General features: G+C 37.1%; 4 protein-coding genes across 4 annotated transcripts; all 4 read left to right on the top strand.

The window, feature by feature from the left end:
* The first annotated feature begins 3,654 nt into the window (after nucleotides 1–3,654).
* LOC150082773 (uncharacterized) lies at nucleotides 3,655–6,537 on the top strand. Its single transcript, XM_090376812.1, has 4 exons — nucleotides 3,655–3,723; nucleotides 5,084–5,128; nucleotides 5,272–5,309; nucleotides 5,952–6,537. Exons 2-4 carry the CDS (start codon nucleotides 5,110–5,112, stop codon nucleotides 6,327–6,329), a joined length of 435 nt encoding a protein of 144 aa, XP_090232938.1. The 5' UTR covers nucleotides 3,655–3,723; nucleotides 5,084–5,109; the 3' UTR covers nucleotides 6,330–6,537.
* Nucleotides 6,538–15,022: 8,485 nt separating this feature from the next.
* On the top strand, nucleotides 15,023–16,310 carry LOC150082772 (uncharacterized). Its single transcript, XM_090376811.1, has 4 exons — nucleotides 15,023–15,035; nucleotides 15,188–15,228; nucleotides 15,557–15,594; nucleotides 15,796–16,310. Exons 2-4 carry the CDS (start codon nucleotides 15,210–15,212, stop codon nucleotides 16,171–16,173), a joined length of 435 nt encoding a protein of 144 aa, XP_090232937.1. The 5' UTR covers nucleotides 15,023–15,035; nucleotides 15,188–15,209; the 3' UTR covers nucleotides 16,174–16,310.
* Nucleotides 16,311–49,033: 32,723 nt separating this feature from the next.
* Nucleotides 49,034–52,712, top strand: LOC150082771 (uncharacterized). The gene is made up of 4 exons (XM_090377592.1): nucleotides 49,034–49,105; nucleotides 50,358–50,399; nucleotides 51,459–51,493; nucleotides 52,022–52,712. The coding sequence occupies exons 2-4, from the start codon at nucleotides 50,378–50,380 to the stop codon at nucleotides 52,391–52,393; spliced, it is 429 nt and encodes a 142-aa protein (XP_090233718.1). The 5' UTR covers nucleotides 49,034–49,105; nucleotides 50,358–50,377; the 3' UTR covers nucleotides 52,394–52,712.
* Nucleotides 52,713–56,280: 3,568 nt separating this feature from the next.
* LOC150082770 (uncharacterized) lies at nucleotides 56,281–63,106 on the top strand. The gene is made up of 4 exons (XM_090378277.1): nucleotides 56,281–56,382; nucleotides 58,131–58,224; nucleotides 61,074–61,126; nucleotides 62,696–63,106. The coding sequence occupies exons 1-4, from the start codon at nucleotides 56,281–56,283 to the stop codon at nucleotides 63,104–63,106; spliced, it is 660 nt and encodes a 219-aa protein (XP_090234403.1).
* Nucleotides 63,107–72,089: the final 8,983 nt, after the last annotated feature.

Below are 72,089 nucleotides of genomic sequence, written 5' to 3'. Positions count from 1 at the left end.
AGTTCTGCCTTGAATCTATTTAAGCTATCAACTTCTACAACGACAGATGGAAGTATGTACCAGCAATCAACCACCCGCTGGCTAAATGCAAACTTCCGCACATCTATCCTACAACCATCTTTCCTAAATTTGAATTTATGCCCTCTCAAGCGATTATTCTGAACAAGAGGAAGAATCCCATCAGCATTGAGCATGCTCAAACCGTTAAAGGCTTTATACACCTCAATCAGATTACCTCGCAGGTGCCTAGTCTCCAGACACTGTAATTTGCAAAACTGAAATCTTTCTTCGTAAGAACAACCCTTTGTTCCATTCACTAATCTTGTTACCCTTCTCTGTACTCGTTCCAATTTGCCTCCAATGCCACACTGCTCCAATTTGTGCAGCAGTCTTCCATGTGCAACAGTATCAAAGGCCTTTCTAAGGTCCAAATATATGATATCAAAGTTATTCGTTGCATCCAGTTCCTTTGTGACTACATCATAGTATCCAATCAAATTGGTCAGACAAGACTTCCCCTTAACAAACCCATGCTGTGTCCGAGCTATAACTGAAGTCTTGTCTAGATGATCCTGCAATGCCTCTTTAACCAGTGCCTCCATTAATTTCCCTGGAACAGAAGTCAAACTAACAGGTCAGTAATTACCTGTGTCTCCCTTTGATCCTCCTTTGTGGATTGGGGTCACATTTGCACATCTCCAGTCCATGGGTAACCCCCTCCCCCTTTGAGTCCAGGGAAGCTCTCATAATTATGGCTAAGGGTTTGCTTACTTCCTTTTCCACCTCCTTTAATATAACTGGATAGATTCCATCCACCCCAGGTGCCTTTCTTAAGTTTATCTTCAACAATTTCTCCAGATTAGATTCAATTCACACCGAGACACTGTCTGCTCTTTGTGTTTACCCAAAGAATAATACACAGGGTGGTGTATAGTCCCTAAACAGAGTCATTATCCCTAGAAAAATCTCGAGCTCACGGTGACGTACACCACGTATTCGCTGCAATCTGGCTATCTACTAACTAGGTTGCAGCGCCTCTGGTAGCATATCTCGGAAGTTAGCATCACTAGCTCAGTAACTATGACAGATGGTAAAAAAAAATGCCAACTGCAACTTTCTAAACCCAAAGACGCAGTTGTGGAAAGACTCTACCTACGAGTCTGTATTTTATTCAGTTCATCTATAGATTGAATATCTTCTATTATACCTTTCTAATCAAAACATAACTCCTAAATTTGGGGTTATGTTTTATGTTTAGAAATAAAAAATGATTACTGATTGCAAGAGTGTCTGATGACTTTAGTGAAATCTGAAAGACCTCGCATACTCTTACAAAGGCTGTGCGTAAATGCTGGAAGTTCTTTCTGGACAGGGAAGTCGTGTCACCTTGGCTCAATTAAAATTTGGTTTGTATTGGATGTAATGTGCAGTCACTGAACTTTGCATTTATTTTTCCATATTTTTCAACACATGTTTTCGAGTGCTACCTTTCCCATCAGTGTAGCTCTAATCTTTCGAAAGATTATTTTGTCTTCTGACGTAAAAGAAGAAGAATTTCCCTGGTTTATAGATTACTTTTTCCAGGTCAATATTCTGCACATGACTAGCTCGCTCCAAATGATCAAAGATCATATACAGTATCCGATTACATTTTTAATACATTTTTCCCCACATTTTTTATACCCTACTTACGAAATAGGGTATGAAAAATGTGGGTATGGTCTGCAGAAAAGCCCATAAAAAGCCCATAAAAGTTCCTCGCGTCAATATGTCATGGGTAATGTCAATATGTGACAATTTTGCCAGACCCATGTGTGATATCCATCACCCTGGACTGCCATACATTATCCTCCCTGATGACTTTCTCTGTCAAGACAACATTTTCTCCTGGAACAACTATTCAAATTTGTTATCGTTGACTGGCTGTCTTTTAAATTTAAATTTAAATTCAGACAACTGAAATCTCGTTTTAATTTAACTAATCCTCGTAAACCGTACGCGATAACTTTACAATATAAATTATTATTATTACTGTAACCCGTTTGGTAAATACTGTGTGACTATAAGCTAATTAAAAAAAGAAAAGTAAATAAATAAAAAAATAAATTTATAATTTTTATCATCCATACAAAATGAGAAAATTGTTTTTCTTTCTTTTACGACAGCATAAAACATTCTTCGCAGTGTTCCCGAGGGAAGAAACCATGCAACCCTCTCCTGAGACTGACTAACTCAGCCACGTTGTGAAAAAACAATTGATCGGATTCGAACCAAACTTTTTTAGCCGGTTTGGGGAAGACGAAATTACTTACCTCCAATCCTCCAACATGCCCGTACAAGTCACGTGACTGAGTAATAATTTCATTCTGGCTGAGCACTGTACACAGGGTGTTTCATAACACTTGTGCCATAATTTCAGGATTGATTCAGGACCTGAAAAACAACGAAACAGTTATACAAAAAATGTATCCTATTCTGAAAGGTTACAAAGATATGGTTATTTGAATTTTAAACAATGGCTCTGGAATTTTAAATGGTAAAAAAGAAAAAATATATATATAATTAAGACTAAGAGAACACCTACCCAGTACGAATAACATACGATGTATGTGTCTGTTGATTCTTATTTATTATGCATGGATAATCCTAAAACTTTGCGCTTTGAGACCATCCATGCATGATTTTTCAGTTAACAGTTTAAAGAATTGAAGAAATCTAAAATCTTTTAAAAATATAGATAGGGTCCTTGAAAAGATTCTAACAAACCTCTATGTTCTACAATAAAGCTTTCTACCATCATAGTGTCTCTATTGGTCGTTCCCTAACAACGGAAAGATAGACAGCACCTCATATGTTAAGCCATAGAACTATAATGTACGAGTATTTCATAACGAGAGACTCGGTTATTAAATATTGCTCAGAGGATTTTAACCCCACTGTTAAATCCAAGTATAGGAACGAAGAAAGTCGACTGAAAACAATAATAAAAGATGGGAATGCCTGGGAAAAAAGTAAAAAGGAAAAAAAATTACTTGTACATGATTAAATCTGCTCTTAATGCTATTCATGCTGGCTGCATCATTTCGTTACCATCTGTCTGTACTTCATTTTGGAGGAGTTCGCTGTATAACAGCTGCCGGCCGTTGGTTGGGGGGGTGAGTTAAAAATCTTTCGGGAAGTACAAGCATACCCTTAGGGATTTTCTTGTGGCACGTGATTATGTTCCTAAATATCGCTTTTTCTTTCCCCAACAATACATGAACTTGTAACCCACTATCGCAACCAGATGAAAAATGTGAATGGTTAAATAGGCAGAATAGTTTCTATTTGTTGAGTTAATTTCTCTATCTGTCCTCAGCACTGTAAATCACGGGAGATGTATGCCTACTGGCGCTATTCAAGATGAGCTGAAGAATCCAGTTCAAGGTAGCATCATCTCATCATCTAAAAAGACACACAGCAGGGGGACTTTTAAAAGATGGTCACTGTACGCAAGGGCAGCTAATAGATTTGACAGTCCATCGAGGTCACAAGTCGATTGAAATGCTACATTTGTAACAGAAGTCATCTTTATTCCATCTGTTGTTTGACATCCTTCCGAAACGAACTGGCTTTTCAAGACACGCCACTCGGTGACCAATAAATGCAAATGACGGAGTTCTTACTATATATACTCCCTCCCTGGCCACGCTCACATACTGGGCCATTACATCGCTTCGACAGGTAAGAGAATAACGTTACCTTTCAAATATGTAGTGAGTAGATCTCTTTAGCCTTCAGAGCAGTCTTTAGGTGTCGAAAGCCTGCTACAGGGATGCTGGTCCAGGGTGAATCAACTGCTTCCCATAGTTGTTGAAAATTGGGTGGTTGTGAATCTCTACTCCGAAGAGCTCGTTCTATTTTATTCCAAGAAACTCAATTCAACTGAGATCTGGTGACTGGGGAGGCCACTACACTGGACTGAATTCGCACTCATGTTCGTGGAATCAGTTCTGCACAATCAGCCATGTGAGATGGCACATTATTGCGATGAAAGAACCCATTCGCAGATGGATACTCTGCAGCCTTAAAGGAATGAGCCTGGTAAATTATATCCTGAACGGAAACAATTTCCTATTTAACTTCAGGCATCCGAATATTGGTATCACTGGTATCAAGTAGCCCGATGTGGACCAGCAAAACATTCTCCACATCATTACACCACCACCACCATCGCCATCGTGCCAACCTGGCAGGATGGATCCGTGGGTTCGTGCTGTTTTTGCAAATTTGGTTCTCCTATTAAAGTAAAAGACTAGGAAGCGGGATTCGCCAGTCAAGACAACGTTTTTCCAACCCTCTACTTCCCATTGTTTGAGTTCCTGAGCCCAATGTAACCTGTCTTCTTGTATTTGCTAACAGGATCAGAACCCGGTTCGGTAGTCAGCTGCAATATCCCATCTGTGAAAATGTACGATGGGTTGTTGTACATTCTGAAATGCCTCTTTGGTTACCATTGTTTTTCTTGGTTGTTATTTAAATGACTTTAGCCTTTCTGTTACCGTGTTCAAGTCTTATCAGCCGCTGCTGGCTTCTAACATCAACGAGCTGTTTCTGTCCACAGGATCGCAGTTTGCTGGGTGTTTTTGGCCCAATCTCGATACATCCAAGACACAATCGTAGGAGCAACCCCTGCAGGGTTGCAGTTTCCTTGCCAAAAAAAGTTTGGGAAAAAATAGAGGCCCATTTTTATTTATTTTTATAACTCTCCCCCCTCCCCCTTGGTGGCTTAGTTGGCATGATACATCGCCATCTGCTACTTATCTGAAGAAGTCTGAATTCGATTTCTGTAGTTCAGAGGAATTTCTAAAGTCTTCTTCTATCGAAGCTGTAGTTACTTTGGGTTGTTCAACCCACACAAAGTGCAGATTGCCCGTGAACACGCATACTAATTTGAAAAGTTAATTTTTAAATTTAACATTTAATTTAAACGTTTAATTAAAAAAATGTTTCCTTTATATTTCATTAGCAATTATTTATTATTGTTACTGTTTAAATAAATAAATAAATGAAGATTATTTCTTATTTTGATTTGCCATTACAGGTTTCAGCTACTAACTGACTAACAACATGAAGCTTATCCTGATTGGTAAGTTCACGTTTAAGAAATATTTATAGTTCGTACAGTATATAATTCATCCGATATTATTATTTAAATTAATATAGCTATTTAGCAATCTATGAAAAGGATAATATAAATAAATTATGTGAAACAACTTTTTCTCTTGATAGCGTGTCTGGTGTTCGCCACTGTCAACGGCCTTTTTAGAGTAAGTTAATATCTTTCATTTAAAATAATGTTACGATATTTATTTTTAAGGCCATATACCTTCTACTATATTAAATATCTGAATTATGATTAATAAAAGACGTTTATTTTCTTACTTTTATTGTATACTATACTCAATATATTCAAACAGTATTTTTTTCCTACGATGGACCTTTCAACAGGTATGGTATAAATTTCGTGAAAATGGAAGTGAATCTAATAATATGGCTACTCAGTGTAGGTGGCATACATTATAGGTGTATTTTGTTAATTCTTAAGTTCATTACTATTTGTTACGTAATGTAGTTAAGAATTTATTCTAAAATGAATACGCTATCCTGAAAAGCCAATTTCCTCTCGATAATCCGTGAATATCGCTTTAATCCGTTTTATCTTTTTGGGTGAAATTTTATGAACAGCGTTGGAAAAAAGTAGAAACTATTATTTTAGCAGGACAGTATGTCCTATCTGTGTGTATAGAACCAAAGGTAATTAATAATAAATTAAAATAAATATAAATTTTGTGGAACATAATTCAGATATAACCCTGCTGTGTTTATCAGCATTTTTTAAATAAATTCTCTAAACAATCTTCTCCACTTTATCCTGCATCCATTTCACATTTCTATCTTTATTTCCATAGAGTAAAAGGGCAGCGTACGAACTTCCTGATGGAGCCGAACTACTCGTAGGTAGTGTGAAGACATCCTTCAGGTGTGCAGCAGACGGATATTTTGCTGACATCGACAACAACTGCAGGATCTTCCATCTGTGTCACACCACGGTTCATCCAGATGGAGATGTAGAGATTGCCCAATTCAGTTTCCTTTGCGGCAACCAGACCGTTTTCAGCCAACACAGTTTCACGTGTGCCACCATTGAAGATGCCGTCCCTTGTGCTAGTTCGAGAGATTTCTTCTATCTAAATGCCGCACGTCTGGCAGGAGACCCCAAGATTCCTTTCCACACCGATGTCGACATACAGAGGGCCCAACAACTCATTCCACGATTCAGGGTTTGAGCAATGATCTGATAACGGAATATCAAAAGGGACAACGGTTTCAGGGTATTTAGGGTCGCTTATGTTTGTGTATCAATGTGTGCAACGTGCATTGCTTGGTCGTTTAAAACAGCTGCAGACTAAATGGTGACAGGATGGATGGGTGGAGCCAATTCAGAGGGTTACTGTAAAGGTGGGGCTGCAGGAAAATAAAATATTTTAGAGAATATCCGTGTAGTTTACTTGAATTTTCACCACTAAATGCCATTCATATAAGATTAATAGTGTTGTTTTGCTTTAAATGAAACGTCTGTTGGCAACACCACAATTTTTCACGAAAGATTTTTGGGTTTTGAAAAGCATTTTTAAAAGTCTTGATAATCCATTGAGCGAAGGAATCATACAGGTTTTTTACCATACGAGATATTTTGTCTTCCCTAATCTAACGCAAAGTAGCCAAAATGTTTTTGAAGACTAGAAGGAATTACAAAGATCAGGGACAGCTAGTTAATTTTCATCAATAATTCAAACAGTTTATTACTATTAACTATTCATAATAGTTTTCTTGAAAAAGGTAATCTTAGATTACTTTATTCAAAATTACCTTCTATATTTCACACTTCTGATAATCACGTGATATCAGCGTTAATTTCTTTTATTAATTTTAATCATCAGGGTGATTACCATGTAACGCCCTTGTCCTAATGCAATCAAGCGAGCGTTATCTAGCTAATACAGACAATGGCAGTGTAATGGGAGATAACGTTTGCTCTACTTGTAGCCATCTAATGAGCATTTTTCAAATTTTTTGTAAAAAAACAATAGAGCGTATCGATATAATCAAGCAAAAAAAAATCCTTTAGTGGGTCCTGTAGAATTTCGGTTATATATTTTTTAAAGTTATGAAGAACTTTATAGCCACCATCTATATATACACCACCCTACCCGAGCATTTGGGATATCCCCTCCTCCAATGTAGAGAACGGTGCTAGCTAATGAGATGGATGAAAAGCTGGAACAAGTTTAAAAGTGTGCAGGAAATAGAAGAGATTTAAACGATCAGAATGAATCTTCCGATGCCATATATCAATTTATTACAGCGTGCGACAACCACAGTTTGAACCTCGCAAGTTCAACTTTATCCAACCTACTAAAAAGCTAAGAGAATGAGGGTGATGTAGGCATATGCAAAAATAATTAAATAATTAAATAATTAAATCCGCGTCTTGCCGATGTCGGAAAGACGCGGTTCTACCAATTGTGCTACTTACTTCGGCTTTTATGAGAGAACTTCTCACAGAGCCCACAACACACCAACGATTGCCACACATCGTTTGCAGTAGTGTCCATAGAACAATGGAGATGGGTCCAATGTATGACGACCTTGCATTATGCATCATAGGCAAGTATAAATGTGAAGAATTCCTGAGGACGTCATCTATCGTGGTATATTGCGTCACAATGAAGTTCACAGAAGGTAGGGTAAAGATGTGGAGTTGCTTAAATGACCTTCATGGGTTTTTCGCAATGCTGTAGCAATATGGGATCATCTCATACAGATAGACAGCAATGAAAAAAATAAAAAATAAAAACACCTCTCCAAAAGAGTGGTAGATGACAATGCATCGTTTCTACTAGGCTGGTCATCGAAGATGACCATAGTAGCTGTAGTACTGGGGAAAAGACAAAACTGACTTTCAGAAGGATCGAACATAATTAAGTTTTCTTCGCTACATAGGAGAATTACCTGGATATTTAAGGAACTGGCGATAGATATTCAAGTAGTTGAAGCTGCTTGTATAAGGCAAGGTTTCTAGGGTGTCCATATTAGAAGAACACAAAACCGGGACACTTACGTTATGGTGATGTTATCGGGGGTTCATCTGTCGGAAAACAATGTGGGGGAATTTTGTTTTAATAAAAAAACACTTTTTTTTTTCTTTCATTTTTAGTTTCAAAACGTAGAATTAACAAAAACAGAATACAATTCTTAAATTTGAACAACAAATTTATGCAATAAATATGAAACTTTTTTTATTAATATGTTTAGCAGAGCACTTAACAGATCTTTGTTATTTTTAATTTTTTTCTTAAAATTTGTGCAGTTTAAACCCCTCAAATTAAAAACACATATAATAATTGCATTAACTGTACTTCTCTCTAACCTATTACGCTCATCAGTGATCAGTCCATTGCAGGGGCGTTCTTAGGGTATGTGGCACCTGGGTGCCAATCGCAATTTGGCGCTCCCCTTAAAATTTTCTTCATATGTGTATGTAAGTTTCAGGTTTTTAGGCCTTGAACGTTGGTGGCCGGGTGCATGGCTCCCTCGGACAGCCCGCCTCTGGTCCATTGTATTCCCTGTTTCAGTACCGTCCATTTTTAACGTTTTTGTCAGGATTGGCTTCAAATTACCATCCTGGAACTAACTAATTATTTCTATATTCTCTACTCTATCCAACAGTTCTCGCTCCAGCTATTGCAATTGCAAATAAATATGAACATAATCTAATGAAATCACTCTTTTGTTCAAGGAATTCGATTTTTTAAGTAATGTTGTCCATTTTTCAACACAACTCAGTGTATTCCATTCTTTATTATTTTCCACTTTGTTTATGGCATTTTTTTAAAAACTCCAAACTGATCAAATAATAAATTTCCATCAAACTTCATTTCAATTTTTTCAAATGATTCCGGAGCTATATCCTCCCATTTTGGAATGTTTTTCATTAGCATCCAGTTTAAGAATTGGAATTGTTCTAGGGGTTTCGACCAATTTTCTAAATAATTTTTAGCCGTCGAATAAAAAATATATTTCATATTTAATAAACTTATGAACTCTTCGGCTTTCTATATCACACTGAATAATTTTTCTGGCCTCAAATGGCAGAAATTGATCAGATATTCGATTATCTAACATCTTAATCGCTTCTTCAACAATTATTTTAACCCCTAAAATATATATATATTTTAATTTTTAATATCTGCTCATTGGAGAAACTGAGAAAGCTGTGGGCAGGCCACAAATATGCTTCTCCCAATGGATGATTAAAAAATTCATCAATAAAAACGGAAGGCTTTTATTATTATTATTATTATTGCTCTAATATTATTTCTCCCTGATTGGGGGTTCTAGCTCGTGACGGGTATTGCTACCACAGGGTGGTTGTCATTATGTCTGGTGTTACTGTTGGTCGAGGAATTCTCTGACTATCCTGCAGGTGTTCGGGATTGCGACTTTCTAGAGTTCCTTGTAGGTGTTCGCTGGGAATCTATTGCTGCTAGGCTGTTATGTAGGGTCTTTGACACCATACCTGTGGTTGACACGATGATCGGGATGGTCGTAACTTGCTGCATATGCCACATCTCTTTGATCTCCTGTCTTAGGTTCGTGTACTTCCTGATTTTTTCCCCACGGGTTTTCTGCAGGTTGCTAGTGTTTGGTACTGCTATGTCAATCAGATAGGTAACCTTTTCCTTCTTATCCACAAGGGTTATGTCCGGTCAGTTGTGCGGGATTTTCCTATCCGTTATTATGGCGCGATCCCAGTATAGCTTGTGGGTTGGGGTCTCTAGTACTGCCTGTGGTTCGTACTTGTAGTGGTACACTTTCTTTGGTCAACTGGTATTTCCTCGCTAGCTTCTGATGTATTATCCTTGCTACCTGGTCGTGTCTATGAGTGTACTCAGTCTGGGTGATCACCCCGCACCTCGCGGTGATGTGTTGGATCGTTTCTGAGGCCAGGTGGCATCGTCGATATGTATCATCGGACACTCCGGGCTCCTTGGCTATGTATTTTCTATAATTTCTGGTGTTCATTACCTGGTCTTGGATGGCGAGCATGAATCCTTCAGTCTCGAGGAAGAGCGTCCCGCTCGTGAGCCATGCATTGGAAGCAGTTTTATCTATGTGACCTTGATGGAGATCATTCTAGTGTCTGCCATGTAATGTCTTCTCTGCCCATCTTTCTAGCTTCGTTTGTACCTCCCGGCTGAGGAGGACTCCTCACTTAGGTTGAGTGGGGTATGCCGCTCGTCTACCTTCCTTATGGCCTGGTGGAGTGCTGCTGTGTGTTTCTGGAAGTAATCCTTCATGTTAACTATCGCTGTCTTCTGTTGCTCAATGAGGTCTATCAGGCCCCTTCCTTCTTCTTCCCGGGCATTTGTCAGTCTCTCCACAGCAGATCTCGCGTGGTGTTGGCGGCTCTTGGTCATCATCGTCCTTGTCTTTCTCATGATATCCTCCAGCTCGGTATTAGTGCAATCTATGACCCCAAAGGAGTATGTTAGCACTGGGACTGCATAGGTGTTTATGGCTTTAACTGTGATCCCTCCATTCAGCTTTGTTTTCAGCAGGTTTCTGAGCCTCTGATGGTATTTTTCGGTCAGGCAGGCCTTAATTTGCTTGTGATGTAACTGCTGAGCCTGCTTCATCCCCAAGTATTTGTAGGCCTGTTCCTCTGCCATGGCTTGGATCTCTTTACCAGTCTGCAGCTGGTAGTTTTGGTTGACTAATTTGCCCTGGTGCAATCCGTGGGTCTTGCATTTGTCTAGAACAAATTCCATCCTAATATCATTGCTGAATTCTTCGGTGATCTGGAGTAGTTGCTGGAGGTGCTTCTCGGTTCCCGCGTAGAGCTTGATGTCATCCATGTACATCAGGTGGGTGAGGGTGTACAGGTTCTTTCTTCCTTCTTTGAGGTTATATCCGTACTTGCTACTGTTGAGCATGGTGGAAGTGCTAGATAGAACCACAATGCGCTCAGGGCATCTCCCTGAAAAATTTCTCTCCTGATGGGGATTGGCCTGGTTGTGATGTTTTCGATCTTAATGGTGGTACTCCATTTCGCCATCGTTTCTCCTATGAAGATTGTCACTAATGGATTGACTTTGTAGATCTTCAGCGCCTCTATTAGCCAGCTATGAGGCACGGAATCGAAGGCCTTGCGGTAATCGAGGTAGGCTGTGTACATGTTGCGGCGCTTCTTGTAGGTTTGCTCCATAACCGCGGTGTCTATGGTTAATTGCTCCTTGCATCCTTTGCTCAGCCGCTTGCATCCTTTCTGCTGTTATGTTCTGGCTCTCCAAGTGGTCTGATATCTTCCTGTTTATGCAGCTGGTCAGACTCTTGTACATTGTTGGGAGGCAGGTGATTGGCCGATATTTCGCGGGGTTTCTTGTATCTTCGTCTTTAGGCTTCAGATATGTGATTCCTTGAGTGAGAAACTTCGGGACTGTCTCCGAGTGCCTTATCATTCGGTTGAACTGCTCTGCCAGGTGCTTGTGTGTGCAAGTGAGCTTCTTGTACCAATAGTTGTGGACGTTATCTATTCCTGGAGTTCGCCAGTTGTGAGAATTCTTGATCATCTGTTTTACTTCTTCTTCCCTAATCTCCCACCCTCTCATTTTTTGTACGTCCTTGATTTTCTTGCGTTCTAGTTTATCCAGGGCGCTCGGCTGTTATGTCATACTTCCCTGCTGCATATGTTTCCCCAGAACTCCTCAATCGTCTTCTTCTCGGGTGGTCCGTTCTCTTCTTTCCCGCCTTCTCCGAGATTCCTCTAGAAGCCTCTTCGGTCCTCATCGAAGATTCGGTTGTTCATTTTCCTCTGGGAGCTCTCTTTGTATCGGCGTAGTCTCTTGCTGAGTGCAAGGAGGTTCTGCTTCAATTTGTCCAAGTACTCTCTTATTCTTTGATTTTTTGTCTCATGTTTGCTGTGGACGCTGTCTCTCTTGAGGATGCTCTTCTCTTTTCCAATTAATTTCTTACTCCTATCGCCCTGTTGGTACTGGGTCAATTGACCTATTTTGACTCTTAATTTTTCTATCTTCTGCTGAAATCTTCTTTCCCAAGCTGGTGGTTCCTTCTGTTTTCGGTTCTTCTGCTGCTGGTCTCTCGCTTCTCTCCCGTTAATCCTCGTGGCTGCTACCGCAGCGCAATACACGATATCTCTTTAAACTTTGCTAAGTGAATAAGGAGTCAGTACATTATTAGTGCACACAGATATTCAGCGAGAGGAGATCAAAACGAGGATATTCCAAATTAGGATGTTTCTGACAGGAAATATCGGAGCGGACATATGCACAAATACCACCCCCAGCGAAAGGAATCGTACAGCGAACAGTGAGAGCAACTGAAGACAGCAGAGGTTGATACACCTGATGATTGAGATTCTGTTAGGAAAGCTTGGCAGCATATAGGTGGACATCACTGAGATTTTAAGCGAGATCGCGTATATTTGTGAAATGAATGTTAAGGGATTTGGGAGTTTTATTGCAGACGACTTTGTTTCTAGGAAAACATTAACACTTTGGGGATCTTACTAGTTAAACATCTGTCTTTTTTTTTTCCTTTTTTTTTCTTTGTTTCGTAGCAGAGAGCGCGTAGCAAAGATGTGTAGAATTAATAGTACTTTCCAAAATGAAATTGCTTTGCATAGTTAACAACCAAGTATATATTAAATCAGTTTGATTTCTGTTATTTTTCAGCCAACAGAGGATATTTGTTGTCGTCGTTGTATTAGGGTTTTAGGAGCATTGGCGACTAAGGCCATATGGATACGTATATGCTGTTTGTAAATTGCGTGTGTTCTGAGGTAAATTTTCTGTTTGCTGGACGAAAAACCTGAGTTTCCGAGAGAAAAAAAAAGCTACCCTCGCTTGAGGGGAGGATATTTGATATTACATAAAACAGCTGTTAACTAGATGAATGATGAGTAAAATAAGACAACAGACGTGAAGTTACAAATTTAACTATCCTTTTTGGGTCAGACACATGAATAAGATTTTGTTTGACATCCCAGGTGGTTCCTGGTGATTTCAATTTTGTATGTTGGAAGATAGTTTTGAATATCATTTTTTTACTGCAAGTGAATCAGAAGATTCTTATGGACATCGACTTCATTTCAAGTTTAAAGACAATTTAGGATTTTGGTAAAGTTAAATAGATTCGTCCTTTTAAAAACAGTCAGACTTGCACGGATTGAGAGAACATAAAGTACAGTTTGTGCTGTATATAAGATACGATTTATCGCCTTGGATAGACTGCCTTGGCTGGTTATGGTAGTTTAAGTATGTTAAACATTAAAATTACATTTCTGGTTGGGATAATTATTCCTTCTCTTTGGGCCGTTCTTTGACACGCATAATTCTTTAATCTCCCATGTCTTTCTGTATTTCCTCTTCCCTCATATTGAAGATGTCTGTGAACACAGTTTTCGAACTATTTAGAAATATTTAAGTTGGTATTGGTGACTGCCATTACTACTGTTTTTAATCCAGACGTTACTGCCTTGGTTAGTTGTTCTGATTGTCTTACACTGAATGTTTCATCTAGAAGATTGAATCAACCTTTTCACAGCTTTTTGTATTCCAGCTATGTTTTTATGGCTTTCTATTTATTTTTTGTATCAGAATAAGGGATAACTTTCTTGTGGTACTTATAAAATGAATAATAAAGTAAGACGGCACATAGAATCGTCTTTATGTCATGTTTACTTTCTTGATGTTTTCTTTGGTCTGAAGGTCTTTTTACTTTCAAGTTTTAAATTTGAATGTATGCCACTAGGAGCACTGCTTGACAGCCCATTTCTTATTATAAACTCGTCACCCCTGTCGCATGTTGCATCATATTCGTGAGGTTTTCCATTGAACAGGAAATTACCATCCACATAGGATTTTATCATGCGAGTACAAATTTCATAATATGTTCTCTGAGAAACACCGTCTTTTCTTCTTCGTATTCAAGATGTTCAACTCACCCGATATGTTTTTATGTGTGATTGCTGGATCTGGAAAGATGCGCTAATTACTCATACTACAGGTATTACTCATGCTGCAGAGAATTTTAACGCACTGTTACAGTAATATGCAGAATTAAAATTTTGTGATTAAAATATTTAAAGCAATAATATTAGATAAGCTTGAAGAAAGAAAAGAAAGGAATTCATAACTCTAATAAAAGATAAATATTGTCAGAAATATTTGGTATCCAACGGCTAAGAAAATTCTATTTTCGTTGAAATGCCACCATATTTCTCAACTCACTAGACTGGTCTCTTTAAATATTTGCGATTAAAATATGATTCTTAAACAAGGCCTGTCTGTAAAACATGTTTTTGCACCCTTTATCGTAACTAATCACCTGTTATAAATCCTTGAAATACAGCTTCACATACAATTTGTGAAGGATTTCTACTTCTGCCTGTTCGTCTTTGATTGATAGTCACATTGGAAATGCAATCGTGACTTGTTCGAACTATAGACACCGCATGCCAGACTACAGAGGTGGCACCCATTTGGGATATTCTGACACTAATAGGTGCGGGAATAAGTTTTCAGCAGTCACCAATTTCATCTCCGCCCCTTCCGCACAGAGTCAATGGAACCCAAGATGAGTTGATGCCTCCCTCATGGTCACACGATGGTTAAGAACTTGGCTGACCTGGAGAACACACTCGGTATTGAACACGAACGAAATCTCAATGCTCTCTATTTCTCAATAAACCCACATATATAAGAATATTTTTAAAAAAGCGATAACCCTAATGCTAGGCTTCTATTGAGGTCGCAAGTCAATCAGGAATTAAACAAAAATTATTTTTATTCCATAGCTAACCTCGTTAACTGGCTTTTCAAGACTTTCTAGTGAAAGTATGTTAGATTATTTTACCTATAAATAGTCGGTCTTTGAGATCATCCGACAAAGACGCTATCCTACTTCTACAGGTAACTGGAGATTTCATAAATGCCTTGCGAGTGTGTTGTCAGGACCATCCATACATGTTTGTGTGTGTGTATGTATGTATGCTCATCTATTATGAAGAGTTACTATCATTATTTTATAATAAATACATTTGTTTGATTAATTTTCTTTTTAGAGGCTGCCTGAAGAGAGACGAAATGAAGCTTATCCTCATTGGTAAGTCCTCTCCAACCCAAAGAATTTATTCTAAATGTAGTTCATAGAAAAAATTTAATAAAAAAAATCTCCAATTTAGTGCATCGATAAGAGTTCTTCTAAAACGGGCTGGTTTTAAATACAGAGAAATATTTCTGAGATTATTCCTATTAACACAAATAAAATTATTGCTTTTTGTTTCTTTACTTAAGGAAGGAAAAATGCAAATAAAATTAATGTTCACGCTAATGAACGTTCATAAACGGGATAATTTTAATGTTACGCTATTTTTATCAAAACATGTTAAATGAATTTTCATTTACTATAAAAATATTCTTTCTATTTACAGTATGCCTTACACTGACTGCAACCAATTCGCTACCAAGGGTGAGTAGGAATTTTATATGTACACCGATGCGCCCAAAACTATCGAAATTGAAAATTTATCGAAGGAAATGAGTATTGTAACCAATTAAAATAATTTAAAGGATTAATTTGGTAATGATAATTAGTACTGCTAATGATTAGAACTGTTATTAACAGAAATTAAATTATATTAACCAGCCTAATTGTTTCTTATAACGTTAGTTTAAAAGAGCCGCCTATGAACTTCCTAACGATGCTGAAGTCCTTGTTGGAAATATAAAGACAACTTTCAAATGCCCAGGTGATGGTATCTATGCAGATATAGAAAACAACTGTAAGGTCTTTCACGTGTGTCACAAAGTCGAAAGCGCTGGTTCGACAGAAGATGTCCAGTACAGTTTTGTGTGTGGCAACCAGACAGTCTTCAACCAATTTACATTTACGTGCTCCAGTTACGAAGATGCAATTCCTTGTGCAAGCTCCAGAGATTTCTTCTACCTTAATGGGAATATTCTAGCTGGAAATCCTGATGTTCATATACACACAGAAGCGGACATCCAGAGGGCCGAACCACTCTTACCACGCTCCAAAACGAAATGAATCACATAAGAATAGCCAACTGTTCGGGAAAGGCACAAAATACATGTACATGTTAGCATCTATCACAGTTCAATTTTCAGTAGTAAGTCATCTATTGTCACATATACATGAGTGGAAAAATAAAAGAAGGAAACAGACCTGTGTGGTTTACGATTCTTTTTATTTACATAAATGATGAAACGACCATCAATATTATTAAATTTCTATTTTTATTCGCGCGATTAATGTGCAGTCACTACTATATACAATAAAAACATAAAGTCATAATTTGCACCTTTTTTATTCAATCTTCTGTTGTTTCTACAAGCCATGGTTGGTTCTACAAGCCAAGCAAGGATGCGTAGTCTCTGTTTTATGTCGCATTCAGCTCAGAAAAAAATTTACAATCAATGGCATTAATTTACATTTAAATTAAAACAAATATAAACATTTTATCGATTGGGAATGTTATAGGAACTGTTAATTAGAACCATGTCGTTGATACTGTAAACGATCTCCAGAAAAAGCAAGTTTACCAACTACGTAGTAACAATAGATCTGTTTTTGATAAACAAAAAAAAGTTTCTACTTTGTGTTTAACGTAATCTAATATCATTGAGCTAAACTTTCCAAACTGGAGAGTGTGCATTTTTTGCATTTAAAAGCATCTTCTTTACCTCACTGCGCCAGTGCGAGAACAAAAGCAGCTCAGATTCCTTCGATACTTAAAGGAAACTGTAAGAAAGAAGGCAAAGTGAGCAATAATTAGACCTGATTCTTATCAGGTTACTTATTGCTAGACACTTCATTAATTAATTGTGATACAAGATACCTCGATAGCCTAGGTTATTGGGAAAAGAGGACACCACAACCAACATAAAAGGCAGAGGGATGAATAAATTATAGACTAACTGTTGAAAGGAAGAAATTCAAAGCTTCTTAAGCAGAAAAGTTTACACATAGTTGGGAAGTTTACTGTTGAATCCTGGGACAAACAGTTTTGGCAATTACATTTTTGAAAGCTAAATTTGAAAATCGTATGGGATATTAACTAAGATATTTCTATATTATGCGAAAATGCTAAGTACATATTTGAAATCAATTTTTGAAGTTCTTTCCTGAACACGTATTTTGACGAAATCTTTACCGTTTCGACATGGGAAAAAATTTTGCTGTTCTAGGACAAATTGACCTATGACCAAGTAGCGGGAAAAGGAAAGTTACACCTTAGGGTAGGGAGAGAGAGAGGCCATAGTTTGTTGCGATATAGATTGCGAGGGAGAGATAATAAATGACTCTGGGCAATGAAAAGAAAATTAACAGTAAGGATTGTGTAAGATAGACATCAATTATTCATTTGGATGATAAATAACAGCTTTTCTGACAGAGTTTTCAAGCAATAAAATCCTACAAAAATGGCTTGCCAAGACTTGAATATTGAGAAAGAATGCCCCTAACTTGGTATTGTCTTAATGAAGTCTTGGAACCTCTGCATCGCGTTCATAGTCTCTCATACACACCTCACGAATTACCTTGGTAGTGTTCTATTACAACCCTTGTGGGTAGCACAGTTGGTACAATCGCCGCTCTCCCCACTTCGGGTTGAAAAGACTTGAGTTCGAGTCCCTTTGATGACGGGAGGAATTTTTATGGGCCTTTTTCACAACATGGTTGAGTTATTTGGTCCCAGGCGAGGATAGCACGGTTTTTTCTCCCGGAAATTCAGGTTTTTCGTCCAGCAAACAGAAAATCGACCTCAGGACACAAGCAATTTACAACAGTATATGCAGAGCAATATGGCCTTAGTTGCAGATGCCTTTACATAACTTTACTATTAATTCAGCTATTAACAGTATAGCAATGTAAATCTTCTTATTTTTAATCTGTGCAAAAGTTGATATTTTACATTTATATATATTAATTAAAAGATTATTAGCAATCGATCATTTGTTTAATGTGACAAAAGATTTAGCATTAACGTATGATGTGGAGAAGTAATTTCAAGAAGCTTTATATCATTTGCGCATGATAGGGACATTAAAGATGAGTCCATAAATAATAATGCTAAATCATTAATATAATATTAAAATTACAAGGGCCAAGCGCATAGCCCTGAGGGACATATCTCTTTAATGCGATCGATTTAATAATAATACCATTTATAGTGATCTGAGAAAATCCAGAGGAGGAGGAGGACAGCAAACTTTTCAAGCCTTTGATACCATAATTTAATGGTCTATCATGCATCATAGATTCAAATTTTATTGCCATTTTATAAAAAATAAGGTAGCTAAGTAAATTTATATTTGGTATATAGAATAAATTAGGGAGGTATAAATGTTTCTTTCATTATTCACTATAAGCATAGGGAATCCAAATATTTTTTTATAAAAAATAATTAAAGTTTTTCGTTTGTCCTGAATAATCTTAGTATTCAATAATTTGTAATAACCGAATGGCTCGTAGTGATTATTAGAAATCAGTACAGAAGTTATCTAATCATAGAAAACTTAGAACTTCAAGTTGTTTTTTTATATTATTAGACCTTAAATTTTAGGGGCCCGTACCTAGAAGGAGCTGATCTTTACTCTTAAAGAGTAGTCCTATGATTAGTTTTGTGGGGAATCGCATTACCTCTAACAATAACAATATTTTTGTGAGGCGTCTTTCAAACCAACCATCACAACATGTAAATCTATACAGGAGGAAAGGAGTCGCAGAAATTAATAACGTTGTAGATGTCCTCACTAGCAAGTGGCTGGCCTCTGTAGAAGAGGAAAAACGGACAATTATATAAAAGGGAAGATGAACCGGTACAACATAAAGGAGCTGTAATAACGTTTGGCCTCTTTATGAAAAGGAACTAGTCCGAGAGTTAACAAGACGAACAAAAATCTGAGAATACGTAAAGATTTCTGCCAGTCAGTTACTTATAAAACTTTTATTAGGAAATTGCATATTTATAACGATAAAAACCGGTAATGCTTGGCTTTTAGGTGTGTGCAATTTGCATAACTCAAATATATGAACACGCCAAAAGGTGTGTTTCTTGTTAAGGTATGATAATGGGAAAATATAGTAGGACATTACGTAGTAATGGTAGGTATTTGAATCGAGGAATAAGAAAATGTAGTTAATTTTATTTCTATCATTGCACTCACTGTAATATGAGCAATTTATCCCTTGGGGCACTCGCAATGAGGGATATTAACATACTCCAAATCCTTTAACCCATTACGCTCCGCAGAAAATTCTAACTACATAAATTAGAATATGCTGACTAAAAATTATTTCTTCGCGATTAGTACATTGGTAACTGCTTTTTCCCCCTCCATTTATACGGAAGTCTTGGGTTCGATTCCATAGAACAAAAGCAAATACCTTTTTATTGACTCCCTCCACACTGTGGCCAAATTAAACAGTCTCCTACGGTGAGAGGGAAGGCAATAGACTGGCGCCTCATGGCCATAAGATCCTGGAAGCTAATAAACTTCTCTCGTGGGTAGCACAGTTCGTTGGATCACCGTCCTCCCCACACCGGGTGAAAAGACCTGAGTTCGAATCCCGTTGATGACGGGAGGAATTTTTTATGGATCTTTTTCGCAACATGGCTGATTTAATCGGTCTCAGGCGGGGGTAGCATGGTTTTTCCTACCGGAAACTCAGGTTTTTCGTCCAGAAAACAGAAAATCAACCTTAGCGCACACGCAATTTACAGACAATATACACGGAGCAACATGGCCTTAGCCGCCGATGCTCCTAAAATCCAATAACAACAGCTAATCAACCAACTGGCTAAAATGAGTTAAACAATAAGAATAACCATTCAAATTCAGTACACTGCAATATTTAGAAACTACACTGAAGCGCTGAATATTGTTCTTTGCTAAAAGCCATAAAAATTCCAGAGAAGATATGTAAGTGTATAGTGGTAAGCACGAAGATGTACAATGCCCTACCATTAATATCCGAACACCTGCATATCTACACATAATCATTATTTACAAGAAAACTAATAAGGTGTGCTGAAACCGTTTAGCCTTTATGACAGTCTCTGTCCTCCGTGGAACACTCCCCACTAGTTTTTTTTGTAAATGTACATTGATATTTTTTCCCATCCGGCCTTCAAAACGCCAATTCAGCTCTATTTTGGGGAGGGGGGGGGGGGGGTTGTCTCTTCACACACGTACGATGATTCAATTTGTCTCAACGGCTTACTATAGGATTGAAGTTAGGACTTTCAAGTTGCCACTTCAAATTTTCGATGCTGATATCCTCAAACCAGTCCGTCACAAAGCCATCAGTATGACATGAAAGGTTGTCCTGCTTATAGAGGTATGAGCCTAGCCCGACGTCTTGTCACCAGGCAGGCAACGCATTAGTGTCCAATTACTGTTTAGGACGTCTATTAGATACAATCAGCATTCATGGTTTTGTCCATGAATGCTGATGTTCAACTAATGTTCGTAGGCCAAACCATGAAAAACAGCCTAAAAACGTCAGGCTGCTTCCGCCAAACTTCATTATCGGACGGTACAGTCCAGCAGGTAGCTTTTATCAGGCATCCACCACACCCAAACAAGAGCGTCAGACTGGTTGATTATGTACCGTGACTGGTCACTCTAAAGCACAGTTTGCCATTAGTCTATGGAACAAGAACGGTGGGCCTTACACCAAGCTAGACAGAACCTGGGATTGGTAGGGTATTTAGTGATTTGCGGACGGCTGAATAATCGCGGTAACCCATATTTTGCAGCGACCTGCGCACTGTACTAGTGATGATATGTGTTTCAATAGTTTCACTGAGGGTTTGTGTATGCTGCAACAACATCAACCTGCATTCCGAGCGGACGATTCTTTGCAGTGCTCTCTTGTCGTCCAGTCAGGTTCGGAAGTTTTCGGGTCGTTTCTTGACGGTTTCAGCACCATTTCTTTATTTGTCCTATCAAATTTAAAATATCGGTGTACATTGCTAAGTAGCAAATTCCCTTCACGGCAAAAAATGCCAGGGTATTACCATAAAATGTGAATAAAAGAATGTCTAAAATATACAAGAAAGGTTAAATATACACGAAAAGATGAAATATAAACTGCATTACTCATCACTACGTTTCTGTCTAGAGTCCTGGCAATTGCAATACAAAAGTTCATCTTAACATCACATCCACTGAATCAACTTGTGCGAGATTATACCCTATTCCATTGCGTACACACTTCTTGACAGAAATTCACACAACTACTAGGCAACAGTAGCCTCAGCGAACCACACTGCGGTTTGTTTCCTATATTTCGGATCTTTTATGAGCCTTAGTAGTCAATTCCAATATGTGTTAGGAACTGCATTGATTCTAACGCACAGGCGGGTATAAACCTGTCGGCCATCTTCAGTCTGTTAGTCTTCATTCTCAAGGATTTGGTGCCTCTTAATGCAGATGGCGGGATGTGCCACTCACAAAGTTGCCAGAAGCATGGTGATGATATCGTGCCAGTCATCATTTTGATTGTGGTTACTAATCGTTTCCAGGCAATGATGTCTGGTAAACGCTGCAGTTTAAGCTATTCAGAGAGCTGCGTGATCCTTAACTGTTGAGGGGGATGGTGCTTATGGTTTGCCCACTTCAGCAGCCAGAATTCACTCGCATATATTCTCCTAATGTGGGTAGGGGTGGCTGACGCCCACAATTCGGCGCCATACAAAATGGCCGAATACACTGTGGTTCTTAAATATCGTACGTTTGTTGTAGTCTGTTTCACGTGCAAGAGGTGCTGTTTTGTTGCCCAACCTAAGTAGTTCATTTTCTTTAAAATCAGGTCAATATGAGACTTGAACGTAAGTTTAGTATTAAATGCTACTCCCAGATCTCTATACGTCTCAACAACTGGGATAGGTTTGCCATTAAGTTTCGGGTGTACAAGCATAGGCGATTTTTTGAGCGAGTACACCATGATTACAGTCTTCTGCGGATTTAGGACCAAGCCAAATTTATCTAAGTACACGAATAAGTTCAGAAGCTTATAATTAATCTGTTCACACAATGCACTATTGGTTATGGACAGTTGAATGGGTGCTAGGATCTTAATATCGTCTGCATAAGCGCATACATCATTCCTACCCTTGCAGAACGGGATCATCATGGCGGTAAAGTTACCATTTGCAGATCACATCACCAATCGTCGATGTCGGGATCTTCAGTGCCGTTGAAATGACACGTACAGACCGACTGCTAATGTGGCACCCTATTATCATTTCGTGCTGGAATGTCTGTTAACTCCGTCGATCAGCTATTCTTGCATTCACAATGGAACTATTGTCTCCTCGAAGGTAAACTAGCACTCGCATCAGACACGTGATGCTTGAGTATGACGTGACCAGCTATCAATGGAGGGGGTGTCTGGATATTAATGGTGGGGCAGTGTATAGATGTGTGCGGCAATAACGTTCCTGCAATGATGCAGTTGGGGTCGTGTTCGATAAGTTTAAAAAAAACGGAAGCGGTATGTTATAGCTCAAATTTCCCCCAACTATACTATTCAAAGACTATTGAAGCGGATTTCCGGGACGAGGCAGCGATTTTGAGAGAAAGGCAGCTGGTTCTTCTCGCACGGCAATACTGCTGCCCATTCCGCCCTTATTGTGAAGACATTTCTGAAGAAACATGGCACTGTAACCATCCACTTTACTTTCTTGATCTAGAACCAGTGGACTTCTTCCTCTTTCCCAAGGTGAAAACTGCCCTCAAAGGAAAGAGATTTCAAGATGTTGAGGACATCATAGAGAAAAACGTAACTGCCCGAAGTGAACATCTTTGGAAGCGTTCGCTGACTCTTCTCAGAAACTTTTAGAACTTTTATAACATTTGGCGTAACAAGTGCATTCAGTCAAATGGTGATTACTTCTGAATAAAAATAAAACGTTTTGAGATCCTTTGGTTCTTATTGCACCAGCACGTGAACTTTATAGCCACGCGTCGTATGTTCCGCGGTAGCACAGTGGTTATAATCACTTTAATTGGAATACCATTAATGACGCGAGAAAATTTTAAGGGATTTTTTTCACAATGTGGGTGAGTTAGTCGGTGTCAGGAGAGGGTTGCACGGTTTTTCTCCAGAAAATTTGGGGTTTTCGTCCAGCAATCAATAAACTGACCGAAGAATGCACACAATTACAGACATGATATACTGACGATTTAGAGTCCTTAGTTGCTCTGGTGCTTAGTATAAACCAAACACCAGCCATTCGGAGCCCACTTCAAATTTCATATTCTAGTAATAGTAACTGTTGATTGGAATTGCTGATTGCTCTAATCAGAACACACATTTATTATGTAAAAAGCGTTCGCCAAGCCCTTATCAATAGACAATTCTGAAAAAAGTCGTTTTACAACAACCAATACGATACCCAAGCCTAGAAAGACATCTAAGAGCAATCGTTGTAATCAGCAATAGTTTCTAGTGATTTCATCTTCACATTCCAATGAATATTTCTTTTTCGTAACAGTAAAGCTTACAGAAATGTGAAAGACGTTTTGCGGGAATACCCTGTTGTCCTTGGAATGATTTTGTGAAGCAGATCCTGTTAGAAATATATGTTTGACCCTTTTTCCATGTGATCTTTGTCCAGTTTGGTTTCAATATTCTGAACACTATCAAGTATATGTGTCGCGTATTAGTTTTTTGATTTATTTAATTATTTTTTTCAGTTTGATAATTGGTGCATGTCCCTGAACAGGAATATCTTGCAGGGCAATGGGGTATTATATTCATACATGAAAATAGATATAAATTTTATAATAAATGTAAGATTTATATAATGAATTGCAGGATATATAAGTCAGAATTGGAAAAATGCATAATATATTATTAGGCCTACACACAAACTATATTGTATTCATGATATCATTTTATGATTAACCTGTGGTATTCAGAAAGTGAGAATGCCCCAGGGTGAAAACATAATAAATGGAAATGTTAAACGAGTGTACTGAGCTGGTTATACGGATATTTTTTTACAAATAACCATGAACTTAAGATGCAGGAAAAATAATTTAAAAAAAAAAAAACAACCAAAGTTACTCGGAGAAAATATATGTTAAGTGTGAATTAATGTCAGAGAAACAGGCTGATGCAGTGAAAGGTCAATTCTAGATTGATCAGTCATTTAAAACCGGTGCAATCACATGTAAACCCCGGATTAATTAATTTCTCCTGCGTTTCTTCCTCTTTCTTTAGCTGTCACCTTCAAAAAAAGATTAAAAGTGAATACAAAACGCCAAATGTCCATTCCATCTCTAATTATGGCTCGAAGATTTTCAAAATGGAAGAAACGGAAGAGTCCTCAACCTTTGCGTAAGCGAAGCCTAGCCCAAGTTGCTACATCACTGTTTTCCCAAAATTATGAGAGAAAAATCAAATTCAAATCTATTAATTTTCCTTTATGATTCTTTGTATAATTGTTGCCTGAAGTTGCATATTGAAATATTGCTCTTCCACCTCGATAATGGTGGGAAACAAATCGCTAAACTTAATTAAATATATAGTTCAGTCAGAGCTCACAATGTTCCCTGAGCCCACAATGTTCCATCCACGAAACCCCTTTGGAATGAACTGCACGTCAACCTCGGGCCAGGTTAACATGACTGAAATCAGAAGATGAACTGATTTGGAGTTTACCGAAGGATACACTGATACATTGGGCAATTGACCAAAGGTGAGTTGACATATTGTTAGGTACCATGCAGCTGTCTATTTGGAATATATAGTATATATGGATTGGCAAACCGAAGGCAAGGAAAATTGGCCATAACAAGCGACGCAGTAGAAAGCAAAATGTGTATCTATAGTGAGAAACTGAAGTTGTTACATCCGTCTATTAGTATGTATCAACTCAACTCCCCGTTTATATATTTTCATTAAATTTCATATTTGGGTCATTAAGAAAGACTCGTCTAGCCACTTCTAATTTCATTAAAATCGGACCAGCAGAATTTTTTTCCCAGTAACATTTCGATTTATCTGTGTACATTAAATTGAAATATATTTTGAATATCTCGGACTAGCTTGATAAAGTCGGACCGACACCAATTTCAGCCCGGGAAGTTTTAATTTGGATTCCAATTCCATATCTCCCTCAGTTTTATCTTCACCCACTGAAACATTTTAATTAATTTGAAAGATCGGCTCCGATCCTTTTCAATTTTTCATACGAAAAGAATCGGACAGTACGGTATAGGAGATTACAGGTATCTTATTTGAAAGTCAAACACTCCTAAAATAGACGTGAATGATGCGACGAATTTTTATGGACCTTTTTCTCACTCAACTAGTTACTCAAAGCAACTTTGAGTAACTAGACTACATACTGTAGTCTAGTTACTCAAAGTAGGTCGGTTCCCAAAAGCTAGCCAGCTCCCTCGTGGGTAGCACAGTTGGTAGGATCGCAGTTGTCTTTTCCACCCGGATCTTTTCCGGGCGGAAAAGACTTGAGTTCGAGTCCCGTCGATGACGGGGGAAATTTTTATGGGCCATTTTCACAACATGGCTGAGTTAGTCGCCCTCAGGCGAGGGTACCATGGTTTTTTATCCCGGAAACTCGAGTTTTTCGTCCAACAAACAGAAAATCTACCTCAGAATATACGCAATTTACAGACAATATACACGGAGCAACATAGCCTTAGTCGCTGATGTTCCTAAAACACAACAACAACTAGTTCAACTTCTCCGTTGTGCAATGTGATGATACAGAAACTCTGCAGAAAGACCAGAAATTTGTGTATTGCTATGTTTGTGCTGTGTACGTGTTGTTATGTTTTTAGTTTTAGTGGTTTCTGGCTATTTTTCCACCAGGAAGCAACAGGCACGAGGAAGGTGCTTCCTGGTATTCGTTTACGCCACGAGGAGGTGGGCCACAGCTGAGCGGGAACCGCAGCAAACCTCGAGTGTGACGTAAAGTCCAATCAATTTAAAAAAATGAGTAAACAAAATAAAAAAATAATAAAAGCACAAAAATAAAAAGAATTTAAAAATTAAAAATGATAATAAAAAATAAACTGATAGAACTCTATCAACAAACCCCGCACCAGTGCAAGACAAGTGTAAAGATAATAGAGGAAAGAACAGCAGAAAAAGAAGAATGAAGAATAAAAAGTAAAAAAGTAAGCATCTGATAGACAAAGGAAAGGAAAAGTCAAGAAATAAAAGGAAATAGAGGAAAGAGATATAAATTCCATACAGGATAGCAATGTGCCAGCAGATGATCACGCCTTAGGACCAGTATGAACATTCCTGGTATCCCTAAAGCATGCATTTTTCGACTTCGAGCGGTTGATTGATTGATTGATTGATTTGGTTTTTAATGGGACTTCGAGCGGCGATGGTAGTCGAATTCTTGTCCATTGCAAGGTGTGAGAGTGTGATATAATATCCACTCAGCTACCAGTGAGGAGCCAAGGCGTGTGTGTGTGTGTTAAGCGCCAAAGCAACTAAGGCTATGAGGCAACAGTATTGTGTCTGTAAAGTACATGTATTCTGTGGTCAACTTTCCTGTTTTCTGCACGTAAAATCAGGGTTTCTGGGAGAAAAAACAATGCACCCAACGCCCAAGACCTAACGTACTCAGTCACGGTGTGAAGAAAAAGCCCATAAAAATTCCTTGCGCCAGTAATGGGAATTCGAACCCGGGAACTTTCCATTCGGTGTCAGGAGAACGGTGATTATATATACTGTTCTACCGCAAGGGTTTACCAACAAGGCTCAAATTTTCAAAGGTTAGCTACATCGGATGCAGAATTTCAATGAATATGGATGCCGCTTGAGAACTCGTCTGAACTTGCATCGGGATACTGCGGCGAATCGGAAATATTCTTCTGACATATGAGTATTTAGACTACTACAAAAAAACTTCAACTTATTTCCTTCGGGATAAACCAAACACTATACAATTATCTTTTCATTGCCACTAAGGTCATCATTTATAACATATTTTCAGCTCCACCCAATTACAGCCTTTGCAGAATCTCAATGTGAAAGAGTTCCTCGAAAAACGCTGAAGATGGACCTTCCATTAATATCGCTATCATTGAAAGAGAAAGAATGTGTGCGCCTATTCCATTATGAATGGAAAAGAAAAACCAGCTACTTACAATCGACCTATGAGAACACCACTGTTCATTTTTCAAACGTAACACCGTGACCAACCTTTCATCTGGCGTCCCTGTAAGGATAACAAGGCTATGTTTAATGTTCCTTGATTTTTAATGTAAATATTTATTTGTGAGAAGAACAATGATAAAATTTATAATTCAAGTCCAATCGGATATTTCCAGTCATTTTTCATAATAAAACCCATTTGTCTATCTATGTGTTGTTCTCTCACGTGAGCTGGTGTTTAATAATCTAACCATGTCTGCTCTTTGCTCTTATCCTTGCTCAGTCTTGGACACATTTACAGGGTAATGTAGCACGGCCGGTTTAGTGAGGCCATCCTCTTCAGATCTATCATTCTGCGACTATTATTATGTCTACAGAATTACGCAGGGCGAATTGGAAACGTGGTTTCTGTCACAGCTATCCACTCCTGTATAACATTGGGAATAACAGTTGCTGTGGGTTTTTCACGTACAAGTTGACACTGTCCTTTGGCTGAACTGATGCGTGCGAAAACCAAGCTCAATACCTTGCCTGTATGGTCTCATTTCATCTAGGAAAGCTGAATACAATAAGAAAATGTCAATTCATTTAAAGAAGGATGGTTTAATTAGTACATGGGGCGTCACTGTCCCCTTCGAATACAAAATAACCTGGACATCTCAATGATATATACAGTGCAAGTTGTCTTCTCTGAAGAAAGCTGTGGCCACACGAATCCTACAACGCTTATTAAAATGACAGTTACTATGAGACACGAATGCTTACTTTGAAATTAAGACTGTTAGACAACGAATGTGTTTTGTTAACTGAGGGGACCCCTGTCATATACAGCAGAGTATCTCTGATATTGTCCATTTATTCCTCCAAAAAAAAAAAAAAAAAAAAAAAAAAAAAACAAGCACAATATCCAGAGCTTCAGCAACAAGATAAGGTATATTACAGTATATGTGTTAGGTGATATGTATAAAAAATAAATAATAAATAATGATTGCCGTATTTCTATTGGTCCGGTTTTAAAGAAATTTGGAGAAGCTCAACGTATCTTTCTGAAAGAGCCAAATATAAAATGTTATGAAAATCCATCCAATGAGAGTTGAATTATTACGTGTGTGGACGTACAGACTGACAGTTTAGTATTAGGCGCTTCACGCATATACAGGGTGATTCACTACCAGTGCGATAAACTTGCAGGAGGTGTAGGGGGCACAAAGACGAATCGGAATCACATAGCATTGCAGGGTCCGAAATGCCTTCGTCATGCGGTAGAGGACGTTGAACGGGAGGTTGCGTGAACAGCGATCCCGCTGGAAGTCAGCATTTGCGAACCGTTTCTGTTGAAGAAACCAAGTAGCAAAACCTTCAAGGGTTTTCCTGGACATCTCAATGATACATACAGTGCAAGTTGTCTTCTCTGAAGAAAGCTGTGGCCACACGAATCCTACAACGCTAATCCGCAGGCTAATGGATAATCCGCAGGCTCCAATGACTGGACGCGTTGCAGATAGTATGAACTCATTTGGTTTGTTGACAGTATCGTCCATACAGTGGATTGGGAAATACCCAATCGTTGGCCTATCGCTCGAGTACTCGTACTCGGATTGCCTTCTGCAAGACGTAGGACATTCTCCTCATTGTCTGGCGTCCTCGTCGTTCGCTCTCGATTCATGGTACCTCTCGTGAAACAACCAGTCTCACGTAACCTTCTGTGCACGCGTGCGAAAATCGTACGATGAGGAGCACGCTTGTGCGGGAAACGTTCCTGGTACAAACGCAGAGCGGCGCGCCCGTTACAGTCCGCAGCTCCACACGCGAGGTGCATGTCGGCCAGTTCAACGTTTGAATACTCGTCCATCCTACTGACTCGGGAACCGGTTCGCTGGAATGCTGACTTCCAGCGGGATCGCTGTTCACGCGACCTCCCGTTCAACGTCCTCTACCGCATGACGAAGGCATTTCGGACCCTGCAATGCTATGTGATTCCGATTCGTCTTTGTGTTCCCTACACCTCCTGCAAGTTTGTCGCACTGGTAGTGAATCACTCTGTATATGCTAACGCACCTAAAAACAGAAACTGAAAATGGCAAACTGCTTCTAATGTTCGAGAAACCAAGTGGGTTTTTAAGTGGATCTTAAAATGTTATTTAAAAATGGAAAATGTTATGGTAGTGCAAAGACGTTGGAGACAAATTCATAACTAAACCGCCATTTTAAGGATGAAATTTGACACAGATGGTGCAATGCAATATGTGGATGACAGCTAATCTGATGGACGTTATTACATAAACCAATAAAGACAGTACTGGCACTGTTTTTCAAGCTTTGGTGAATTCGTCAAAAGGCTGGCATATCCTATGTTTAAGTTTAAGTTAAACATAAGAAAGGCACCTGGGGTGGATGGGATCTATCCAGTTATATTAAAGGAGGCGGCAAAGCAACTAAGCAAACCCTTAGCCATAATTATGAGAGCATCCTTGGATTCAGGGGAGGTTCCCACGGACTGGAGATGTGCAAATGTATCCCCAATTCACAAAGGAGGTTCGAAGGGTGACACGAGTAATTACAGACCAGTTAGTTTAACTTCTGTTCCGGGTAAAATAATGGAGTCACTGGTTAAAGATGCATTGCAGGATCATCTAGACAAGACTGCAGCAATAATTCAGACACAGCATGGGTTTGTTAAGGGAAAGTCTTGTCTGACAAATTTGATTGGTTATTATGATGTGGTCACAAAGGAAATGGATGCAAAAAATAATTTTGATATCATATACTTGGATTTCAGGAAAGCTTTTGACACTGTTGCGCATGGAAGACTACTGTACAAATTGGAGCAGAATGGTATTAAGGGTAAGTTGCTACAATGGATAAAAGGATGGTTAAGTGGGAGAAGACAGAGGGTGGTAATCAATGGGTGCTGCTCTTCGTGGACTAATGTTATTAGTGGAGTCCCACAGGGTTCGGTGTTGGGTCCACTGTTGTTTTGTATATTTATCAATGATATTGATGAAGGTATATCAGGCTTAATGTCGAAGTTTGCAGATGACACGAAGGTTGGCAGGGTTGTTAATGACAGTAATGGCAGTGTGCTACTGCAACAGGATCTAGATAATTTGGGCAGATGGGCTAAGAAGTGGCAACTGAAGTTTAACCTTGACAAATGCAAAGTACTGCATATGGGTAGAAGTAACCCCAGAGAAACGTACCAACTGTGTGGTACTACACTTAAGGTGGTAGAAAATGAAAAAGACCTGGGAGTAATTGTGCAGTCAGATATGAAGTTTTCTGAGCAATGTAGACAGGCTGCTAGGGCAGGTCATGGGGTTTTGTCAATGATATATAGGAATTTTGCTAGCAGGGAAAAGGAGGTGATTGTCCCTCTGTATAAGGCAATGGTCAGGCCACGCCTTGAGTACTGCGTACAGGTCTGGAGGCCTCATTTTAGGAAGGATGTAGATTTGCTTGAGCGTGTACAGAGAAGAGCAACACGATTGGTGAGGGGAATGAAGGGATCCTCTTACCAAGAGAGGCTTAAGTTCTGCAAATTGCAGTGGCTGGAGACTAGGCACCTGCGCGGTGATCTGATTGAGGTCTATAAGGCCTTGAATGGGTTGAGCATGCTGAATTCTGATGGGATCCTCCCACTTGTTCAGAATACGAACCTACGGGGACATAAGTTCAAATTAAGAAAGGATAGATGTAGAATAGATGTGCGGAAATTTGCCTTTAGCCAGCGGGTGGTTAATTGCTGGAACAAACTTCCATCTGTCGTTGTGGAAGTTGATAGGTTAAATAAATTTAAGGAGGAACTGGACAGGCATTTGGAGGGTATGGTGTGATTTTTTTTTTTTTTTTTTTGGCTGATGCTGCATAAGCTCCTACACTTGCTTTCTTGCATCAAGTGCCACTACTACTACTACTACTATGTGGAAAACAATACAAACAGCTACCAGCGCGAGCTCTGATGATTGAAATTAATTCTTTCATTGTTGTGACACTGATTGGATGTGCACCAAGGGAAATTTTTAACTCCATACAAGGTGGATTACCACCGCATTACCATCCCGCTGGAAGAGGTTGTCTGATAGGCATTTAAGTAAAGGGTAATACGTAGAAGGGTCTACAAAATCTTTCCCATTCATCTGGCTTACACCTCTTAAACTTTACTTGTAGGTACTCTGAAAAATATTGTGTACAGTAGAATGGCACCAACACTGCAGGAGTCCAAACATCCTATTACGTCCATACAGGCAAAACGTAATTACAGTGTGTCAAAAATTAAATAACTACCATTTTATGACACCTCATGCAAATTGATCATTTAATTTGTGGAATGGGTCTACTGTAATTTTCACCTTTATGCCTGCTAGTGCTGTTTCCTTTTGAAAAAATAAACTTCTTTCAAAGTGGATACACTCACCATTAACGAATCCACTCTTAAAAACACTCCCAGAAGCCATTTCTTGATAAGTATTTGAGAATGGTGGTTATGGCCACAGATTCTCCACCTTCCTTAATGGACCTATGCTACTCGAAAATTGCTGTTTTCTTAAAACACTTGTCATTTGTCTTAAAACCTCTGAAATTTCTCTCAGTCTCTACGGCAATCATACTATGTTGAATACAATAGCCTATAACAAAAGGTTGCTGCTCTTCAAATCTTCCATCATTCAGCTTACAAAACACTTAATTTACACCAAGTAATTTAAAGCCACTTTGAAAATGCCAAACACCGCCAGAAAGTGCAACTAAGTTAGTGTATTCTTGGACATACGCTCTCTTGTTATAAACCAGCAGCTGGTATTAACTCCATGGTTGTACGGTGGCGTTGCCATTCCGCGAATTAAGTGATTAACCTGTGTGACTAAATCTTTTTTAAAGACTTTTTTCGAACTTTAACTGATAAGCGACATACTGTTAAGAAAGGTTTATCCTTTAAGCATTTTGCTGTTGGTTTTTTAGCTGACAGCCGCTAATTACACACCTTTGATAAGGTTTGCTCTGATACCTGTGTCACGTCTACTGTTGCCCTTAGGGACGCACGAAGAAGACCATCAGCTATCGTACTTTTAGTATTAGTATTTGGTATTAGTAATGGCCATATGGTGCAAGGAAGCCTAAGGCTTATGCTGCACCAGTCAAAAAAAAAAAAATAATAATAATAACAATAAATAAAGAAAAAAAAGAGTAAAATAACAATAATAAAAAATAAAAATAAATGAAATAGAAAACCTATGCGTTTCTATCCTCCCGTAGGTAACTATCCAGATGTTTGAATTTCCCCAAACTGTCAGCCTCTTCCACCCATGTCGGCAACTTATTCCAGTAATTTATAACTCGCTGGCTAAAATAAAACTTTCTGCAATCCAGTCTAAACATCTCCCCACGTAACTTGAATTTATGGCCCCTAGTTCTAGAATCATTTATAACTGTGAAAATTTCGTCCTCATTCTACTTTTTCCTCTCAGAACCTTGAACACCTCAAATTTTTTCGTCAATTACTCTGCCAAAATACCATTACCTAAAACTCGATCTAAATTGTACAGGGGACTCTGTAATATTTTGAGGGGAGTGTATTTTGTAAGTTGGAAGGCAAGTTATACACCAAATCTTACATTATCATAAGTGTATTAGTTAATAAGTAGAACAACGTGCAATATATCCTGTTGAGGAAGACATAAACGCTGCCAGTGTTGTCAGCAAAAGTCTTACGCCTTGCTAACAATAATTACCAAGGTTTTCTTAAAGTAAAAGCGAATTGCGAAATCTTTATGATTCTTTCCAGCATACAATTTGCTAAAGTGGGATACATATCATAAGTAAAAACGTTTGGCAATGTATATACAAATAATGGTTATTTCTCCCATCGTGCAAATCGCAGCATGGAAAGTTAGTTAAAATATGTCTCTTTGAATGGAGGCACTTCGCCCATTTCAGATCTATGTTCATCTCATCTCATCTGTATTTAAGTGTGATAGTCCAAATTATCCGCGTGTATAAAAACCATATTTGGGACGATTAATTCTATTAAGAATCTCAAAATGAAAATTCAGCAAAATTCATCCGGTTCGGATAGAGCACTATTTATGTGCGTGCAGACAGACAGACGGGCAAAACGATGCTAATGAGTACTTCCGCATTGCTGGTAGACGCACCTAAACTACAATAATATCTCCTCAGTTTCTTAACACGTTTAAATTCATCTCGATATAAGAAGAGACTGACCATGACACCAAAAACATCCTCATAAACAGGTTTCTTAATAGGGGCTATCCCAAATATTTAATTGCTGAAAATATCAATGCAGGGTTATAAATAAGTTAAGTATAAACAACATATTCAATGAAAATATAATAAAGTTTTTGTTTCGGGTACATTAACAGTCTTTTATTTTCACATTCAAAGATACCGATTGTAGAGTTATAATTAAAAGACCACAGCCATAAAAATATTGTCAGAACAATAATTTTACAGAGATAACTATCCTTAATATCTATTTATTGATTTATCTTTATTCTTCGTCCATTCATATATCTTTAATCCCATTTGATTTTTCATCCGGGTGCTACTCATCTGGCATCATCTTATCGATGACCAAGAGGAACACCTCAATACAAACAAGCTGAAGAGGTTTATATATGAGTAATCTCAAGAGGGAAAAAAATTCAGTAAGCCTTTTCAATAAACGTTTTCACTCAAAAAGAGTGAAAGATCCGAACCCATAGGTCCGAATCCAGTTGATATTTGTTACAGAGCTTAAAAGAACGGGAAAGAGAGACCGTGTACCATCTCGATATCTTCGTGGCTACCAAAAATAATATTAAACAAGTCAGTTAATGCATGCAGCGCGTTATATTTCAGGCGCGTACGATTTTTTCTTAAGTTAATTGAATTTTTTGTTATTTTTCTGTGATTAATAAAAGTGAAAAGTAAATATAGTTATCTCCTTATCAATTAATTACTAAGATTATAACTGTATAGAACACTTCAATAAAGTTTTATAGTTGTACGTTCTATAAACTTAGCCGTTCAATATACTGTATAATATTTATAACACTTCTCCCTTATACTTTTAAGTCTCTTTTCTCTCTGTATATATGTAAAATACACGCGAAGCGTGCACGGTTTAGCTAAATCTAACAATAATATTAAAACTACATTTAATGTATGAATTTCTTTTTTTCATACAATTCGTATGGAAAAAAGAAATAATTGCCGGATTTCTATTTTTCTCATTTTAATGAAATTTGGAAAGGCCCAAATATATGGTGGTAAAGACAAAAGGCGCGTGTATATATATATATATATTATTTCTGTTAAATAATTATTAACTTTTGAAACCATCAAACCTTTTCTGAACATACTGTACATTTAATAACCAGCGTGAGATGGTTTAATGGATACCTGTTACATGAAACAAATCTACGTGATTAGTGAATAAAAAGGGGCAGTAAGAGTGCACTGCATGCAGTACTAAGACCTATAGGGACTTGATCCTAGCGTATTACGTACCATATTAAGCCACTGGCTGACCATCATGAACCCAAATATTTTTGTCGTCACAAAAGTCTCTCATATCGAGCTCCTTCCTTCAAAGTTAAATAAAAAATATATTTATCTAACATATCGTCAGAAATACGCTTGCTAATTGCTAATTCTTAAAGTTGCTTCAAAATTAGTAAAGTTGCTAATTCTCAACACCCAGTGAAATTCGATCACCTTGCTTCAAAGAAACCTGAATTGGCCAGAATCAAGTTTGTACTCAGAGCAAACTTCCGACTTTACTCCATTTCTTCTACTATGTAGTAGAAGGAATATCCTTCTTACATTTTAAGGGTGCAGGTTTAAAACGGATTGGATTTAGAGGCTGACAAACAGACCTTCAAGAGTTGAAGAGGACTGAAGAGCAATTCTCCGACTGGAGGACTCCTCTTCAATCGGGGCTGTGGTTATCCGATCTCTTGCTGAGGATGCAGGATTTTCCTGTTGGTTAATCTTTTGTTTTTCAGCCGGCACAACATACAAACCAGCCAGTGTATACACACACTTCTACGGACATAACATTTTTTCTCTTATGGCACAATATGACCTGATATGCTGATGTGCTATAAAACTCACAAAACTCACTACCATAATAGTCTCCTTGGAAGTTATCTTTAAAAAAGCAACAACCCTAATGAATATGACCGCTCTTGATATTTCTAGTTGGAGATAATATGACATAGAGTTGGGGATAATCATGATGATGGCTACGATGATAATAATAATAATCATTATTTTTTTTTGGAACGTAAATTGGGGTACGTAAATTCACTAAATTCATAATACTTCTTTAGAAGGACGATTATTCTTCTATAAATACTCCAGAAATCAACGCATAAACTAATTCTCAACGCTCTTAAATTATAGTACAATTTCGGATTTCGTAAGGTTTCTGAGTAATGTTTTCTGTTCTTCAACAAATGGTCCTGCAATACTTAACATATGAACGTGGGCATTAATCTCTCAAAATAAGCACTTTCAGTGTCCACCCATGGTCTTATCACACAGGCCTTACCGTTTCCTTGTGTTTCTGAAATATTCGGTTTAAGAATTGCATCACAAATATAGGTTGCGATGTTACGCAGTAAGGAGTGGTATGACCAATACTTCCTGCGAGGGAAAGGAAGGTTATGTCACCTTGGAGGCAACAGAGAAGAAAAAAAAACTCACAGAATTTCACTGGTGATTATAATGTATTCCAGATAGTTCCATTCTGTTCGAAGCTATATTCAGCTGGAGTTTAACTCATAAGCTGTCATGAAACTAAAATTTATGAACAAATGATTTATATATATATATATATATATATATATGTAAAAAAATAATTCAGAAAATCAGTAAATAGTGATTTAAAAAAAAAAAAGTGGTATTAATTTTTCTATTAACCTTCGTTGAGTTAGCATCCCGTTTCTCAGTTATATTATAAATTCAGCAGACAATTTATTTAATGAAAATATCTTTTTGGCATAGTGCTTATCGTTAAAAAAGTTTTTTTTTTTTCAACTTTTCTCTTCCTTGTGGGTGAGTTTTACTCATATTTCTTGTATTAAACAGCATTATAATGATGCAAGCGAATATTGTGGTGAAAACGATAGTGATGCAAAAGCAATGTGTTATCAACAACAATAATAATTTATCTTTCGAATATCGTGTCATATTTTCACGGAGATAAATGGGTCCATCAATTCAAAATGAAGCTCACTTAATCAACACGACACCGACAGGTTTACAAGGCCCACACGCATATACAGAAAGAGTAAAAGAGAAAGCGTGTTCCGCATGAAATACAGTAGCACTTTTAGTAATAGTAATAGTATTCGCCATATAGTGCAAAAAAGCCACAGGCTTCTTCTGCACTGGCAAAAAAAACAAGTATATAAGAAAACACAAATTATATGCTTCCCTCCTGGTAACTATCCAGTTTACTAATGAATTTATTCAAACTGTCAGCCTCAACTACCTGCGAGGGCAACTTGTTCCAGTAATCAACGACTCGCTGGCTAAAAGAAAACTTCCTACAATCTAATCCAAACCTCAAGCCCTGTAATTTGAATTTATGATCTCTAGTCCTGGAATTCTTTATAACAGTGAAAATTCCACCTTCATTCATTTTACTAATCCCTCTCAGAGCCTTATAAATCTCAATCAGGTCACTTCTGGGGGGCCTGGTTGCCAAATTCTGTAGCCCACATAATCGGAGTCTTTCCTCATACGGTCGTCCTGTCGAGTTCACCATTCCAGTTGACCACCTTTGGACCCTTTGAAGAAACTCAATCTTTTTTTCAGACGAGGTCTCCATACTTGAACATAGTATTCCAAATGTGGTCTTACAATTGCCTTATACAGTGGGATTATGACTTCCCTACATCTACAGGATAACGTTCAATAAATCATCGATATGACACCATGGGCTTTCCCGGCTGCATATTTACACTTCATATCTGTCCATATTGTAACTCCCAGATACCTTTCCTCCTCCATTGTTTTTAATTCAATCTCACCGAGTGAATAATTTATTTTGGGGCTGCTGTTCCCCAAGTGTAAGAACTTGCATTTAACAGCATTAAAACATAGCTGCCACTTCTCTGACCAACTTTGAAGTCTTTCCAAGTCATCCTGATGCAGCGTTGTTTGGCTCTGATCATTAACAACTCTGCCAATCTTTACATCATCTGCAAATTTTGACATCACGCCTTCTATCTCTTCGTCAATATCATTTATAAAAATGAAAAACGACAGTGGTCCTAGAATCCATCCTTGAGGAACCCACTCCTGACGTTACACCAACTGAAGAATATCCATTAATCACAAACGTCTACCTTCTGCCCTGCAGCCACCCAACAATCCATCTTAGACATTCCATCTCTTACCAGTAATCCCAACGTGTTCAAGTTTATACAGTGACATCCCATGAGGAACCAAGTCAAATGCTTTGCTCCGAATAAACTATGTCGAAATTGTTCCCTAAATCGAGCTCATGAGTACCTGATTCAAAATAGCCTACTAAATTAGTTAAGCATGATTTACCCTTAACAAAGCCATGTTTTGTGTCCTTCAGAATACCATACCTACTGATGATTTATCAGATATTTACTTGTTGAGATAAGGAGGCATAATGCCTAAGATCACGCTTGGAACAGTGTTCTAGTATTGAGTCAAAAAAAGCAGCAAACCGACTAACTCCTTGAAATAGACCTGAGTAAAATATGTTTTGAAAAGAAATACAGATTGAAAAAGAAATACGGTGATTATACCAATGTGCTAGTCAAGAAGGCTAGACGTGTTGTTCCGATGAAGAAATTTCATGTCAGCACAGAGAACATTGTCAGCTCTGAATGAACTATATCTTTAATTAAGTTTATTATTTCCCACCATTATGGAGGTGGAAGAGCAATATTTCAATATGCAACTTCACGCGACCATTACACAAAGAAACATAAAAGAAAATTAGTAGATTTGAATTTGGTTTTCTCTCATAATTTTGGGAAAACAGTGATGTGGCAACTTTGGCTAGGCCTGGCTTACTTAAAGGTCGAGCTCTTGAGTTTCCTCCATTTTGAAAATCTTCTAGCCATAATTAAAGATGGAATGGACATTTGGCGTTTTGTATTCCCTTGCAATCTTTTTTTGAAGGTGACATCTAAAGAAAGAGGAAGAAACGCAGGAGGAATTAATTAAGCTGGGGTTGACATGTGATTGCACCGGTTTTAAATGACTGATAAATGTAGAATTGACCTTTCACTGCATCAGCCTGTTTCTCTGACATTAATTCACACTTAAATATATTTTTTCTCGGAGTAACTTTGGTTGTTTTTTAAATTATTTTTCCTGCGTCTTAAGTTCATGGTTATTTGTAAAAAAAAATATCCGTATAACCAGCTCAGTACACTCGTTAACATTTGAATTGATTACGTTTTCACCCTGGGGCATTCTCACTTTCTGAATACCACAGGTTAATCATAAAATGATGTCATGAATACAATTTAGTTTATGTGTAAGCCTAATGCTATATTATGCATTTTTCCAATTCTGACTTGCATATCTTGCGCTTCATTATGCAAATCTTACATTTATTATAAAATTTATATCTATTTTCATGTATGAATGTAATACCCCATTGCCCTGCAAGATATTCTTGTTCAGGGGCATGCACCAATTATCAAACTGAAAAAATAATTAAAATAAATAAAAAAAACTGATATGCGACACATATATTTGATAGTGTTCAGAATATTGAAACCAAACTGGACAAAGATCACATGGAAAAAGGGTCAAACAAATATTTCTAACAGGATCTGCTTCACAAATTATTCCAAGGACAACAGGGTATTCCCACAAAACGTCTTTCACATTTCTGTGCGCTTTTCTCTCACGAAAAAGAAATATTCATTGGAATGTGAAGATGAAATCACTAGAAACTAGTGTCTGATTACAACGATTTCTCTTAGATGTCTTTTTAGGCTTGAGTATCGTATTGGTCGTTGTAAAATGACTTTTTTCAGAATTGTTTATTACTAAGGGCTTGGCGAACGCTTTTCAGGTAATAAATGTAATGTTCTGATTGAAGCAATCAGCAATTCCAGTCAGCAGTTACTATTGCTAGAATGTGAAATTTGAAGCGGGCTCTGAATGGTTGGTGTTTGGTTTATGTTAAGCGCCAGAGCAACTAAGGCTCTAAATCGTCAGTATATTATGTCTGTAATTGTGTGCATTCTTCGGTCAGTTTATTGATTGCTGGACGAAAACCCCAAGTTTTCTGGAGAAAAACCATGCAACCTTCGCCTGACACCGACTAACTCAGCCACACTGTAAAAAAAAATCCCTTAAAACTTTCTCGTATCATTGGTGGGATTCCAATTCAAGTGATTATAACTACTGTACTACCGCGAAACATGCGAGGCGTGGCAATAAAGTTCACGCACTGGTGAAATAAGAACATAAACGATCTCAAAAATGGTGGTACATGTATTTTTATTCAAAGTAATCATCATCTGACTGACTGAACTGATTACACCAAATGTTATAAAAGTTCTAAAAGTTTCTGAGGAGAGTCACGAAAGGTGTCCAAAGATGTTCAGTTCGGGGGTTACGTTTTTCTCTGTCTTCAGCATCCTGAAATAGCGTTCCATTGAGGGCAGTTTCACCTTGGGAAAGAGTAAGAAGTCCAGTCCACTGGCGCTATATTAGGAAAGTTAAGTGGATGTTTGATCAGTACAATGCAATGTTTCATCAGAAATGTGTTCACAAAGGTGGAATGGACTGCAGTATTGTCATGCGAGAAGAACCAGATGGAGGAAATTTGAGCTACAACCTACCACTTTCGTTTTTTTATTTATTTATTATTTATTTATTTTTTTTTTTCAAACTCATCGAACGCGACCGCAACAGCACCAGTCCGGGATTTTATTGCCAACCTCTTTTATGCACTGTCCTACTATTAATATCTGGACATCCCTCCATTGATAGTTGGGAATGGAAGATGAGCCGATCGACGGAGTTAACAGACCTTTTTGCATGGAATGATAATAGGGTGCCACATTAGCAATCGGTCTGTACATGACATTTCAACAACATTAAAGATCCTACATCGACGATTGATGAAATATTCTGCAAATGGAAACGAACTGGTGCTGAAACTGTCAAGAAACAACCCGGAAAACTTCTGAAGCTGACGGGATGACAAGAGAGCACTGCAAATAATCGCCCGCTCGGAACGCAGGTTGATATTGTTGCAGCACATACAATCCCTTCGTGAAATAATTCGGCCACATGTCTGCACAAGTACACTGCGCAGGGCGCTGCATGATATGGGTTAACACGATCATACAGCCACCCGCAAACCACTAAATACTGGACAAATGCCAGATGCCGGTAGCTTGGTATAAGCGCCACCTTTCTTGATCCGTAGACTAATGGCAAACTGTGCTTTGGAGTGACGAATGACGGTCAACCAGTCTGACGCTTGTGTCTGGGTGTGGTGGATGCCTGAAAAAAGCTACCTGCCGGACTGTATCGTCCTATAATGAAGAATTGTTTATTTGGTATTATCAGTACGCAGATAATAGATCCATGGACGCCTCCATATGCCAGGGATGGTACCAACTAGTGGCAGATTATGTTTGATATCTGTGCAGTATTGTAAATAGGTGGGGGGATTGCCAGGAAAGCTGGCTGGGACCAACTAGTGGCAGATTATGTTTGATATCTGTGCAGTATTGTAAATAGGTGGGGGGATTGCCAGGAAAGCTGGCTGGGACCAACTAGTTTAATAAATAGAAAATATATATCTTAAAACACAGAAATTTAACCATGCTCTTCTGAACTTTTGAATCTCTCTAGAGACTAAACAAGAGATGCATATTCTAGAGTAGAAATTCCCATCATTTTATGTACTTTCAAATTGAACTTAATATCCATAAAATTATGAAGGATTCTTTTAATCATTCCTAATTTTCTGAAACCTTGTTTAGTAATTTTTATTATTGATTCTTAAACTGTACATGTTCAAAAAAATCTAAAGTCAAGACTGGTGCATTCACCTAATATTGGTTATTAGTCCCCGTAATAGAATCGTAAGAAATTAGTTAAAATTTATGGCGATCTTTATAAATTATGCATATAAATTTGTCGAGACTTATTAAAAGACCGTTGTAATTGATCCAACTCGTCAACCTATCTATGGATTCATATAAGCACAATCAGTCTTGCTTACTGTAGATTCAATTCTCTGTAGACTTTAAAATCCTCAAATCATTTTGTAATGATTTGATGGTTTTTAATGAAGAATGATTTTCAAATCATTCTTCTGTAATGCTGGATCGATAATGAAAATTCCAAACAACAGAACTCCCAGCGTTGACCCTGTGGGGCCTACTTATTAAAGCCTCTTCTGAAATTTCTATCCTGTCAATGTTATCCTTCCAATGAAATCGCTTGAAAAGCTTCATTCTTGGTAAAGTTTAAAGATACAATAGCTTTTTAATCGATTGGACCTAGGGTAACATAACACAAGCTAGCATTTTTAATACGAATTTCGATAAAACTCGTATATAACGAACAAAAATGTTTTGTTAATGACATAGACCTCTGATAGAGAGCATCCTTTATGTTCGGAACATGTTACCTCATTGCACACTTCAGAAAGGCACCGTCCTATCTCAACAGATAAGTGCATGGTGAAATAGTGCGATACACAGACAACTCCTTGGAAAATGCTCCGAATTCATATAAAAGGTACTTCTCTATGCAATAAAGAAGTGCTATTTATCAAGGCAACTCGTTGTGAATGTGGAAAACGTCCGTATGGAAGATCTATGCCATCATCGAGAACCCTTTTTTTTCCTTTCTAAAAGAGCGCAGGGGTTGAAAACCTAGGTCCTAGGTATCATTCAAAAGAGTGTACCAACACATGCCGGTATACCAACGATTGTAAACGATCAGCAATTTCCGTCTGCGGAGCATTGAAAGCATATTACGCAAGTAACGTTTCGATTATGTAAAGACCAAAAATTCTTGGTGAAAAATTTTCCTACATACTGCAATAACATTTTCGGTTATTATGATGAAAAACTTCCGTTGGGTAAGGGCATTCTTTAACGGGGAGTTCCATTTCTGGGAAGACCTTTCATTCATAAGAGAATGAGTAAAATTTCGAAGGAAGGATTGGCAGATGCCAATCCGGTATACAACACGAATGCATAGATGACGGCACCAATATTTGAAAACTACGAAACGCGACTGGGAATGAAGAAATCTTAATTTCTTTTAAAGAACTGCACAGCTCATCCAAGTTTAACTTTGGAAAACGCAGAATAATTTTTCTACTTTCAAACATTAATCAGTGATTCAATTCCTTGATCAGAAAAAAAACTTACGACGCATTACAACAGATGCAAACCAGGACTCAACTCATCATATTACAACTGAAGGACAATGATGACCTTTCTGTTTTTGATTCTTTGGATAATTTTTAAACGAAACATCACATATCATAAGAACCGAAATAAAATGCAAAATAATTTTGAACCTCTTAATTGAGGAGAGATTCTGTGCATTGGATTTTTTCAAAAGAGTATGGTTTGTTTCATCTCCGTTTCGAGAAATGAAAACTGATAATTTTAAATTAATGCAAGACAGTTCATTCAACATTAACATTAAATTTTCAATAAAAGAATTTCGCAGTGATAAAAGAAATGAAAAATATTTCCAGCATTTTTCAACGATAGTTGAAAAATGTTGGTTGATAAATTCAGAACAGTACAGAAAAATAAATACAGAAATTTCATAACAAGGAAATTTAATAAATATGATATCATAATGGTGATAGCAAATATTCAAAAAATCTGATTTTATATTAGTAATGGTAAAACGTGAAAATTATCAAAGTGGTAGCAGAAACATAAACTTGAAAATGAAAAAGCTTAAAAAGATTAATGGCTTAGAGAATATTCATATCTTTTTTGTATTTACTTTGTAAACTTTACTTAGAGTAGCAACCAATGAGAGCCCCATCAATGATGTGAGACGAGCCATTTTTATCTCTTAAAGCAAATCAGTCAAACAAGGCGAAATAGCTCAGAGACCGTTAGACAGAAGACCTAAAGGTTCCTGGTTGGATTCCGGCAGGTAACTTAATTTTGGACCTAACGAAGCCGAGTGGTTACCGGGAGGGCAGTAAACGGATATGAGATGACCAGGACTCAACTCAAGTATTATTATCAAAATCATTAGCTGCAAATCCGTCTGATTTGGGTGGTCGTGTTGGAGTATAAACAGAACTGTCTTTTTAACATTAATTAAATATATTTATCTATAATTAATATCAATTAAATAAAATATTACAATATAATTACTTTATTAATTAAATACATATTAGTATATAAAGTTTATTATACTGAATTATAATAAATTACATCAAAATTAAATTATTATTATTATTATTGTTATAGTGATTAGCTGAAACATAGGTAGATCTAGGTGGTAGATGGCTCTCATCAACCCATGCAATTCCACTACTTTGCTTATTGTAGGCTTGAAGTGGTGGAACTCATGTTTCGTTTCGGAGAAAAACTCCACAACTCCCCTCCCACTATTCCATCATGCCCTATGATTGTTGTATTTTGAAAATATGATGAGCTTCATGGCGAGATCAAATCTTCCTTACATTTCGAGGGTACAGCCATAAAAAGGTACTTACAGGCCGCTAGATAGTCCACCGAACTGAAACTATCGGTAACTCTCTAGGAGGCTTCCGGATTAGCTAAGGTATAATCTCTCTGCCTCTACTCTGCCAGATTGTGGCTGGAAGGAGTCTGAGTAGTGTGTATGCGAAGGTATTGTCGAGGTCACGTTATGTCAAGGAGCTGGGTATATTCTTGCCATATCCAAAAATTTAATTACTTCATACATGTCCACCCAAATTTCTCTTACTACTGAATATTTCATGAATAATCAAACTACGTAATACAACAAGTTATCTGCGAAAATATCTAAATCTTCCATTACTTCCTCCTTCATTTCACAAATATACGTGGTCTCAGTTTCAATCTCAGTGATGTCCATTTCCATTTATTATCTACCAAGCCTCGCGTACATTTTCTGACAGAATCCCAATTATCGGTAATTCAACCACTGCTCATCTCAGTTGTCATAATTATTCGCTGTACGATTCCTATCGCTTCAAAGGTGGTATTTGTGCACATGTCCGCTCAGATATTTTCTATCAGAGACAGTTATTTGCGATCTCCACTTTTTGATCTTTTCTTGTTAAAATCTTTCCACCCATTCTGTCAAATTCATCTGTTGCCTCTATCGTTCTCCCAACTCCAATAATCACTTGAAACTCTTTCACTTCCTCTCTTTGAAACTCGACTTTCTCCAGTTCAACTTTCCTAACAGTGAGGTAATTTTTTTTCTTGGTGATTTTAATGTTCACAACTCCAGCTGGCATCCGTTTTCTAGTCTCACGGACCCAGCTGGTCGAGATGCTCAGGTTTTTGCAGATACTAATAACATTGCTCAGATTGTTCATTTACCTACCAGAATAACAGACAATCCTGACCAAGCAGCCAACACGTTTGATCTTTTTCTCACAAATAAGTATACGGTCGTGGTGAGTGGTCCTCTACACCTCGGATCACAACTTGGCGATGGTCGCTTCTCCAATGGAGCATTTCTCTTGTGGCCATTCACAACATTGTGTTGTTCGGCATATCAAGAATGCATAATGAGATGATCTGCGAGATTTCTTTTCTTCTTTTCCTTGATCTGATTACTGTTTCAAATCTTCTGATGCCAACAATTGCTCAGATCGTGTCAGTGAAATTATTCTTGTATGGGTGTTATTCTTTATTCCACACTCCACTTTAAAACCTCGTCCTTTATTTAAACCTTGGCTTTTCCAATTTTTTTTTGTCCAGTTCTAAGGTTGTTCAATATAACAATGTTGCATATTACAACTGGCTTGAATCCAAATCTCCAGGTTCATTTTTTTCTTACACTAAAGCTCGTAACAATTGGAAAGCAGTAATCAGACCAAACTAGATTTCGAACAGACTAAGAGAAGAAAACTTGCTTCTTGTCCAAATGGTAGTCGAGCATTCTGGTCTCTCGCCAAAGCTATTGGCTGCAATTTTTGCCCATCTCTATTCTCACCACTGTCAAAACCAGATAGTTCTGTTGCCACTTCAGCCAAAGATAAAGCTGATTTGCTACATCCTACTTTTCTTCTAATTAATGTATTGATGATCTTGGTAAACCACCTCCTGCCATGCCTAGTTCACTCTATCAAACGCCTCCTGTGGTCTTCCGTCAAAAGGGCGTCAGAAGATTCTGAATAGTCTTAATGCCGAACTCACTCCTGTTCTGTGTCGCCTTTTTTCACGCTCTTATTTCAAAGGTGTTTTCCCTTCTGCTTGGAAATTTACTCATATACAGCGAGTTCCTAAAAAGGGTGAAAAATCTCTCCCATCCAGTTTTCGTCTCGTTGCACTTCCTTTTACTTTTTCTAAAGTAATGGAAAAATCCATTAACTGGCAACTCCTCAACTATCTATAAACCTTTCATCTGACCAACGATCACCAGTATATCACCAGTGGATCAGTATCGATCCACTGGTGATATACTATTATGTTACCCGTCTATAGAAAATTCAATGGAAAAGTTTTGGTGAATTCAAGAAGCTGCTGTTGACATTTCAAAGGCTTTTGATCGTATTTGGCATAAAGGTCTTGTAAATAAGCTTCTATCTTATGGTTTGTCAACTGTTTTTGATAACTGGGTATCCACATTTCTCTTTGATCGCTCGCTGCGGTTGATGGTAGACGGCTATCTTCTAATTTCTTCACTAATTTCAGTGTTCCCCAAGGAAAGCCAAAATTAGTTCGCTTCTTTCTCCAACTCTTTTCCTCTTGTATGTTAATGATTTTCTTCCATTGACTGGAAATTCTATCCACAGTTTTGCAGATGATAGCAGATAGCACGTTGCATTCCACCATCCAGTTTCCGAAACATTGCCCTGCACAAACAGCTTCAACTTCTCAAATATCCACTAACAATTCCTTAATTGCTGATATCACGTAATTCTCTAGTGGGGCAAAGATAACTTAGTAAATTTTAATTCTTCTAAAACTCTGATGCTGACTTAAATATCGTAAAAAAGGATTCTTATGCTTATCTTCGACGACGTTCAGATTTCTAGACAAGATCAGATATCTCTATTAGGAATTACCCTGACTTCTTATTTCTCTTGGAATAGGCATATCACAAATATTGCGTTCTCTGCATCTAACAAATTGGGTTTCTCTTTCGCTCTCGGCGTTACTTTTCTTCCAAACAGCTGTTCCCTCTTTACATATCTCAAATACGCCCTACCATAGAATATTGTTCCCACATCAGGGATGGTAACCCCAAAACCTTTCTCGAGCTTCTAGACTTCATTCAAAAGAGGGCAATTACATATGTTCCCTCTTTACATATCTCAAATACGCCCTACCATAGAATATTGTTCCCACATCAGGGATGGTAACCCCAAAACCTTTTTCGAGCTTCTAGACTTCATTCAAAAGAGGGCAATTAGGTTAATTAATGACCCATCTCTAACAAAGTCTTTCCACTCTGTCTCACAAGCGTTCTGTTTCTACTGAATGCCTTTTCTATCGATATTTTAATGGGTAGTGTTCTTCTGAATTAACTTCTATAATTTCCGCTCTCTCTTCCAAACGTCCGAACACTTGCTGCAACCAGTCAGTCTCCTTTTACTGTTCAACTCCAAACTCACAGAATAAACTTTCTTCTTCCTCATTTTCCCCTTCAACTTCCGTTTTCTGCAACAGCCTTCCTTCGTACGTATTATCCGAAAATTACAATTTACAGAAATTCAAGTCTATCGTCAAGAAGTATCTTCATCTTCTCAACCTTCAACCTACGCACCATACCAAGTACGAAAGGTTCTAATACCTTTCGTGCTTGGGGTTTTCATAAATCAAAAAAAAAAAAAAAACTTAAGCCCGATGCAACTGCAGCTTCTGCCCGAATTCACATGAATCTCTGCGCATGTCTTCACCATCCACTCATTGGTACTGAGCCTGGATGATTACAATATATTTGTTTAATATTAACTTCTGGTACGAATTTGCAATGTATATTATTTAAATTTCTCATTAAATCAGAAATTCATTTCTTCTTCAAGGCGAAATTATATCTATTGAATCTGCAATTATAGTAAAAGATTATTTTGGTATTTTTGAATTGATCATTTTCCTTGAATTAACTAAAAGATAGAAATCTATTGCCCTCTACCGAAGTGTGCACATACGCATATCATTGGTGCCCTTACCAATTCCTGTTATCAAGAGTATATTTCCAAAGCAACATTATTAAAAGGTATAATGGCTTTTTTTGTTTATTTGTTTCATTATAGTTTCTTTCCCTCCTCCATCTGAATTTGCTGTCAGAAAATGTGACGTCGGAATTTCCTCAATTAAAATAATACATATATTTTTAATTAGGAAAGATAAAATTATAGATTCTTACTGGTTTCTTTTATGTTGTTTCGAGGACATTGCAACTCTTATGTTATCACAGAGAATGTTTTACAAGCCTTTGACAAGAATAATTGCTATTTTACTAGTCTAATTATCCTCACAATGACAGTAAGTAGATTTAAACTGATAAGGTTTCGTTCTGTCTTGAGTTTCCAACCACAAATGGCAACTGCAAGGAAATTAGGACAGCAATTGGTTCTTGGGTCTCGCTCCGGATCATCTTCACTACAATTTGCAGTAGAGGTAAAACAGGTGTTGGGGAGAAGCCTTACCGGTAGCGTTCGTGTAACAATTATTTCTAAATTATCCGGGGATGTGCCCTATAGCCTAAAGCTTCAAAGAATGCTTAATTAGAGGGTTTTTCTCTAACCAGTTGCGCTTTTTTAAAAAACGAAATATAGGGATGTTCAATTTCAAGGCGTCTGGCTGAAAAATACGATATGGGGGGTGGTTGGGAAACCAGGATAACCGCGTATTTTAAGACAGGATTGATGTAGCTCACGTCTCTCTTTCCGCTTTTAATTGAGATTCTCTCACCTGCCTGGGGAGTTTTTTTTTTTTTCTTTTCTTCACCCATATTTACTCTCCCCGTTAGAAAGCTGGTTATGTTTCCGTAAGCATTTCCTGGGGGGAGGGGGTGACGAAAGAGGCCACCGAAGATGCTCCTACTTGACATCTTCGGAAGATAAGGGGAAGAACTTAGTGAGAATTCAAACAGAATTTATTAGCGTTGCCGGTTATACAGAAATACTAGTAAAGTCCAGTCGTCATGGTGATCACGAAGGGGGCGCGTGAACTCCTCTTTGTGCGGTTTTATAATGAGATGACATCAAGGCTGCACTTCAAGGTAATCCCCACTCAGAGCCCCGGACGTAAGAAGAAGAAGAAACAGAGCAGGATCATCAACGCATCTCTAGACAATAAACGTTCCTACACCCCTGCGTAACCTAAAAAAGATAAATCAACAACCAGATTAGGTCACTCTTTCGGGTCAGAGATCATGCACAATGATGCAGAGCCGTGATAAGGTTATTTCTATTCCACAGCGATCCCCCCATTGTGACATACCTTACAAATCAAAAAATTCCAGTTAATCGTAGTAGTGTTAACTGGCTGCTGTTCAAGGCACGCGACTATCCCACGTGGGTACATGCTAATGCCGGTCATCTTCAGTATAAATATCGTTCGTCTTATGGCCTAGATCACAGGACCACTCAGTAGTCGTCCAGGTGAGTCATCTCCAATGCTCTCCCACTTCTCTTGTCGTTCTAACGGTGTCGCTTATTCTTAAGGATTTTCCTGTGTATAGCAGACCCATCGCAGGTTCCTCCACAGCTTTTGACCACTTTCCTTGTGATAAATGAATTAATTTCTGTATAAGGATCTCGGTTGCCCCGCCGCGAATTATTGTTAGCAGATTTGTTTACTTTCTCTATTGACTCTCTTAAATGTAGGTTTAAAATTTCTGTTTAAATGTACTTGGAGAATTCGCTACGTAATCTCTTAACTCGATATGTTAGCTAGTTTTTCGTAAATGAGTACCTCGCAATATTTTTCGTAGTATGTATGTATATGTGACTGTTCAATATCTATAATGACATCTGGGAAACTTGGTTTTAAGGGACTTTAGTGTTTGTAATGAACGCCTAGTTGTTAGACTTGGAAAATTCATATTACAGTAGTGCCAAACCTTAATGGCACATTTCTTATATATTTTAACCTATCTATTTGACATCAAACCATGCGGACTGGACATTTTTTAAAAACGCACTACAAAGTTAAGAGTAGGTAAGTAACGATATCGTTGTAGTCTCTTAAGTCGAAAGTATCAGTAACAAGTGATTTAGATGATCTTATATTACTTGGTTTCATATAGGGATCATAATTTTTGGTAGTTTTCTGTAATATTTCAGATCTTAAGAAGGCTTTAAGCTTGGCAATATATCTAATATCCTGTGCATTATTTCCACGCTAAGAAAAACTAGAAACTAAATTTTCATTCTTTAAATGCACTCCTATGCTTCTTAAGCTAGAGTACATTCATGAATTGCTGCGGTATTGCACTATGAGATTAGTTATTCGCTCCCAAAAATAGAAGATTTTTGCCCTATTCATAAGCGAATTCCATTCATCTTTGCTGCTGTTTTGCCGATCCTTTCCAGCTAATAAGGGGAGGAAAACCAAGTGAGTGCAAATAGTTACTCAGTAACTGAGCAGAGGCAGCTCTCTTAAAAGTGAGATATATTATAATAAATAGCATCTATCGCTAGTTTAAGATTTCTCCACATTACCGCCTACTTTTTTCTGTTTATTTTTTCAAACCACAGTTGCCTTGTTAACAATTATCGCTTATAAAATAGTACATAAAATAATATCTTGTAGTCTATAATGCTCATTTAAATTTTAATACTTCAACATAAAATGTTTTAAAGATATAAAATATGTTTCATACAAATAAAAGCATTATTTTTTCTTTTATAGAAAGACCAATATCCGATAGAATGAAGACTCTCATCTTTGCACGTAAGTATTTTGTACAACCTCTCATCTAGTCGTAATTATTCTTAAGTATTTTATCTTAGACGACATTAAACATTAATTTATCATAGAAACAGTAAAGCGGGATCTAATTTCATGCTACAAGTGACTCTTTCATAATGATTCTCTTGTAGCATCCTTCTGATGATGATGAGATTCTAATATTCTTACTGTCTTTTATTTTTTAACGGCTAAGGTAAATTAGTTACTGTATGAAGTAACCAATTTGAAAAGTGAAAGTTAAAAAAGAGGGTAATATTTCATTTATCTGCTATCCGCTCACAAACACACACCACTTACCCACCGAAGTGAAAAGTATGTTTCTAGGCTTATCTGTTCTCACCTGTTTAACAATCCTGCGGCTAAAATTTGTAAAGGAAAATTGGGGTCTACGACCTATGGCATTTTATGTGGCCTTTATCGTGACTAACTCGTTTTTTTTTTGTTTTTTTTCAATGCACCCTCCCATCTGGTCAAACAAGACGAGTCGAGCAAATTAATCAAATGATGTTGCTTCTGCAGCGTCATCAAAAATAGCAGGAGGTAGATTTTTCCTCTTACTGCAGGCAGTGGATAGTGGGCTTTTGTAGCAAAAGCCGAACATTGTTTTCGTTCAACGGCAGCTTTAAATTCTTCAAACATCTTAATGCTCAGCTGTCCTCCTCCATTTTAAGATTCATTCACCGGGCATCAATAATAAAGACTTCTAATAAATTAAACTTATTAATAGAGGCGAGCTATTAAAATAAGAATATTTATATAGAATATTTTATTTTAATAATAAACAAAAACGTTGTTTAAAAATTACTTTTTTTCTTATAAAAATAATTTATAAGGTAGAAAAAGAAAAATATTTATATAATTAAAAATATATTTTTTGTAATTATATTAATGAACACTAGGAGGCGCCCAGCGAAAACATCCGGGTAGATAATTTGAGTTACTGCTTTAGCGTAGACAGTGTAATTCTTGTTATGGAGTACAGATGTTTATAAATGAAAATATTTTCTGTTTTTTCACGATGATTTTTATTCCTTCTTGCAGTTTGCCTTGGAGTGGCTTTTGCCGTTCCTACAAGGGTAAGTTTTATTAATATTTGTGTCATATTGCCTTTCATCATTAATAAAACTAATGGTTACTTTTTAATATATTAATTCTTAATATGAAGTTATTTTTTTATGATTGATAATGCTGCTTTACTTTAAACAAAATACTATTTATTAATCATGCAGTAATATTTGATAAATAACAAGTTATAATTTAAGATGTTATATTATTAAATAGTAATACTATATCTGACATAAATAATAATATATATTAGTTGTTAAAATTAAAGCCAAAGGAATGAAATACGTGGTACGTTGATATACCATATAATTTGTAGTCGGTTTTAATGAGGCTGCCAAACGCATGCACAGTAGTATCCAAATGTCTAGTTTTCGAACGTGAAATAAATATATTTAATCACTAAATCTCGCCATCTAAGTACGTTTTTTTTTTAAACTTATTAAAGGAATTAAAAAACCCATTCCTATAACTAGCCTTTTGTTAATTAAAAATAATGATAATTGTAACTTTTTATCATTGATTTTTGCTTTTGTTCCTAGACCAAACGTCAGGCTTATGTACTCCCAGATGGCGCTGAAGTTCTAGTTGGTTCTGTCAAGACTACTTTTTCCTGTCCAGATGATGGTTACTATGCAGACATAGACAATGCCTGCAAGATCTTCCATGTCTGCCACACAGCCTTGGAACCCGATGGTGAATCGAAACTCCTGCAGTACAGTTTCCTTTGCGGTAACCAGACCATATTCAATCAATTGTCCTTTACATGCGCCTTCCCAGAGGACGCAGTGCCATGCGCTAGTGCTCGAGATTTCTACTATTTGAATGCCAACGTGAATGCTGGCGATCCCAAGCTTTTCTTCCATACTGACGCTGATGTTGAGAGAGCCAGAGCACTCATCGCCCGTCAGTAAACAAATCTCACGGAGGGCATCTCCCTCCCAGTCACATAAGAAATTTAGTCGACATATCGGAACAAATGACTACGGTAATTTCGTTCAACTTCCTGGTAGAAGTTTTTTTTTTATTGTTTTTGTATAGCGGTGTGTACGCAATCTGTGGATAATGCTTTTTATAGCGCTTGTATAATGCTGCCTATCTACTACACAAATGTCTGTCTGCCTGTCACTGGAGTGGTTGCATTGAATGTGGGATGGTGCCGAAAATAGTCAAGCTTGCTTGTGTTGTACATATTTTAACGAAGATGGCAATAAAAGCACAATTTGAAAAGAAGCTCTGTTTCGTCTCTTGTTTATTATACCAGTATGATGCAATATATATAAAAATGTTCTTTGAATGTTCATTTAATTGGACTCACTGAAAAAAAAAATTCACCAAACAACATATTTAATTCGAATATTCTGTCTTAGACAGAATAATCTGTCTAATACCAACACTTATTTAGTTTAACTTAGGTAATTCATATGTTGTACTATCATGAGCCTGAGAATTTTCCAACCGATGGAAACTCAGTATTCATTAAACTATAAAGCAGCAATGATACCCAGAAAAAGAAATACCTAGACTAAAATATCTGCCTTTCTTCTTTTAACATTTAAAATCTCAGGCAAATATTTCCCAACTTTTATTTCCTAGGAATAACCTCCTATGTACACTTATAACATTAATAAGAGCGATAACACATCATCACCAATCACATGCCACTACTACTACTACTACTACTACTACTACTGTTGGTTTTGGTTTCGTGATCTCCTACATAAGGGGTACTATTTACGCTTACCGCCTTCTTTACAGTTTACTGTGCTGTGTAATAAAGCAGCATCATTTAATCACATAATTAATCCATATTTTACTGTAATATACGACTATGCGATAGAAAAGGAGGGCCAACTGACAGCGCATGTATGATTAAGCACGAAATTTCAAGGCAAAAAATGGAGATGACTTATACGTCGGGATAAACGGTATTTTTAAAATACTACAAGCTTTCACTGACATTATTCATCACAAATTTCTTGTACTGATGATAACAAAACAATTTAAACAAATCTGTAGACTGTATGTACATTCCTGGCGGAATAATGCCCGTACAGAATGAAGTGAACGAATATTTTAACAATATGAATTTATAAAAATACAAAAATATCGATTAAAACATATCTAGGAGAACTATTTAAGCTCCATTTTTATAAATGCAAAAGGTAAATAAATCCGATTTTAGTAACCAGTAATCTCTTCTTATAAAAATAATCAAATAATATCAAAAATATCGCTTAATTTTCAAGTTTTAAACTTTCGATTGCATTTGAACATCTGAAGCTATAGCGAGTCCTGCAATCAGTTACCAGAACGAGTCACGTCACAGGAACGACCACTCGTGTAGAACTATACTGTTTTCTGCTTGTATTTCATATATCTAAAGATAACCAATAAAAACAATTCAAATCAGAATGAACTGAATTGTTCTCAACTGATTTTTCCTCTTCTCTTATTTTAGCGCAAAATAAGAGAAGAAATATCTTCATTGATCACTGCGAATTCTTTGGTTTTTGTGTATGTGTACCAATTTCATTTTTCATGGTTAAGGGATACAGAATTAAGTAAATTTAATAAACGATAAAAGAATACTATTAGACAATTTTTAGGTAGAGTACAGACAATTTAATGTATTAGCAATACGGATAGTTCTGTGAATATTTTTTAAATTTCTGAACCTTTATTCCATCAAGAAATAGGTTGTTGGAATAGAGGGTCGCAACAAATTGGCATTAACCAAGGAAAGTGAGGTCACGCAGTATCAGTTGCGCTGAATGTTCTAAGGTCGGTTTAGCTGTTTGAGGAATGGAAAAAAAAAAAAAAAAAACCATCAAACTTTCCAAATGGACGAGAAGCCATATAATTACCATCTTATCGTTGAGGCATTCTGAATAAAGAACAGACATAGGTCTTCGAGGTATATGAAGGTTCTTCAAACTTATCCTTTAAAGATGATATCACTATCAAGATATTATGCTTCGGATTTCAGAGAGCACAGTTCCAATAAACCATGAAACGAAAGAACTTTTGTTTTATGTCTTGCCTTCTAAATTAAGGGTCCCACAACTTAGTTTCATGCAGGCTCCAGCCCTATCATTTAAAATCGTTAGTGAAGTGATTAAGTATTAATATTTTTCTCATTAACTTTCAGGAAAACAAAGAAAAAATGTTAACTGCAGATAATGGAAATAAAATAGCAAGTTTTGCATTACCGTCTTCACCTATAAAGAACTTTTAACTTATTTTCTTTCAGGATAGTCTAGAAAAAAAAGATGTGATCAAGTCAGTCCTCTTTAAAAGAGAAACTGCAACATAGACACATTACAACTTTGCTTCAAGAGAACGTAAAATTAGCGTTCTGATAGATGGACAAATGATTATTTTTTACCTAGAAGGTAAAAAATAATAATTTTTTACCTTCTAGGTAAAACTCAAAACGCGTATACTACTGCACCATCGCGTTCTCCACTGACAACGGCATACACATTCCAATTAATATTTTTTCACAATTTAAAAAGCATGAGATTTTACATAGTTATGCTATAAAATATCAACATTATCTCTTATGTTATATGCCATAAAGAGTTCGGATCCGATTTTACTGCCTATTGTTTTTCGCTTTTTTGAAATCTCTAAATTGCATATAAAAGTCTGATATTTATTCATAGATTCTAAAATTCGCAAATTTTAGAATTTTCTGCTCTAGTAAATATCTCTAACGTACAAATATTAAAGAACTTATTAAAAAAAAGGTTATTAGGTCACTTCTTTAAATTTGACAGAGCGTTATTATTTCGTAGAAAATATATTTATCGAAGAGGTTTTCCTCATACTCTTCCATACAATAGGCAACTGTGGATTAAACTTCGTTTTATTTATAAATAATTAACAAATTTTAAATACTGGTTGTTGTTCTCCTTAATCTGAACATTACATTTCCTTATACGTCAGATTAAGTTTAATACTGCAAATCCTATATTAAATGCTTTATTCCCTTTTTTAATTCAAAAAAAGTTCACTGAATCTTGATCCTTTATTTAGGCCCAGTAGTTTTATGCGGATAATTAATTATTTGGTTGATGATTTTAATGGAATCTTAAAGTTATACAAATATAGTAATACAGCTTATGTATTTTAATATTAGTAATCTAATGTAATAAGGGTGCGTGTCTGTTATGCGCACTTGTGTCGAAAAAAACAAACCCTCCCTCCACCAAATAAAATATCTAAATGCGTCACTGTTCACATCTCACTCTGTATCAATAGACAAGGGCTGTCTTCAGGCATAGACATTTGCAACACATGACAACATGACAACTCATTTCGTCTGTAGTCCGCCATCTTGGATTTGCCACGGAGGCAGCAAATGAATCTTTTCAAGTAACCTTACCAGTCGTAATCTAAAATTCTCATAGCTTAAAGTGGAAAGCATGATAGCATTTAGAAGTGAAGGGTGTAGTTATGAAAGGAACTTAAACTATGTCATGACAGGTGCGAAGTTATGTTAGCCCGCATCCGGCAAAGCTATCATTCACATCGCCAAGGTTACCCGCCCGTTATCTTTCTCCACTTTGATCAAGTGATCGAAATCTCGCAATGCCGTTATTGTTCTATTCTCTTGTAGGGGTTCGCAAATCGCTAATCCACGTTCTCGCGTGCGTATGAAAAACCTCTCCCGCTGGAAATCACGATTATTCGAGAGGCTTTTTTAATCCGCCGCAAAGGGTAAAGGGGGTGCGACGGCGTGGTGAAGAACCCGCCATGTCTGTAGGCAAAGCTACATTCTCGACATCGATCAACGATGTCACAAGCTGGGATTTTACGGAGGTCAACAGACTCTGCCATACTTGCGTCCGTCCTAGACCGTTGCCATCAAAAAGGGTCTATAGCATCAGGGTCAACGGTAAGAGCAAGGTCACCTTCGTCAGTGTAGTCCATGCATCACACCCTGGAGGTGAACGGTAGATCAACAGCCAACTAATTAGCTGCTGACCACGTCACGTGAAGAAAAAGGGAGGAAAGGGGAGAGGGCGAACAAGAACGTGCCCCGGCAACTTAATAACCTATCGAGACGAATGCCACGAGCGTCTATATATAATCGGGCCAAAGAGGCGGGCCACAGTTCGGCAAGTGGACACCTGTGTAAAGGTAAGCTTCTTTACTTGGGTTTCTTAGTTCAGTAAAGAAAGTGTTATCTTAGGTGGCTCTGTACAACGCTCAGACTGAGTACCAGGAAATCGGTAGGCAGCAGACTATGTTTCCCCATGTCTCTCAATGGACATTGTGCCCGAGGCACATTCTCACCAGCCCTTCTTAGAATTATCATTTAACATCTTTAGCATCACCTCGATGTTTAAGAATCACTGAATTCTGATTTTCGCTCGTTAGTAGTTTGGAAGGCTTTGGATCAAGTTCCCCAGCTTGCGATAAGCCTTCTAACGTGTATACGAAGACAGGACCACCCAGACGCGTTTCCTTTAACTAGAGCAATTGCATGTCCGCCCACCCTGACATGGGTGGAGACTGTCTGGTCAGTTCAATTGACCTTAACCATGCAGCAGTAAAGAGAATTTAGTGTGACAAGAGACAACAGCATTATCTGGAATGTTCCTTCAGCATCCGGCTGGTTTCGCTTGACAGCCCGTCTTTCAACACGATTCTCTTTCAGATACTGTACGGTGAGAGAGAGAGAGAGAGTTGTTCTCTTTCTTGTCACGCTACTTACAACACTTCATATTTATTAAGTAATATACAGCACAGTTTATGCTAATAAATTCTGATTATATATGCACTACCTTGCGGTAATATTTAAGTCCCCTAATAGTCTGAATCATTCTTAAAATATACGTTTTCTTCCTGTGCATCAACGAAATTTTAATTGGGTAAAACCTATCTTATAATGTAGATATTAGAACCATGCCCCTCCCTTCATCTCTTTCCTTTTCCACTTTCCATGGAGATCTCAGAGCTGTAGTTATTCATCAGTACTACAGTGTTCGACGTGTAATACACTTTAATATCAATTACTATTGATATTAAAGTATATGACATGAGAATGGTCAGGGTGAATTTTGTAAACCGCTTCGCTTTGGATTCGTTACATGGACCATTGTTCATAGTTCCTTCAATTTCCACAATCAGCGTCTTCGTTACAAAGCTGAAAAGTAATATCTTTCATGTCTCGGTAAAACTCAACCTCTTTTTAACTTTGAACAAAAATATAATTTAATTATCAGTTATAATTATAATTTCACCATTAATTATTTGTTGATAAAGAATGCAAAGCTGTTTGTACCTTGTGGCAACAACTCAAAACTTTGGTGTGAATCCCAATGCTACGGGTATAGTACTCGCTCTGTACGTCTATGGTTCCAAGTGTACGCGGAATTATACACGTACAGAGCTGCAATTAGCTCAAATTAGCAAAGCTGAGATAGCTTTAGAAGATCAGAATAACAAACCACATATAAATGAAATAGTTGCTGAACAAATCCGTTGGTGGTTGGAACACTCGGCCAATTATAATTTAATGCGCGTGCGCTGTATCGTTGATCCCCATTCACTAAATATATTTTCAGTTATGTAAATCAAAAATGTACTCTAGTGTATGTTAGATCTAAATTATAATTTTTAATTATAAATATATTTTAGAATTTAGTTATAAAAACATTGCGTGTGTTTATTCTTTGTTTTTATACTATACAGGAACCTGAACCAGATACAATGAAAATCCTTGTGTTACTCGGTAAGTAGACTAATATTTTGTAACATAATTTCAGTGGATTTATTAATAATGGGGTGGAGGGATTATAAGAAAATCCTCGAATAAATGCATCTTCAAGTTATTTGTTGAATTATGTATCGAACCAAAATCTGTATATCTATTGATTTATTAGAAATTTCAACCTTCTATTCAGGATCAAATGGATCAAATACGGATGATTGGTGAATATTTTTTGTGCCCATTCCAATCTCCTAAAAGTGCAAAATCTACCGTTTCGAATAAATCAACGTTTGTAATATTTTTGTGCTACTTAAAGATTTTAAAATTTAAAATGAAGTATATTTAATATCATAAATCTGCAGTGGATTGATAATGGCTGCAGTTCACCTTTTTTATATTAATTTTATATAAATATTGAGGTAAAAGGTAAAGTGCAGCCATTATCAACCCACTGCAGGATGGAAGCCTCCTCAACAATTCATGCTGAGGGAAATGGACCATAATCTGCCACGCTGGTCCAGTGCGGGTTGGCAGAACGACCGTATTTAGCAGTCAGGGGTTTGAACCCCGGTCTACTCAAAGAGCGTGTGCTACTGTACTCCCGTTCCTGACCACTCGGCTACGTGGTACCTTATTGAGGTATAAAATATTAATGGAAACTAGAAGCCCTAGATCTATTATTCTTTACATTATTAGGGTATGAAATATTTAATCACATTTTATAGGCGATGTATTCGCATTTGTTGCGCCTTTCGATTGGAGAACGGAATAACAGACAAAGATGGAAAATAAAATTGATGGTTTAATTTGATGAGTTACTTAAAATATGCTGAGCATAATTCCATTAGCAGATAATTGAAGTGCTGACTTATGCACAATAAAGACGCTTCGTAATCCTATAATGTAACTGTCATGTTTTATAATAGGATTCAAAGTTTATTTAGAGATTATACATTTATCGTAAATGTAAAATTAGATTTAAATCAGTTCTAGGACGACATTTCTTAGAACGTTGCACTTTTTCTGCATAACCTTCCCCATCTACTGAGTGCTTGTTAGAATAATTTAATTGCCTCAGCGCATATCAAAAGCAACCCAACTGATCCCATATTTTCGATTTGGTTGTTGGCGTTGTTGTTTAGGCCCTTATCATATTATATAACTTTCTACTGCATATGTTTTCTTCTGTACGAACTGTGAGACTCGTCAACAAAACAACTGGAAACGCATTTCTGCTTTTAAATATCTATAATTAATGTTATGTGTGACAACATTTAAATAATGATAATTTTAAATGGCGTATTATCTATGTAACTAGCGATTATGTCTAATTATAAGATTGACTCTGATTATGAATACAGTTATTCAAGAAAAAGTTACATAGTAATTTATGCGAGCTTTGGTATACAAATAGGCAAGGGTAAAGGCAATAAATGTCAAAACAACAAAATTTCTTTATTTAATGGGAGAAAACGGCAAACTTCTATAAGTGTGCTAATTTTCAAATTAATAATTTCCCCTCTGACAGCTGTACAACGGCTTGTACAGCTGTACAAGCCGTTATGCGTCTTAGCACTGAGTCAAAAAAGGTGCCTGATATCCTCTTTAGGAATATCCCTGTATCCTTGGTTAACTGCTCCCTTAAAACTGCTATAGTTTGAGCTGTTGAGGCATGGCTGGAGTTTCCGTCTCATTACGTCCTCCTAGATCAAATCAGGGGGACCCAAGGGAAGTATGTACATTTTGCAGAGAAACTGTCAGAAGAATTTATATACAAAAATACATCAAACTCAAGTTTAGCAATCACAAAAACCCAAGACTGCCAAATATAATCACTCATCAAGAGGACACTAATACTGTCTCCCTGATGAGTGATTAAGAGGACAATAATAATGTCAAAATCTAAGGAAAAAAGACTCCGTCTTCCATGACCAGCACCCATTGCAGAGGATAAGAGACTTGCAGAGGATAAGAGACAGTCACAGTCCACACTAGGCAGTTCCATGCATCATGAAGTGATGTAGCATTCATGTAACTAGTAACTTCGGGGATATACGTTGCCCAAGCTGTGTACTCTAATATCCCAAACAGAAAACAGTTTCAGGCCAGAGTTTAAAAAAAAATAATTGGTACTTTTTCTTATTCCTCGTTAACACCAGAAAAAACAGGATTATCTAGCAAATCACGAATCGGAGTTTTCCACTGTAATAAATCCCATGGATTCAAATTGACACGGCATTTATCATATCAATCCCAACCAAAAGAAGCCTAAAGGATTTACAGCAGATATTAGAAAATGGAAATTCAGAGATTTAGGATGCGGGTGGTGCAAGGTAAACTAAAAATTATATACTTAGACTTCTTTGAATTGATGGTTCAGCCCATTTAGATCGCCAGAAGATCTGGAGGAAGAACCGTCAAGCAAATCATCAGTATGTATGAAATTAAGTTACTGTTTCTTAGTAAAAAAAAAGTACGCAGAATATAAAAAAGGACAGAAAGAGTAGAAATATTTCACTTGAATAACCTCCAACCTTGAACAAAAATCGGTGGTTAATGGCTATCATAAGAGATGGCTCTCCACATCATGATTCCTGATGTTCAGTTTGGTGTTCCTTTTATTAGACAGTATACCTCTTTCGCATGTATATCCCTCTATCATTTGCGCCCGAAACAGAACCTTAAATTTTGATCATCCGGTTTCATAAAGCTCGACTATGCGATCCAACTTATAGCCAGTTCGTTTATTTGATTTTCCATTTTAGCTCTCTTAGGGTGATCAGTCATTTTGACGTATATAATACTGTGTGTGCATTCTATGTATTTAATGCAATTTTTTTTTCAATCTGTCTTTCTCTCTTTCTTTGCAGTTTGTGTTATTCTTGGCAGCGTTCAAGTCAATTCTCAACCCAAACCTCACAGAGTAAGAAATTAAATTTTTTCTTTACATTTAAGACATTTAGTTAATTATATTTTAGTTTTATTTATATTTTCTATACTAAAACAATATTAGACAACTAATAAAATAAAATAAAATAACATAAAATACCAATAATTTATTGAAACAAAAAGATATAATTAAAACTTGTGTTAAAAATAAAACTAAAACAAATTAATCAAAAACATTAAAATACAAGGTTGGATTAAAAGCGTAAAATCAAGAAAATGGGGCAGGTAGCTTTCGAGATGAAGATCCTCTTTATAAACAGATGAAGATCCTCTTTATAAACATAAAGGTAGCCTTGAGCGTGCGTACTCATACCCAGCTGTGGACTGCGCTTGGCGAAGAAAAGAAAAGAAAGAAGGGAGGGCAGGAATAACGGAATAGGACATAACTGCCAGACTCAGCGTTGTTGCTGCGACGTACATTACTGTAGGTTGCCATCAACTCATCACGTTGCAAAACGTAGGCCTCCATAGGAGGATGTATGCAAGTTTTAGCATTACGATTGATGGTGGAACCCATCATAGCTATATGGAGAGCTTCTAACCACGAGAGATGAGATGGCGAGGATTATTAGGTCGATCTATTATTTCAACGCTGGATTGGGAATAATTTGCCTAATGTACGTCACAGAAACAACACGAATCTGGCAGTTAATGTCTTCTTCCGTTATTCCTGCCCTTCCTTCTTTCTTTTCTTAGCCAAACGCGGTCCACAACTGGGTATCAGTATGCATGCGCAATGCTTTCTTTCTGTATTATAGTTGACCTGCTGTCGTAGGCTTCAGTAAGTTGACAAAGAAACTCTTCGCCTCGAAAGCTACTTGCCTGTCCCATTTACTTACTTTTATGTTTTTAATCCAACCTTGCATTTTAATGTTTTTAATAATTTGTTTTATTTTTATTTTTAACACAGTCTAATCTTTAATTACTTTAATTATATATTTTTGGTATTTTATTTTATTTTATTAGTTGTCTGTTTTTGAATGTTTAACCCTGACGCTCGAGGAATCTCCTCTAATATTAATTTTCTATTCCAGTATTTATTTTAATTTTAAATAAATACTGGATTTTTATTAAAATATTGTAAATTAAAGTAAATATCGTCAATTAGCATCTGTTTTATCATGTACATACTTCAGGTAGAGAGATATACACTGGATTCCAAAAGGAAAAAAAAAAAAAAAAAAACATTAAATAAAAAAGCACATTAAAATATCGTTCCTCTTGTTTGGCTTAAGATTGCAGTACGTTTTGTTTCTTCGTAATACTTAGTTAATATTTTTTTACAATATAGTAAGTACTGCGAAAAGCAGTAAATCGATAATGCTAAATTACTAATAAGTAAAAAAATTGTAATTCATTTTATCAGCATGCTTAAAGAAAAAGAAATGAAAATTTGAACTAAAAAGTTTCTGATTAAAGTTTTTTAAAAAAATTTACGATTCTGTTATGGTTTTTGTTTTTCCCAGAATTATGATTAAAAATTCGAAAAATCATTTCAGTGTTTCAAAACTGACTTAGCATTCTTATCTATTTTTATCTTTAGCAAAAACGACAAGCCTATGCCCTTCCCTATGGTGCTGAGCTGATAGTGGGCCCTATCCAAAGCACTTTCAATTGCTTCAGCGATGGTTACTACGCCGATATGGACAACCACTGTCAAATCTTCCATGTGTGTCATACCGCTATCTTCGAGAACGGAAAACACGAAAACTACCAATGGAGTTTCATGTGTGGAAACCAGACGGTCTTCAACCAGTTGTCATTCACCTGCGCCCATCACGAAGACGCTGTTCCATGCGAAAACGCTCGTGACTTTTACTACCTGAACGCTAATCTCTTAGCCGGTGATCCAAATGTTTACTTCCTAGCAGACCAAGACATCCAGAAAGCCGAGCCCCTAATCCCAGCAAGCAGAGACAGGGAAGTTCCCTATCCGGAAGTCGAAGGACCTTAAAATAGTCGTTGCAATACAACTTCCTAATCAAGTGGCATTCTGAACTTCAATGACGTCATCCACTAGTCGAATTAAATGGTTCTGGAGTAATGGGGATTTTCTCAGTGGGATGGAGTGTCTTGTACAGTCATAATTCGATTCATTCATCTTCCTGTCGAGTGTTGCCATAGTTACCATGTGTTTAGAGCGGGGGGATCTACATTGTCAAAAAACGAACTTCACGTCAGGCCTAATAAAGTTGCATTTGAAATATAGTTTACTGATCTTTCTGATGCACACAACATTATGATGCGCAAGAGATTAAAAACAGCCAGGAAATAAACTTCTTAAGGTCCATCAGATATTGTGATTGGTAATGTGAACTTCTGTCAAATAAACAGGGGTTGGTTACTGGAGGTTATAATGGTTGATCATATATTTGTTGTTGGAGTGTGGGTTTATTGGCTCAAGGGCTACTGTGGTCAAATTGTGTCCATGTATTTGTGGCTAGATGCGCATTTGTATCTGCAACATGCGGAACTTCGTACCTGCACCTTACCACTATTACACGTCGGCATTAACAGTGCAATGGAATATATTTCTTTTACAAACAGGATTTTAATAATTTTATCGACTTCAGTTGTACCAAGGAAAATGAACTGGATATTAAGAAATTTCGATTTCAAATTAGTGAACGAAAATACAACATAATCTTTAAATAGTTGGGACCGAGGGTATTCCGAATAATCGATTTAAAATGCATTCTATCTACATATAAAATGAAAGCAGGAAAAATTTAATGAGAGAAAATTACAGTAATTTGCATTTATTATTTACACATTATGCACTCTACGTGCTAATGAAGCTTAAAATACTTATCAAGGTGTCGCTGCTTGAAAGATGTCAGTCTTTCTTCCCGATGCAAGCTTCTGAATTTCATCAAATATTCAAATTATAATTCAATTCGTCTAAGAGCAATGGTAAAGGATTTTTAAACGCTTCACTGGCTATTGATTTCTGTGGTATATATTTATCATAATGATACCCCCTCTTCATTTTCAATTTTTGTTTGATTCGGATTAGTATTTAATGATGAAACTATTACCTCGAAAAACTGTTAAGCAGCATCATTAAAAAAATACAGCTAATGCGCAGTTTACGTTTTGTTTTTAGTGTGTGCATTGCTGTTAAGAATGTTCAAAGTATTTATTACAGAGCGCATTGAATAAGCATTTCTATATTTTTTATGGAATTTACAAATAATAATTTAAAGGGTAAAGCGTATTAAAAAAAAAGCATAAGATGTTGGAGGTGTCTGTGGAAAAACCAAGCAGGCCGCGTAGATTACTCATGCCACCTCCACATAACACCAATTCCATATCAATATGATGCATAAAAATCAGCTGTATTGCAGTATTAAATGGAATATGGGGTGTCCAGAAAACGTTAAGCCTGATATGAATATTATTTGATGCATTATTGTCTGCAATCACTCTCAATTTTAAGGACAGAGGCTACTAAAGAGGATCGTGGACGTCCACAGTAAAAAACATTTTTAAAATAAATAAATATTTATAAAAACTATGTTATACAGCCAGTTAGAAAACAAGGAAAGAGTAAATAAATATTAACAGAGTAAGAAAATACGTACAAATAATCTCAAAAAACCAAAACATTAAAAAAACAGAAAAATATTTTGTGGGAAAATATTCCTTTAAGCTCAACAAAACCTTCACAGTTCATTTAGCTTTAAAATCTGCGGGTTTTTTTTTGTTACTCTTTCCATAAAGGTAAACTGTACATATGTGTGTCAATAGGGAACTGCTCTTTATTTCAAGTAATGCAATATAAAGGAAATTCGCTCTGAAAGAGGAAGGAACGAGAGATCTACTTTGCCATTCTGACATACAGTATGTTTAGCTGGCATTCAAAGAGAGGGAGGAATATAAAGCGAGATATCAGTAATATTAGCATTAGTAGTGACATATGATGCAAGAAAGTAAGCTCATACAGCATCAACCTAAATAAATAAATAAATTAAAGATACTTCCCAATTCACCTATCCATCCCCTCCAAAGGTTTGTCTAGTTCTTCCTTGAATTCATTTAAGATATCAACTTCTACAACGACAGACAGAAGTTTGTTCCAGCAATCAACCACTCGCTGGCTAAAGGCAAATTTCCGCACATCTATTCTGCAACTGTCTTTCCTCAATTTGAATGTATGCCCCATCAAGTGCGTAATCCGAGCAAGAGGAAGAATTCCATCAGCATTGAGCTTGCCCAAAACTTTCAAAGCCTTAAACACCTCAATCAGATTACCTCGCAGGTGCCTAGTCTCCAGTTTACCAAGAAAGGCCTCAGTTCTGCAAATTGCAGAACTGAGGTCTTTCTTGGTAAGAGCACACCTTTGTTTCCCTCACCAATCTCGTTTCCCTTCCCTGTACTCGTTCCAGCAATTCTATATTCTGCCTAAAATGAGGCCACCTCATTAACGATATGAATAATCAAAAAAGTCTTAATCAAAAGCGTCTTACAAAATGGAATATGTCGGTATTGCATCTATCATTTTTTAATCACACCTCAAATAATTTCCACTAATCAAATAACACAAAATTGTTGAGAACGTCACAATAGATGGCTGGATTAATGGTTTCATCGATAAAAACCAGCAGATCAAGTCCAAAGGACGTAAAATAGGTCCTTACATCACATTACCGCCATCAAACTTCATTCATGGTCCAAAGAAATCTGGATCAAACTGTTGTTTGAGTATACACCACATCCAGGCATTTGGATGTAGCGTGATGCATCACATCATTTACCACTGCTTAATATCCAATGCTTCCATTCATTGCACCAGAATGACGTGCAGTACTGGAAAACTTCGGCTTAGAGAAGCGGTAAGAACATGGTAACCCACTCTATGAAGTGTTTTTGTGATAGTATTTAGTCCTACTCTTATCCCAGTTCTCTCTTCTATTTTCTGAGGCAGCTCATTGAATTTTCACTATCTGTTTTAACTGTCGGTAAGCTCTCAGGATCATTAATAGTGGAATGAATAGGGTCATGTTATCGTCTGTATTCCATTGACTACTGGAGAGGGCTATTTCCATCTCCAGTAGAAAGGCAGAACTGTACTTTCGCTCTTTACCCACCAAATCATCAATGCAGGCACAGAATTGTTAAAAATCTAAAACTCTCTCTCTCTCTGTTAATACCACGCAATCAGCCTTTGACAGTAATTAATATTACCCCTCTACTGTTGCTTATAGAATCCTTTTACCAAATCACAAAGGTCTTATATTTTTATTGTAAAATCGAACCTTAAACTTAAGTTATTTTCCTTCAAATTCAAAACTGACCAAATTATTAATTTAACAATTTCTCCTAACAGGAAACAGGAAACGTATACAGCGGGACAGGAGAGTACACTCTGGTATCCTTTTTGCATCCATCTTAAGGACAAAATACTGCCTTTTAAGCTATTCAGATGACCTAAACATTTTAACCATTTCTAATCAATCTAACCAAACTGGAAGAAATACAGAAGTATTTTTATACTAGATATCTACAGAACTCCTTAACCACGAAATCTTCACACTTAAATGGTGACGAAAATAGCATTGCATCAAGGATGTAATGCTCTCTTATTACTAGTTCGTTGAGCTTTGTAATTTGATAATTTTGTTCTTTATAAGATGTAACGCATAACAAGTTAATGACACATTCAAAAACTCGCTGGTTATGTTTACACCATGCGATCGATCGAGTATTAAAATTTTTCGAAGTATTGAAAGCAATTTTTCTGAGAAAGAAAACACGTCGAACTTTATTTTTAATTTTTTTTGAATCAGCATTACCTATTCAATAAGCAATTACTAAAAACTGAATGCGCAGAAAATTGTATAGTAAACCTCATGAGTTCCGAACATCAGATGATAAAAATGCAGAAATTATGAATCGAAATAAAATTTCTTATCCTAAGGATTGCAAAATTTTAATGAATCACAAATTCGAGGTTAAGAAATTATATCTTTGATATAATTCCTTAACAGTTGGACAGACAACTTGAGTAGTAGAGACCCGCTAACCTTGCATGGGGAGACCCTCTCCCCATGCAAGGATTTGGGACAAAAGCTTGCTTTTTCCTTCGTCCCTCTTCCAGATATATGCTATTTCAACACCTTTCGAATTACACCTCACCCGGATGCAGCCGTTCCTGAAGAAAACCCCAGGTAAGAGAATTCTTCTGCCTTAAAATATATAATATTTCAAAAAATTTTAATATTCCAAAAATAGCCTATACTATCCTTTTTGGAAAAATTCCACAAAGTCTATTTTAAATCCATAATGAGATCGCAGATCCACTACAAGGAAAAATTACAATAAATTATTAGCATTTGTCCGACTTTACGAAAATTAGCGGGTCTCGACTACTTAAGTTGTCTTTCCAACTGTCTAATAAAGTTTCGAGACTTTAGGAGCTCCATGTTTTTTTACACTATGTCACGTATAAAACGACTTGTGAATGCCAAGGAACAAACCCAGGGGCTCACATCTGGTGAGTATGGGCTTGGCACACCCAGGGTCCTGAGCTGGATATCATCATTCTTCTCTTTCTTGGTGATTTCCTTCTACTTCTCTCTCTCTCTCTCTCTCTCTCTCTCTCTCTCTCTCTCTGGGTCACAGGGTAAATCTAATTTTTTTTTTGGCTGGTTCAGCATAAGCCTCAAGCTTCCTTGCACCATATGGCTAATAATAATAATAATAATAATAACATCGGCTGAACAGTCCAAAATTATGCATTCCAGAGTCAGAACTAAGAAGTCTAAGTTGAGATAGTGTTAAACCTTCAGGGTCTGGAACGGTATACCCAATATGTTCAGCAAGCTTCTTACCAGTTGAACAGATTTCAGTACTACGCACACCTACGTCAGCTAAGCGCTGTTGTACAAATCTTATAAACTGCATAATCGACACCACTGGTTGCCGAATGTGCTTTCTATTGCCAACTGTTGATGCACTTCCATCAACACTATAGATCGGCGAAAACTCCTTAATCCTGTGGTGTCGACGCTGCACCTGTGACGTTCCTCTAGAAAATAACGATTTTCCATTAACTGCTGAAGGGTCACTCTCTGCTATTTGAAAGTAGTGCAATACAATTCAACTCATTGTGAAGGCACATTTTTTTCTGCTATGAGCATAGAGACCATACTCTAACACTACGAAGCTTGGAATTGTGTTTACTTGTAATTCAAGTACTGTTTGCTTTGTTTGCTTTAGAGTGGCTGTAGTTATTTAAGCTTAGCCATTCTTTTTACAGCATCTGATTGTTTTTTCACTCTATATTCCTGACAGATGCGGAAAGACAGACCCACCAGAGTCCAACTTCTCTAACAATTTAATTTCTGTGCAACACTCAGATTCGCATGCTTTATCTTTTCGCCAGTTTTCTTATATCCATGGTGACACTGTAAGTGAGGTTATAATAAAGAAACAGGCACAGGCGAGCACTTCACGATATGACAGAGAGCTTATTCATAAACAGACGAGGACATTTGCTCTTGATTCATGAGGTCTACCATTTCTCTATTGATTTTCCCCACCCAAAAACTCTCGCACCGACTATGGGATACACAAAATTACAGCAGACATGATGCACTGACTTCATGGCTTTATCCTCATCCCTTATTTTAAATAACATAACTTAATTCGTGTCCAATGTTTCTTAACTTCGGCGTTGAACACATAATCAGAATTAGAGAGAGAGAGAATTTGTAAAACCTAAGCTCAGATTAAATGATTAAACTGTTGGAAACGGAACAATTTGAGTCAACCAACTAAAGACCCAAGTTGTAGTTGTTTCTGAAATTATAAAATAACAGTAAAGAGACAAGGTGGATCAAAGGCCTTGGAGTAATTAAACTTCTCTTTCTCTATTAATTGGGACAGTTTTAACGGGGAGTTTAAATAAGCGAGATCAATAAGATCTCAATTTAGGCAAACTTTCTAAAATTATAGGAGGAGTATATAAAACAACGCTGAAAGAAACTTTGAATGATGTATAAACCCTCTATGACATTACACGTTTTAAACTCAAGGTATCCAAAAACAAATTAAGTACGTGATTTTTTTTTTTAATAGAAAAAAAAAAAATCAAAACGACACCTCTTAATAAACACATATTTTATTCTTGCATATAAGAAAGGAAAATAGTAATCTTCCTTCTGTTATGTCATAAGGTATGCAAATGCGCTGAAATACGTTCATTAATTTTTAAATTTAAAAGAAAAGAAATTATATTTCATGATGCCTGTGACAAAACAAAATACTTTCAATTCACTGGGAACAAATGTAACGAACTCGGGTCATATATTTCCCAAGTTTCTGTCGCAAAGTGAGGATGACTATTTAGTCAAAAGACACGAACATGGAAGATTATTAATCAAATACCCAATTAGAAATAAACTGATGATTCTGACTTCTACCTTGAATTCAGACTGTCGAATTACTTTTGTAATGGTTACAGTTCTTTTTTTTACTGCATTTTACGGAATGTTATTCTCGACAGTGTGTAGGACTTTATAGAGAAGTGCAGCGGGCGTTGCAATCATTCTGACCACCCTAGCGGTATTAGATTCCATCTCCGGCCCCAATACCCCCCCCCCCCACCACCAACATAGCATACAGGAATGCCCGCATAACATTTAAGAGGCCAATTATCTCCACGAGACTCCACAGCATAAAGAGTAGTGAGAGTGAAAAAAAAAATAATAATCAAAGAAGACAACACGACTTGAGAGGAATCTTCCCAGTTATGGATAAGATATTCCAGTCTGACCCTATCTGTGGGATTAAATGGCATGTTTTAACCTTAAAACTTTGCTTGATTCCGTGACGGGTGCTACGAATTACCGGCTGAACCTGTTTCGCCTGCAGCAACGACCTCTAGGTGTGACTAAGATGAGACGCACTTGATTTACAAGAAACCCACGGGGGAGGAAAAGGAATGACCGAAATAAGTCAGCCCACCCGGACAAGGGAGTCAAAAAGGGGTTTATACTTTCTCCAAAGACCTACATTCGGGGGGGGGGGGCACGTCCTTTCTTAAAGACTTCGCCAACGATGCAAGACCTGCAGGTTACAGGGCACAATCAAAAATTTCCCTTTCCCCCTCTACACTTTGATTTAGATAAACGGGTTCTAAAATAGTAGTGAAAACTGGAACAAGGACGAATTCGCAGTCCTACTAAAGAGGACACGGTCCCAATACCCATATTATGAAATGGAATGAAGATGACTTTTAAGGGGTTTTCTGTCCGTAGTAAGGAGCGTCAACTGTTCCAAAAATTATCCCGTAAACCTTTATATTGCAGATATGTCAAAACACTGAAAAGAACAAAACATTACTGAATTCCGATGAGTTCCCTCTCATGAGTTCTTTTTAACACCAGTTGCCTCGGTCTTGTACTTGAAGTACACAGTACTGCTCCTTAAAAATAAATGAAAACATACTTCCTGTTATGGAAGTATGTTGTCATTTATTTTTACGGCCTTCTTGCTTCACAATATAAGGCAATGGTTAGGTTAAGTTCGTATTAAGCCCCAAAGCAATCATGGGGCGTCGTCAGAATACTGACTCTATAACTGCGTGTATTCTTCTGGCTATTTGCTTGACGAAAAATTTGAGTTTCTGGGAGAAGAAACCATGCAACCCTTGCCCGAGACAGATTACCTCAACCATTTTGTGAAAAAAGCACATAAAAATTCCCAACCTCGTTAAAGGGATTCGAACCCGGGCTTTCTCCACCCAGAAAAGGAAGGCTGACACACTGAGCTTATTGTAAGGCTTGTACGCAAATGAGGAATTTGTCAACGCATATACCTGTTTAAATTAACTTCATTTAAACTGAAAAGTAATACCTCATGAAAGTGGTTCCCAATTGGTCTCACGTTACTGCAATGACCTATCTCCACATATAAAAAAAAATCGCTTAAACTAGAGTTTAGACCTCGCTAGCAAAAAAGAGATTCCGGACCAGTGAGTTAATTGGCCGATTATAATGATCATTAAAAAATACTTCGGATAACAACCTCGTTTATAACGTTATCAAAGCAGGACGTCAAAGTGTTTTGCTATCTCTATTGGTACATATGTATTCAGGTACATCTTCCCCTCTCAGAAGAAGCAATCATTAATAGCAACACGAAGTGCACACGTATCTCTTGAGGGGCACGTAATTTCTTCCAGGCTAAAGATATTCATCCGCTACCAAGGTCATTCGTGATTCGTTTCTCACGAAGGTATTCGTCTTCTACCCTTCTAGGAAATATCTATATACGATATTAAGGGATGAACTTATTCTATCCCCTTAACATCTCCCTTTGTTTTTTCCCCAAGTTCTATTTTTTTTTCTTGTTTTTCTATATTTTTCTTTCTGACAATTATTTTGTTTTCTTTTCATGAATTTTCTTCTCCCTTCTTCATTTCCATGTTGCCTCACTTTTGTTCTTCCTCCCCCCCCCCCCAGCTTTCTGTCTCTTTTTCACCTGCTCAGACAAAGTGGAAGTGAATTGGATGCCATCATCAAGACATGCTAGTTATCATACGCCCGTGTGGTTTTTCTGCCTCCTACAATCCTCATCCATCACTAAAATTTTCTCGGCGATGCTTTCCAGGTAATAAAAAAAGAAAAAACAAGAAAAAAACCTAAAATTTTTCCATCGGTTGCTTTTGCAGCAATGTCTGATATCAGGACTGCGAAATGACATTATGGTACCGAGGGAAGGGCCAGGACATTATAATCTCATTTAAAGCTACTTTGATTCTCTTCATTCTACCTTTACCCCTCATCACCAACCTCCCTACTGCATTCTACACAAAATTTAATATCCGACAAGAATTTCTTTTCCTTCTCTCCAATCATACACATTTATGCGAACTGTCAATTCTCTGTAATTTAAAACATGTTTTTGCTTAGAGAAATTATGGCTGTTTA

Source organism: Mastigoproctus giganteus, chromosome 7 (assembly GCF_048544385.1).
Source record: "Mastigoproctus giganteus isolate SK-2022 chromosome 7, ASM4854438v1, whole genome shotgun sequence".
NCBI classification, from domain to species: domain Eukaryota; kingdom Metazoa; phylum Arthropoda; class Arachnida; order Uropygi; family Thelyphonidae; genus Mastigoproctus; species Mastigoproctus giganteus.
This window is presented reverse-complemented; position numbering and strand designations above follow the sequence as displayed.

Excerpts from the sequence above, each read along its gene's own strand:
- LOC150082773 (XM_090376812.1), top strand. Across the intron at positions 5,310-5,951 it reads CTGTCAACGGCCTTTTTAGA|AGTAAAAGGGCAGCGTACGA; the intron begins GTAAGTTAATAT and ends TTATTTCCATAG.
- LOC150082772 (XM_090376811.1), top strand. Across the intron at positions 15,595-15,795 it reads CAACCAATTCGCTACCAAGG|TTTAAAAGAGCCGCCTATGA; the intron begins GTGAGTAGGAAT and ends TTATAACGTTAG.
- LOC150082771 (XM_090377592.1), top strand. The coding sequence starts at position 50,378 with ATGAAGACTCTCATCTTTGCAC. Across the intron at positions 50,400-51,458 it reads GAAGACTCTCATCTTTGCAC|TTTGCCTTGGAGTGGCTTTT; the intron begins GTAAGTATTTTG and ends TCCTTCTTGCAG. Across the intron at positions 51,494-52,021 it reads CTTTTGCCGTTCCTACAAGG|ACCAAACGTCAGGCTTATGT; the intron begins GTAAGTTTTATT and ends TTTTGTTCCTAG.
- LOC150082770 (XM_090378277.1), top strand. The coding sequence starts at position 56,281 with ATGTCACAAGCTGGGATTTTACGGAGGTCAACAGACTCTGCCATACTT. Across the intron at positions 58,225-61,073 it reads GAAAATCCTTGTGTTACTCG|TTTGTGTTATTCTTGGCAGC; the intron begins GTAAGTAGACTA and ends CTTTCTTTGCAG. Across the intron at positions 61,127-62,695 it reads CTCAACCCAAACCTCACAGA|CAAAAACGACAAGCCTATGC; the intron begins GTAAGAAATTAA and ends TTTTATCTTTAG.